Here is a 72,089-nt window from a genome sequence, read left to right as displayed (position 1 = left end):
CTGAATGAGATGGTATCTTATTGTGGATTTACAGATAGATAGATGTCAGGAGTTTAAGAGAAGATAGGAAAACATTAAAGTTTTCATAAAATCATATTGTATGATTTTTTTCTATGTGAAAAAGCCATTTTTCAATATTAGAAGGAAAAAACCATCAATGGTTTATAAATATTAACCTAGATAACGGATACATGCACATGGCTTTATCGTGGTCATCCACACTTTCCATATTCATTTTCATTCCTAGAACATATGTTTGCCAGAATGTTGAAGAGGAGATCAATACAAAATAATTTAAAATCCTTACAAAATTATTTTAGATATATGTGGCATTCAGTCATCCAGTTGTTCAGTTAACATTTGTTAGGTACCTATTTTGTGCCAGCACCATGATAGATTCTGGGGATGGAAGAGGTAAAGAATATCCTCACTGGTCCTTAAGGGTTTTGTGGTCTTGTTGAAATTCTTTAAGAAAGTGATATAGATATATATATGAGAAAAAAAAATATATGGTTAGATCCACTTGCTGCTGAGGTGATGATCACTGCTTATAGTAAAAGTGACACCCACTGCAGGCTCAGGTACTTTTGGTAGGAGACCAGCTGAAGAAATACCATTCTTGTGGTGAGACTTGTAGCACTATGCTCACATCAAGGGATTTGTGTAGAGTGAAGCAGCAAAAACTAAAGGACCTTTTAACTCTTTTCAGCAACTTGTTTATGATCTGTCCTACTCACATTCTAGTTTCTCCTTACATATGCTACCATATGTAATACAGAGATTATTTTAGTGGAAAATAGTACTCATCAATACACATGGCCATGGAAAAATATATGGAGAAATATCCTGGGCAGTGTCCTGGAGCTGGGTCTTGTTGAGATTTTTCATTGTCCATTCTCCTCACTTCCCCACCCCCTTTCTTCCTCTTTCCCTTCCCCTCCCCTTCCCTTCCTCCTCCTCTTCCCCTCCTCCTCCTTCTCCCCTCCCTCTCCTCCTGCTTCTCCTCCCTTCTCTTCCTCCTTTTTTTCTTCCTTGGTTTCTTCTTCTACTCCTCCTTCTCCTTTTTTCTTTATAAAAGTAATATACTCTTTTTAAATACTATTCTCCTTTTTCTTTTTTGTCCAGCCTATTTTTTTTAATCTCAAATCTACAGGAAAAATGAATGGAAAATACAATGAACACCCAAAAATTCTTGCCATTTTTGCTGCTTTTTAAATCACTCACCATATCCTCTCTCACTCTCCTGCTCTTGCCTTCTCCTCCTTTAATTATGGGTGCACCTTTCAAAATTAAATTGTAAACATCTTCACCCTAAATACATCAACATGTAACTGCTGAGAACAAAGACATTCTCCTGCATAATGACAATGCACAGTATCAAAGGAAATGAACTTTGGTAAATAATATTACCTGAGAGACAATCTGTTACCATTTCACCAGTTATTGCAATGACTTGCTTTATAGCAGTCTTTACTGGGGAAAGGGTGCTCAAACTCCAACCAAGAGAATCTCACCTGAATTTGTTCTCCGTGTTCATTTAGGCTCATTTAATGTGCAACTGTCCTAACATTAACATTTGTGAGTCTGCCGATTTTCTTGTGGAGGATTTCATATTCTGGATTTGTCTCATGATTAAATTCTACTTATACTTTTTTGGTGCCACATTGTATGCTTCACAGACCAGAACACATCAGAAGACACACACCTTAGTTTGCCCCATTATTGGTGATGTTAACTTAGTGCCCTTGGATAAAGTAGTATCCACTAGACATCACCATTAAAGATGTACCTCTTTCCTTTCTAATCAATAGGTGATACCTTGAACCTCTATGAAAATTATTTGGTCCAAAAATCTTTCACCCAATCATTTAGTGAGAGTTGATAATCCTTTCTTAAATGAATGATTATAGCAGAGGTTTAGAATGGTGATTATATAATTCCATCATTCCTTTTATATTAAGTAGTAACATTCTTCTGTAAGGAGTAACACTCCGTCCTTTTTCCTGTTTCTTTGCTATCTCTATGGATTCGTAATTTTGTTTCATATTTTTATAATTTGTTAATATCCTTATCCTTTTAAATTCTTACGTTGTCTGAATTTTGATGACTTGGAGCCCCTTCCAGTGATTCTAATGATTTTTGTTCATGCATCTGTCATATCCTGAGGGTCTCTGACTGTTAGGCACAGCAATATTTTCCAAAGGTACTGTATTTTCCCCAACCTCCACCCAGAAACAGCATTTTCTCCAAAGACCCCTGATTCTTTTTAATGTGTTATTTAAACCAAGATCTGAGCATTAAGTGTACTCATTGCCACTGAAATTCCTTCTAGGCTCTTTTCAGTGACTTCCTACTGACACTTCCAATTCCAACCTTGCTCTGTATTTGAATCTCCTTTCTTCCTCCAGGAGGTCATGGTGGATGGCAACATGGATCTGTCTATCAGTCTCTCTCACCCTATCTATCTATATATCTATCAACTATCCATCTCCTACAATACACCAAAAAATAAATAGTTCAAGAATTATGACATTCTGACCTCTACTAACATCAAACCTACTAAAGTAAAGTTCTCTATGATTCAGCAGTTATTTTGTGTCCTTTGATTATAGCCCACTGATGGTGGGCAACAGGGAGACTCTGCTCAAAAATTAACACAGATTAATTCCTTTTATTTGTACCAATGCTGTCAGTTAGATACACAATTACAATTTTGTTTGTTTTCAATATTACAAATTTCTATATTGATCTTTTTTTTTATTTGACTTTTTAACAAAATAGTTTAACATTAATATGGTTCAAAAGTCAAAGCTGTAGAAGTGTACAGTGGGAGAATTTTATCCCTATCATCTCTACTCCACCCCCACTCACCTATCTCGGGGAACCATTTCAATATTTTCTCTCTTATCCTTTTGTATTTATTTATTTATTTATTTTTTTAGTTGTTTTGTTTGTTTGTTTATACTGCAGGTTCTTATTAGTCATCCATTTTATACCCATCAGTGTATACATGTCAATCCCAATCGCCCAATTCAGCACACCACTATCCCCGCCCCACCGCAGTTTTCCCCCCTTGGTGTCCATATGTCTGTTCTCTACATCTGTGTCTCAACTTCTGCCCTGCAAACCGGCTCATCTGTACCATTTTTCTAGGTTCCACATACATGCGTTAATATACGATATTTGTTTTTCTCTTTCTGACTTACTTCACTCTGTATGACAGTCTCTAGATCCATCCACGTCTCAACAAATGACTCAATTTCGTTCCTTTTTATGGCTGAGTAATATTCCATTGTATATATGTACCACAACTTCTTTATCCATTCGCCTGTTGATGGGCATTTAGGTTGCTTCCATGACCTGGCTATTGTAAATAGTGCTGCAATGAACATTTGGGTGCATGTGTCTTTTTGAATTACGGTTTTCTCTGGGTATATGCCCAGTAGTGGGATTGCTGGGTCATATGGTAATTCTATTTTTAGTTTTTTAAGGAACCTCCATATTGTTTTCCATAGTGGCTGTATCAATTTACATTCCCACCCACAGTGCAAGAGGGTTCCCTTTTCTCCACACCCTCTCCAGCATTTGTTGTTTGTAGATTTTCTGATGATGCCCATTCTAACTGGTGTGAGGTGATACCTCATTGTAGTTTTGATTTGCATTTCTCTAATAATTAGTGATGTTGAGCATCTTTTCATGTGCTTCGTGGCCGTCTGTATGTCTTCTTTGGAGAAATGTCTATTTAGGTCTTCTGCCCATTTTTGGATTGGCTTGTTTGTTTCTTTAATATTGAGCTGAATGAGCTGTTTATATATTTTGGAGATTAATCCTTTGTCCGTTGATTCGTTTGCAAATATTTTCTCCCATTCTGAGGGTTGTCTTTTCGTCTTGTTTATGGTTTCCTTTGCTGTGCAAAAGCTTTGAAGTTTCATTAGGTCCCATTTGTTTATTTTTGTTTTTATTTCCGTTACTCTAGGAGGTGGATCAAAAAAGATCTTGCTGTGATTTATGTCAAAGAGTGTTCTTCCTATGTTTTCCTCTAAGAGTTTTATAGTGTCCAGTCTTACATTTAGGTATGTAATCCATTTTGAGTTTATTTTTGTGTATGGTGTTAGGGAGTATTCTAATTTCATTCTTTTACATGTAGCTGTCCAGTTTTCCCAGCACCACTTATTGAAGAGACTGTCTTTTCTCCATCGTATATCTTTGCCTCCTTTGTCATAGATTAGTTGACCATAGGTACATGGGTTTATCTCTGGGCTTTCTATCTTGTTCCATTGATCTATGTTTCTGTTTTTGTGCCAGTACCATATTGTCTTGATTACTGTAGCTTTGTAGTATAGTCTGAAGTCAGGGAGTCTGATTCCTCCAGCTCCGTTTTTTTCCCTCAAGACTGCTTTGGCTATTCGGGGTCTTTTGTGTCTCCATACAAATTTTAAGATGATTTTTTCTAGCTCCGTAAAAAATGCCATTGGTAATTTGATAGGGATTGCATTGAATCTGTAGATTGCTTTGGGTAGTATAGTCATTTTCACAATGTTGATTCTTCCAATCCAAGAACATGGTATATCTCTCCATCTGTTGGTATCATCTTTAATTTCTTTCATCAGTGTCTTATAGTTTTCTGCATACAGGTCTTTTGTCTCCCTAGGTAGGTTTATTCCTAGGTATTTTATTCTTTTTGTTGCAATGGTAAATGGGAGTGTTTCCATAATTTCTCTTTCAGATTTTTCACCATTAGTGTATAGGAATGCAAGAGATTTCTGTGCATTAATTTTGTATCCTGCAACTTTACCATATTCATTAATTAGCTCTAGCAGTTTTCTGGTGGCAGTTTTAGGATTCTCTAGGTATAGTATCATGTCATCTGCAAACAGTGACAGTTTTACTTCTTCTTTTCCAATTTGTATTCCTTTTATTTCTTTTTCTTCTCTGATTGCCATGGCTAGGACTTCCAGAACTATGTTGAATAATAGTGGTGAGAGTGGACATCCTTGTCTCGTTCCTGATCTTAGAGGAAATGCTTTCAGTTTTTCACCATTGAGAATGATGTTTGCTGTGGGTTTGTCATATATGGCCTTTATTATGTTGAGGTAGGTTCCCTCTATGCCCACTTTCTGGAGAGTTTTTATCATAAATGGGTGTTGAATTTTGTCAAAAGCTTTTTCTGCATCTATTGAGATGATCATATGGTTTTTATTCTTCAATTTGTTAATATGGTGTATCACATTGATTGATTTGCGTATATTGAAGAATCCTTGCATCCCTGGGATAAATCCCACTTGATCGTGGTGTATGATCCTTTTAATGTGTTGTTGGATTCTGTTTGCTAGTATTTTGTTGAGGATTTTTGCATCTATATTCATCAGTGATATTGGTCTGTAATTTTCTTTTTTTGTAGTGTCTTTGTCTGGTTTTGGTATCAGGGTGATGGTGGCCTCATAGAATGAGTTTGGGAGTGTTCCTTCCTCTGCAATTTTTTGGAAGAGTTTGAGAAGGATAGGTGTTAGCTCTTCTCTAAATGTTTGATAGAATTCACCTGTGAAGCCATCTGGTCCTGGACTTTTGTTTGTTGGAAGATTTTTAATCACAGTTTCAATTTCATTACTTGTGATTGGTCTGTTCATATTTTCTGCTTCTTCCTGGTTCAGTCTTGGAAGGTTATACCTTTCTAAGAATTTGTCCATTTCTTCCAGGTTGTCCATTTTATTGGCATAAAGTTGCTTGTAGTAGTCTCTTAGGATGCTTTGTATTTCTGCGGTGTCTGTTGTAACTTCTCCTTTTTCATTTCTGATTTTATTGATTTGAGTCCTCTCCCTCTTTTTCTTGATGAGTCTGGCTAATGGCTTATCAATTTTGTTTATCTTCTCAAAGAACCAGCTTTTAGTTTTATTGATCTTTGCTATTGTTTTCTTTGTTTCTATTTCATTTATTTCTGATCTGATCTTTATGATTTCTTTCCTTCTGCTAACTTTGGGTTTTGTTTGTTCTTCTTTCTCTAGTTTCTTTAGGTGTAAGGTTAGATTGTTTACTTGAGATTTTTCTTGTTTCTTTAGGTAGGCTTGTATAGCTATAAACTTCCCTCTTAGAACTGCTTTTGCAGCATCCCATAGGTTTTGGGTTGTCGTGTTTTCATTGTCATTTGTCTCTAGGTATTTTTTGATTTCCTCTTTGATTTCTTCAGTAATCTCTTGGTTATTTAGTAACGTATTGTTTAGCCTCCATGTGTTTGTGTTTTTTACGCTTTTTCCCCTGTAATTCATTTCTAATCTCATAGCGTTGTGGTCAGAAAAGATGCTTGATATGATTTCAATTTTCTTGAATTTACTGAGGCTTGATTTGTGACCCAAGATGTGATCTATCCTGGAGAATGTTCCGTGCGCACTTGAGAAGAACGTGTAATCTGCTGTTTTTGGATGGAATGTCCTATAAATATCAATTAAATCTATCTGGTCTATTGTGTCATTTAAAGCTTCTGTTTCCTTATTTATTTTCATTTTGGATGATCTGTCCATTGGTGTAAGTGAGGTGTTAAAGTCCCCCACTATTATTGTGTTACTATCAATTTCCTCTTTTATAGCTGTTAGCAATTGCCTTATGTAATGAGGTGCTCCTATGTTGGGTGCATATATATTTATAATTGTTATATCTTCTTCTTGGATTGATCCCTTGATCATTATGTAGTGTCCTTCCTTGTCTCTTGTAACATTCTTTATTTTAAAGTCTATTTTATCTGATATGAGTATAGCTACTCCAGCTTTCTTTTGATTTCCATTTGCATGGAATATCTTTTTCCATCCCCTCACTTTCAGTCTGTATGTGTCCCTAGGTCTAAAGTGGGTCTCTTGTAGACAGCATATATATGGGTCTTGTTTTTGTATCCATTCAGCAAGCCTGTGTCTTTTGGCTGGAGCATTTAATCCATTCACGTTTAAGGTAATTATCGATATGTATGTTCCTATGACCATTTTCTTAATTGTTTTGGGTTTGTTTTTGTAGCTCCTTTTCTTCTCTTGTGTTCCCCACTTAGAGAAGTTCCTTTAACATTTGTTGTAGAGCTGGTTTGGTGGTGCTGAATTCTCTTAGCTTTTGCTTGTCTGTAAAGCTTTTGATTTCTCCATCAAATCTAAATGAGATCCTTGCCGGGTAGAGTAATCTTGGTTGTAGGTTCTTCCCTTTCATCACTTTAAGTATATCCTGCCACTCCCTTCTGGCTTGTAGAGTTTCTGCTGAGAAATCAGCTGCTAACCTTATGGGAGTTCCCTTGTATGTTATTTGTCATTTTTCCCTTGCTGCTTTCAATAATTTTTCTTTGTCTTTAATTTTTGCCACTTTGATTACTATGTGTCTCGGCGTGCTTCTCCTTGGGTTTATCCTGTATGGGACTCTCTGCGCTTCCTGGACTTGGGTGGCTATTTCCTTTCCCATGTTAGGGAAGTTTTCGACTATAATCTCTTCAAATATTTTCTCTGGTCCTTTCTCTCTCTCTTCTCCTTCTGGGACCCCTATAATACGAATGTTGTTGCGTTTAATGTTGTCCCAGAGGTCTCTTAGGCTGTCTTCATTTCTTTTCATTCTTTTTTCTTTAGTCTGTTCCGCAGCAGTGAATTCCACCATTCTGTCTTCCAGGTCACTTATCCGTTCTTCTGCCTCAGTTATTCTACTATTGATTCCTTCTAGTGTAGTTTTCATTTCAGTTATTGTATTGGTCATCTCTGTTTGTTTGTTCTTTAATTCTTCTAGGTCTTTGTTAATCATTTCTTGCATCTTCTCAATCTTTGCCTCCATTCTTATTCCAAGGTCCTGGATCACCTTCACTATCATTATTCTGAATTCTTTTTCTGGAAGGTTGCCTATCTCCACTTCATTTAGTTGTTTTTCTGGGGTTTTTTCTTGTTCCTTCATCTGGTATATAGCCCTCTGCCTTTTCATCTTGTCTATCTTTCTGTAAATTTGGTTTCTGTTCCACAAGCTGCAGGACTGTAGTTTTTCTTGCTTCTGCTGTCTGCCCTCTGGTGGTTGAGGCTATCTAAGAGGCTTGATGGGAGGCTCTGGAGGTGGGTAGAGCTGACTGTTGCTGTGGCGGTCAGAGCTCTGTAAAACTTTAATCCACTTGACTGTTGCTGGGTGGGGCTGGGTTCCCTCCCTGTTGGTTGTTTTGCCTGAGGCAACCCAACACTGGAGCCTACCCGGGCTCTTTGGTGGGGTTAATGGCAGACTCTGGGAGGGCTCATGCCAAGGAGTACTTCCCAGAACCTCCGCTGCCAGTGTCCTTGTCCCCACGGTGAAACAGAGCCAGCCCCCGCCTCTGCAGGAGACCCCCCAACACCAGCAGTTATGTCTGGTTCAGTCTCCCCCAGGGTCACTGCTCCTTCCCCTGGGTCCCAATGCACACACTATTTTGTGTACGCCCTCCAAGAGTGGGGTCTCTGTTTCCCCCAGTCCTGTCGAAGTCCTGCAATCAATTCCCACTAGGCTTCAAAGTCTGATTCTCTATGAATTCCTCCTCCCGTTGCCGGACCCCCAGGTTGGGAAGCCTGACGTGGGGCTCAGAATGTTCACTCCAGTGGGTGGACTTCTGTGGTATAAGTGCTCACCAGTCTGTGAGTCACCCACCCAGCAGTTATGGGATTTGATTTTACTCTGATTGCGCCCCTCCTACCGTCTCACTGTGGCTTCTCCTCTGTCCTTGGACGTGGGGTATCCTCCTTGGTGAAGTCCAGTGTCTTCCTGTCGATGATTGTCCAGCAGCCAGTTGTGATTCTGGTGTTCTCGCAAGAGGGAGTGAGAGCACGTCCTTCTACTCCGCCATCTTGGTTAAACCTCCTATTTATTTTTGAAAAATAAAAAAGTCTCCCTTTTTCTTACACAAAATATGCATGTGTATATGTCTGCATGCATGTGTGTATGTGTGTGTGTATCTTGTTTTTTAATTTAATAGCGTATCCTTTAAATCACTACCTATCAGTTAATAGAAATATTCCTCATTCCTTGTTCTTTTAACAGTGCAAATGTTTCATAGTTTATTTAACCAATTTCCTACTGATGGGAATTTTGGGTTTTGTAATATTTTGCTATTTGACATATGCCACAATGAATAACCTTGTGCATCTGACACTTCATATTACTGAAGGTGTATATTCAAGGTAAATTCCTGGAAATGACAGTGCTTGGCCAAAGGATCAATGAATTTGTAGTGTTTTAAAAGACTGCCAAATTCTCTTCCTTAGCCTGGTGTTACCTTGCACTTGCATTGGCAGTGTAGGAAAATGATGATTTCTACACCAAATCCCCAACAGAGTGTGTCAAGCCTTTGAACATTTGCTATCTGTTAGGTAAGAGATCGCGCCTCACAGTGTAGCCATCATTCTCAGGTGCATATATGAGTGAAATTGAATACTTTTTCATATTTAAAGTATTTGTATATCTTTTCTTGTAAATTGTCTGTTCACGTTTTCCCCACTTTTTTTTTATATTATTGATCTCCTTTGTTATTTTAACAGTTCTTTATATATTTGGGAGCTAGCTTTTTATATTTAGTGTAAGTTGATAAATTTTCCCCCTATATGCCATTTATCTTTTTGACTTTGCTTATGTTTATACATACACACACACATACACACAGAAACTTTTCTACATAGCCAAATTTATCAGATTATTAAAACGATTTCACAGGAATTCCAGACTATTAATAGCATTCAAGTAATCTAAGTGGATCCCTAAATCTGAGGCATTCAGTTTCGCACCAGAAAGCCCTAGAGACAGCAGAAGCAGACATTCAGGTAAGGGAATGTGGGCTTAGAGCAAGTATCCCTCCTGGGCTTAAGGATGGAAGGATGAACAGGCTTGTGCAAATGAGATCTTTAGTATGTTAGAGCAGTGTTAACCAAAGGTAGCACTCTATGCATGAAAACAGTTTGTGAATGATAGTAATGGAAATTAGATCATTAAAATGGAAAACAGATCGTGTGCACAACTTAAAATCAAGGACCCAGTCATTCATCTTTGTAGTGCCTACAAGTCTAGCACCTGGAAAATGCTCCATCAATATTTTCAGAATATATGACAATCAATTGGATCTAAAATGGAATAAGGAACAGTCACAGCCATGGAGTAAAAACATTAACAGTGTTAATTTAGGTACATCCCTGTGCATGTACTTTTAAGTAAATCTGTTTTCTTGAATGTTCAATACAAAGTTCATTGAAAAAATCAATCACTGTGTTAATTCAAACTGGCCTTGCAGACAACAGGGCTTAGTTCTGTTAACAATAAAATATATCTCGAATGTATCAGGGCATGGGAATTAGAGAATGCTATTGTTTTTCTTTATTCCCACAGCACTGAACATCTTAAATACCTACAAGAGACTGTCAGTGCATCCTTATGGATTACTAAACAGATCGTCTGATCACTAGAAAGTGACTAGTCACTTAGGTTTTGAGATCTTGCTTACATCCTCCTTGCCATTCTCTTAAAAATCAGGCTGATTTCCTGAAGACAGACAGTAGACAGGCCCACTCTTGAGGAACATAGCATCTTATGGGAAATTGTTGAACAGTGCTCACAGGGGAGCATTTCACAAGAATCTTTTTTTTCCCTCTAAAGCCCAGTGTTTGGCTTTTGAAGTAAGGAGAAGATAAACTTTTGTTCATTTGTTGTGTTTCCTTTTGGTCAAGTGTATGCATTCTTGCACAGCTGGACCCAAGACCATTTCAAGATACAATCAGCACAAATACAAATATTTGCCAGCCCAGCTCATAAGCTAGAGAAAAACAGGGAACATCGTCCTGTCAGACCATTGCTTTTGTTCTTTCATTGGCATGGTTTCTTCCTAATAGACAGAGCTCACTTCGGTGTCCAGCTGCTTCTTATTTCCTTTCAACATGCATCACAGAGAATAAACATATGATTAACCAATCGTGACAGCCTTAAATAAAGCACATCAGATCATTCTTTGTCCCTTTGCAGTATCAAAGAGGCAACCCAATGCTGCTGCTGCTGATTCAAAATGTCACCCTCCAAGAAAAGCGAGTAAAGATAAAGAAAAAAAAGGAAAGTTCCAACCTGTTTATGTTAGCAAGCCTTGTCAATACAACTGTCCACACCTACAAATCCTTACATTTGCAGACCAGATTCCATTTCACCAGAGCCCATTTCACAAGACCGCACTATTCAGGTGTTAAAATAGAGGGAAAGAGAATAGACATGGGACATTCATCTTTTTGGAAACACCCGTCCTCTATTAGCATGGACTATGCTATTAGAGAAGCAGCTCTCACTCTGTTTTATTTATTTATTTATTTATTTATTTATTTATTTATTTCACGAAGAAGTAGAGATTCAAGAATACAATTGTACTATAAGGAGCTGATTGATTTGATACCTGTTATTTTCCTGAATGTGGGACTGTTTTATTCAGTGCTGTAACCCTGAGATCCAGTAAGGATAGATAGCTGCTTCCAGGTTGATGCTCATTAACATTTACTAAGTAGGCCTCAGGCTGTGGGTCCTAGATCTGCAGCATCAGCACCACTAGAAATGCAAATTCCTGGACCCCCCTCCAGACATGCTGAATCAGAAATGCTAAGTGGACTTTTTGATGATGGCCATTTTGACTGGTGTGAGATGATATCTTAGATTGGGAGTTTGGGATTGACATGTACACTCTGCTATATTTAAAATAGATAAGCAACAAGGACTTACTGTATAGCATGTGGAACTCTGCTCAATATTCTGTAATAACCTAAATGGGAAAAGAATTTATAAAAGAATAGATACATGTATATATATAACTGAATCACTTTGCTGTACACCTGAAACTAATGCAACATTGTTAATCACCTATATTCCAATATAAAATAAAAATTAAAAAATAAGAAGAAATGCTAAGTGAAGCCCAGAGGTCTGTGTTTGAACGAGTCCTCCAGGTGATGCTGATGGATGCTCAGGTGTGAGAACACTGGTTTACTAAAAGGAAGAAAAAAGGTAAGAAGGAAATGGAGTGGGTAAATGATAGTCAAATTAGATTTTGAAATGCATGCCTTAATACTCCTCTCAGGCGCATGCTCTTCTAGGAAGCTCTCTCTGGATCCCCCTGCTTGTGACCAGCCTGCTAGCTAGGTTAGTTGTTCCCTCCTGGTGCTCCCATAGCCCCTTGTCATCCAACTGCAGGGGGTTAGACTCCTTAATTATATGCTCTGACTTCCATAACAGACCATCCTGACTAACTATTGTAGTCTTAACGCTAGTACAGTTCACAGAGCACAGTGGGTATGGGTATTTGTTGAACGAATGAGTGTACACAATATTCCTTTGCCAATATCAATGTCCACAGTCATATCCCCAGTTTTTGGTGTAGGGGTACATCTATGAATGAGAAAAGGCAGAAAGAGGAGTGTCCTTTTAGAATTATCACACAGAAAATATAAGAATATCCCAATACATAGTTTTTCCTAAATAATACAATTGAAATTTATTTATTTATTTATTTTTCCAGGTTATTTTAAAAACATTTTATTGAATTATAGTTGATTTACAATATCATGTTAGTTTCAGGTGAATAACACAGCAATTCAGCTATACATATATTTTTGAAATGTGCTTTTCTTTTCAAATGATCATGTATGAAAGACATAGAATCATGAAGACACATTTCTCCTTCACATATGTGAAATAGCACAAAAGCTTATTGACAAATAAGTGTTCATAACATACTCTGTATTAGTTTGCTGGGGTTACTGTAACAAAATACAACAAACAATGAAACTTAAACCACGTACATGTATGTCTCACAGTTTTGGAGGCTACAAGTCTGACATCAAGGTGCTGTCAGGGTTGGCTCCCTCCGAGGCTGTGAGGGAAGGATCTGATCCAGGTCTCTCTCCTTGCCTTGTAGATGTCTGTCTTCATGTTCACATGGCTTTCTCCCTGAATGCCTATCTGCTTCAAATTTCCCCTTTTTATAATGATACTATGTTACTGAACTCAAGTTTGGCTGTTCTCCACTCTAAAGCCAATTATTCGAGAGGCAAGTGTCAGTAGAAATGAAAGGTGCTTTATTCAGAAAAGCCAGCAATCAGGAGAGACAGTGGACTTGTGTCCAGAGACCAACTCTGAAGATTCTGCTCAGCCATGACTGTTTTTAAACGGATAAAAGGGGGAAAATCTCAGTGACTCATTGAGGCAGGAGTTTGGGTTCTGCATCCTTCTCCACTGAGTGCAGACTGGCTGACTCTCTCTTCAGATGTTATCTTTCCTGTGTGATCTGCCCACAGGATTACTAAGGGGGCTGGCGGGGGTAGAGAGCTAGTCATTTTTTTTTTATTAACTGCTTCATTCTTACTTCTTTTTATTTAGGAGAGTGTAAGTCAGGAGTTAGGTTAAATTGCCTAGTGACCTCATTCCCATAATTAGACTCTTTTAAGGTTAGAAGGGGACAGAGATGGGCAAACGGGAAAGGGGCAGAAGAGCTACTTTCAGTTATCTTGCATTAGGACCCCACCCCATGGCTTTATTTCAACTTGATTAACCTCTGCAAAGACCCTATCTCCAAATAAGGTCACATTCTCGGTCACTAAGGATTAGGACTTCAACATATGAATTTAGGGGGACACAGTTCAACCAATAACATACTCCAACTGTTCTCCTGCTCTTGAAGTATACATGGCCTGAGAAGAAGCATATAGCAAGACTCAAAGTCTGGTGGGGTTCCTATGAGGATTAAATGTTTAATGACAATGTCTGGCATATGGTAAGCTCCAGGGAAGCATTGTTCTGGCTGTTTGTACTGGACTTGATGATATGCCACTTCACTCAGTCTAAAATGCACTTCTTGTTCACATTTTACAATTTCTGAAATGCATCTCACATTACAATGAGATATACATTATGATGAAGATTTTTTTTTTCTTCTGAAAACTTTCTATCTCAAGGGTGCATCTTAAAATCAATGTCATTTTAGAATTGAAGAAATAATGTCATAAGTCTTGCCATTTAATGAGAACCTATTAAGCACCAGATTGTAGACACATCTTCATAAATCTTAAATCAGTTCTGCAAGGGAGGTTTTAGTATCTCCAACTTATTGGTGGGAGCAGGGATTTGCAGACACAATAAACTCTCTGAAGGCCACACAGTGAATCAGATGGCAGAGCTGAGATCTGCAACCAGGTCTGTGGAATGCCTGGGCCCTTCCTCTATATACAACGCTGAGAAGGTAGATATTTGTGTGTTTGCTTGTTTTTTGTTTGTTGTGTTGCGTTGGTTGTGTTCTGTGATGGTTTGTGAGAGGACCCAGCTCTGTTCAGTGTGTAGACAAACCTGTTTGCCTCCAATGCCCTTTTGGCCAGAGTAGCATCTGGTGTACTGTAGAATTAACATTTCTTCCTCAGACCATGTAACTAACAATTTACTGTCTTCACCATTTTTATTATATCAGTACATAATTCTGTCACAATGAATACTGCTGTGTTCATTAATTATTGCTCACATATATACTTTCATTCCCTAGTGAAACTATGAGCTTCGTACAATCAGGAATTGTGTCCTGAGTTTTCAGCACCCATGGTGTCTTATAAAACGCAGAGGAAACAAAATTTAAAAACAAAAACAAAAAACAACCTATAGGTACTTAATAAATGTTTATTTTCTGTGACTAAGTTTAAAAGGCCTTCTGAGATAATGGTTAGTTACATACATAAACCTAATAACATCCTAATATGCTAGTAGAATAAGGTACTCTGTGTAATACATGTGTATAGATGAATAAAGGTCATCTGAAAATTGTTCTCTGCTTTTGCTGGGTTATTCAGAGATGGCAAAACCTGTCCATGTGCTGTCACTCCTCAACCCTAGCACCCATGGCAGACATTACTAGTTGATCATGGAGTTTTTACTTCTGGGGTCAGATGCAGATGCTGACTGTTTTGCAATATAGCCTTGTAGCAATCACTACCAATCTATTCAGGGTGTCATATAAAATGATGCCAATTTGACATCTCTTGTCTCACTTACCTGTGGTTTTGAAACTGGAGAATGCAGAGCATTTAGGAAGAGGAATTATTGAACTAAAAGGTGGTCAGCAGAGATTTGTGACCTGGGGGTCTCCCAAGTGGCCACGATACAAACATTCTCTTTATTCAGCTCCAGTAACACTAGCCCTGATTTAAAAATTACATCACTGTGACACCATGGATGGACCTCGACAGTAAAAATCAGACAGAGAAAGACAAATACCATAAGGTTTCACTCATATGTGGAATATTTTAGAAAATAAATAAATAAGTAAACAAACAAAACAAAAGCACATAGACACAAGGAGCAGATTGGTGGTTACCAGAAGGGAAGGGAAGTAGGGGAGGGTGAAATAGGTAAAGGGGGTCCATTGTGTGGTGACAGATAGAAACTAGACTTTTGGTGGTGAGCATGCTGTAGTGTATATAGAAGGTCAACTGTAATGTTGGACTAATGAAAACTTATACAACATTGTAAATCAGTGTTACTTCAGTTAAAAAAAAAAATACTTGGATATGCCATATGTTGAGTTTGAGTTAGTCCAAGGAGCAAATATTACTGTTAAAATTCTGAAGTTCTATATACCTGTTAAGCATGATCATTTCTATTTGTGCTTTCCACATTGTTATTAAATAAACTAAAATTATATTGACATTATATTTTAAAAATAAATTTAAAAATAAAAAAATTACAGCAGTGCTGGAGTAATTTGCAGTAATTTGGGCAATTTGTTCAGAAGTGACCCAAGATGAACTTAGTCTGTGACACTCTGCTCTTCATCCTTCAGGCTTTTACACACTGTCTATGCTCAGGCTCTTCCCCAAATCTGTTAAGTCTGCCCAACTTAATCATAAATTCCAAGAAAGGAGTCCAGATACTGGTCTTTTTTTAAATAGCTCCCCAGGTGATTTTAAATGTGCTGGTCAAAATATTATATATTTTATAATAACTATAAAAGGAGTATAATCTTTAAAAATTGTGAATCACTATATTGTACACCTGTAACATATAATATTGTACATCAACTATACTTCAATTAAAAAAAAACTCAAGAAAAAAAAGAATTGTAAATTAGAAAAAAAATATAGAACTCTATGCCAAAAAAGTGACATCTTCTGTTTATAAAGTAAATTTATAAAAATTTTCAGGCACATCACTAGTCCTCGTAGCTTCCTCTATGAAAAGGATAATAATGTAAATTAAAGGGACAAGAAAACATTTATTTAATTTGACTGAATTTTCCTGCTCCATCCAATATGGTAGCCCCTAGTCACATGTAGCTACAGAGTACTTAAAATAGATAATCAAACTATGTGCTGTAAGTGTAAAATACATGCTACATCTAAAGACTTCAACAAAAAGAAATGTAAAATAGCTCAGTAATAATTTTTATGTATTGGTTACATGTTGAGGTGGTAATATTATATATATATACACACACATATATATGAAATTATTTTTAAAAATGTGCAGTCAAAGCAAAGAACCAGTGTGAGAGGGTATTTGTTAATAATAGTACCACTGAAGAAGATGCCTTCTAGGGGCATTTAAAGGGAGGTTGTTGGCAAAGAAAAGTCCTTAGCAAACTTTCACAAATGTATATACAATAGTGAGATTTTAGGCCATAATATCCCGTGACAATCTTTAGGTCGCCATCATGAATGGACTCCCAGCCCTCACCTCTCCCCACCTGACGACACATCTGTTGGATGGGAACACATCATCGTACATGGTAATGAACTTCTAGAGTCACAGGGTTTGTGAAATCTCAGGTTATTTATAGGTATTTCCACATAGCATTCGGCCATTTTTTCTGTCCTATTAGAAAGTGTTTGTCCAGAGGGAAAAAATAATTACTTGCTTCACTTTCACAAATTACCTAAAGGTATTTCCTTCAAAATTGCTGTTTCTGGTGATTTGCTGATATTCAGTTTCACTGAAGCTTTAATGTTTATTTTCTTGAGAAAAGAACATCTTGAAGCTTTCATGAAGTGTAAGTTTCAGAGAACTGTATGGGGCTTTTTTCTCCCTGGTACAAAATGCAGAGAGTAGTTATTGTTGTGCTCTGTTTTGTTTTATTAAATAAAAACAAACTGCTTCCAAGGTTTGTTCATCTCACCACCTTGGATACTCTTCATTGCATTGGCTTTTCTCAACAGCAGCTTCACCGCACGTGACATAACAGGGTGAGATGACCACTAACAGAAGGCAGCAGAAACTTGGTCCCCAGGAATAGAAGTGCAGTGTCTAGTTATGGACCCCTCCTTATTTGCTCTGGCCATAGCACCCCTACTCCACCACCAAAGCCTTCTTAAAATATCTTAATCGCATCTCCTGTTCCAAACTGTTGTAGCTGAAGTTATTATTTAAACCTAATGTAATCCTGATGTTTGCCTCTTTATATAATTTTGATCCACTTTCCACTATCTTGCCCTCCTCCTTGAAATGCTTGGACAAATATTTTAGGTGAAACTGGAAAACACTACCAGTCGAGGGGCTTTCCCTTCGCTTGCTCCATGCTGGTTGATAAATATTTAAGAGCATGTAATATTGCAAGAGGAAGAAGTGCAAATTTTGGAATGGAACCCAGAAACATAGCTAGCGCAATGAAAGGTGATAGCAGATGTCAGGGAAAGAAAATAGAGTAAATAATGTTGACATTATTTTACCTAAATACAAAATAGGATTTGTGTTAGGTCTAGCCACTCCATGGCAATGGGGTACCATTTTCCTGTTTGTATCCCAAGAGGATTGCAACAATTTCTTGAAGCTGAATTTACACAGCCCTTGAGAGAAATGACTTCCTACAACCAGATGTGTCTAAGTGGAGGCTACTGGTCCATGTTCAGAGATTCATGAAAGCCATATCTCCATCACTTTGAAGATGCCCTACACAGTCCTGGGTTTTGGAGTCAGTCTAAAGGCAAATGCCAGCTCTGACCCTGACTACTTGATATTATGAGAGTTGATAAACTATTTTCACACAATTCTCCAGGAAATTCTTCAAGGGAAATACGCAATAGTTGTGTGATTCTTGAGTCACGTGCCTGGTAAAGGAGCTCTAAGTCTAATGCAGGACTCTGATAAATAGACAAGCACTTGTGGTAAAGTGCCTGATACAGAAAAGTGAAGTATCTTTCGTGGACGCATACAAAGCACTTGTCTTTCATCTGGACAAAGGAAGGTTTTTCAGAGAATGGTAACACTCACCCAGACTTAGCAGAGCAAGGGTCAGGACAGGGCTTTCTGGGCAGTTTGTGCTTCAAATGCAGATACCCCAAAATCTGGATCCTTGGAACCATATAAAATTTTGCTCAGGGCTGAGAGACTTAGCAGGCAGGAGTTGCTGAGTTAGTCTTTCCATGGAACTGTGAAGCTTTATTCTCCTCATCGCTGAAGTATAAACTGTGGTGAAAACATGAAGACTTTATTTCTTTGCAGAAAATGACCCTGAAAAGAAAGCCAGCTGCTAATGTTTGCAGTAGCAATGAAGAGAAAGGGGTGATTCTTAGCCAGAAAATAGCTTTATAAATTACTTTGGTTTTATATTTATAGAACAATTCAGAGCCTATAGGGTTCAACGACATTTTCCACTTATATTTAGGGTATCTAGGGTTGGAATTACATGCTACAGTGTATGCAAATTGGGAGAATTTAGAATATCATAGAACATTTCTTGTAAATGACCAGGGTCTGCTCTAGTTCTGATCATTATGGCTAAAGTATAAAGAAAATCATGCCCTGAAGCTCAACTTCAAGCAGTGCAGCTTGTTCTGATGTATTATTTCCCCACTAATATCACAGCTTCTGTGATAGCTGGAGGCTCATGGTGGAGAACACAGGGAAACACAGCCAGGCTCACAAGCACATACCAGGATGGCTTTTTTTTTTTTTTTTTTTTTACATTTATTTATTTATTTTTGGCTGCGTTGGGTCTTTGTTGCTGCGTACGGGCTTTCTCTAGCTGTGGTGAGCGGGGGCTACTCTTCGTTGTGGTGCCCCGGCTTCTCATTGCAGTGGCTTCTCTTGTTGCGGAGCACGGGCTCTAGGTTTGCAGGCTTCAGGAGTTGTGGCTCGTGGGCTCTAGAGCTCAGGCTCAGTAGTTGTGGCGCACGGGCTTAGTTGCTCCGCAGCATGTGGGATCTTCCTGGACCAGGGCTCGAACCCGTGTCCCCTGCATTGGCAGGCGGATTCTTAACCACTGCGCCACCAGGGAAGCCCCAGGATGGCTTTTTGTTGTTCTTCACACTTATACCTCTTGAATGAAACTACAACTAATTTTCTGAAGATAAATGGAGACATTCAAATGAGTTATTGAACAAAAAAACTTATCAAAAACATCCACCATGATTTCAAAGTTTAATGTGTCATCATGCTAATTCTTGTTGGTCTCTCAAGGTTGGCTATTTAATGAGACTCGTGACTTGCTTGATAGATGATACAGGATGAGGCCCTTGTGCAGAAATCTCTATGTTACCAGCACAACAGTGATTCCTCAGCTCTTGTCCCCTTGAAGGAAAGAATTCAATGGAAAGACATAGTACAGTTTCAAGCAGCAGGAGTTCTATTAAACAAAGTGAAAGCACACTCTCAAGAAAGGAGGAGAGTGGGCTGTCTGGGGGCCAGAAGCAGCCCCACAGAGAGGGTAGGGTTGGTTTTCTCAGAGTGGTGGCAGCCCCTCCCTGTGTCCAGCAGCATTTGATTGACAAGTTGATTGACAAGTTGATTGAGGTTATATAACTTTTCTCCTTGGGCACAGGCGCTTACCCATAAGCACTCAAGCAAAACCCACGGAAGGTCGGTGGGGTGGCGGTGGAGGTAGGGGGCCACAGTGGTAATTCATTATAAATACGTCATAATGAACCCAGGGCCTGTGCCAACTGGTGCAGGTGCTGGTGGAGGTAGGGGGCCACAGTGGCAATTCATTATAAATACGTCATAATGAACCCAGGGCCTGCGCTGACTGGTGCAGGTGTTGGTGCTCTGGAAAAGCCCTTTGGGTTTTTGAAATCTCGTTTGGCCCTAATAAGACTGGAAACTTAGCGGTCCTTAACCACAAAAGGGAGTATCTCTGGGCATGTTTTGGTCACAGGTGTCAAGGTGGAGGAGGGAAAGATGACCCCGTCCAGGATGGGGCGGGACCTACTCGTGTTTGACTAGCTACCTAACATTTACATCTGCGGTTATTTTTCTTACTGGGCACTGAGGGGATTGCAACTGGCCTCCAGTCCCAAGTTTTAAGGCCAATCTAGGAGGTCATTATATTGTGACAGTTGGGGTCCCTGAGGCTGAGATAGATTGTGGGTGGAGTTAAGTTTGAAGTTAACTTGACAATACAGAGGTAATCCACAAGACAAGGGTGAGAAGAAAAGAGAAGACGTTGAACACTGACAGAAACAAGGAGGAGAGAAATATGGGTGTGTGTGTCGATTTAGAATGTAGAGTGAAGTAGTCATCACTCTGAATTTTGCTTATGTGTGTTCAGGGGCTGAAACCCAGTGTAGGAGTTTATCTTGCTACACTGGAGTGAGAGTCGGGGTTTAGTGATTTTAACTCAACATCATCCCACTCTCAAAGTTCTTAGACCAACATGTTGAAAAATGATCTTTTAGAGAAATTAGAACACTGGATGTTATAGAATCCCCTCCCCAATACTAGCTGCTTACAGAATTCTATCCTCCTTTCTCGGAGGCACAAAGTACTCCCCATTGAGTTGCATCCCTTGTAGTTTGCTGTGGAAATGTAACCAAAATGCCTCCAGAGAAATGCATGTGTGATACTTGCCAATTCCAGGCATGACCCAGAAGAAACCTTCCACAGGTGCACCTCCATGGTCTTTCCTTCTGAAGGTAGGATGCCAATACCAACACACCTGAGGAGAAGATGGAGTCATAAACTGGAGAGACCTTCAGTCCCTAAATCGCTGAGTGGAGTAGAGGCACCTGCCAAGCAGGAAAATCCACTCTGGACCATTATCTGAGGAAGAAACAGGCTTCTATCGTATCTGAGCAAGCACACATTGGCGGTTGATTTCTGACAGCCATCCAACCATGCTGGCGATGCTTTGATTGCCTCTCAGATCCACACTGGGACCTTCTGTGCCCTGCTGTCCACCCAGACAGTCTATCTCCATAGACTACACCCCCTGGACACCTTTGCTCTCCTGCTTTTGGTTGACTGTAGCCAAAAGGATACACTGGCAGCAACTTAGAACATGAGAAGACCCAGCGGGAGATGAGAAAAGAGGATAAAAGAGGAGGAAGGTGTTTATCTTCATGCTCCCTCTTGGTTTTATTCAGGCAGCTACTCTAAGGCACCTATAACTATCACTGAATGCTGGAGGCACAAAGCCCTCCCATCCTCCTTCAAACCAAGAGTGTTAATGAATTCCCACTGTACCTGGGTGACTTGCCAAGTCTTATTTTTCCCCTTAGTCCTTCCTGCACCTTTGTAAATAGGTATTTCCTTAAAAATCTATTCATTTAAACCATGTTGATCATGCCATCTATTCCTTCTGGGACTCTGGCAGATACAAACTCTGTAACTATCTTATTCTCTAACCATAAACTTGCCCAGTCACCTCCCTCAACCCTCAACCCTTTACTGCTGATTTCCAGAGAAATATAGAAAAAGAATGCTTTTCGGACTTCCTTGGTGGTGCAGTGGTTAAGAATCTGCCTGCCAGTGCAGGGGACACGGGTTCGAGCCCTGGTCCGGGTAAAACCCACATGCTGCAGAGCAACTAAGCCCGCGAGTCACAACTACTGAGCCCGCGTGCCACAACTACTGAAGCCTGTGCGCCTAGAGCCTGTGCTCTGCAACAAGAGAAGCCACCGCAATGAGAAGCCTGTGCACTGCAGTGAAGAGTAGCCCCCGCTTGCCGCCACTAGAGAAATCCCGCGCACAGCAACAAAGACCCAACGCAGCCAAAAATAAATAAAAAAGGAAAAAAGAAAGGGAATGCTTTCTAGTCTCTTCCTATGCTCACTATTAGCACTGTGCAGATAAAGGCCCAGAGAAGGAAGTAGACTTTCCCAAAGCATTCAGCATTTTAAGCATAGAACCAGGTCTCTGGCTGAAAAGGAGTGAGCATGAAGGGGAGATCTTTCTAACAAAAGACCACAGCTGGAACTAGAAACATCATTGTTCCTTTCCCACTGACACCTCTTTGTCTGGATGCCAAGGATGGGTCACCCTGGGAAACATTCCTTGCCATCTGTTCTCAACCAGTTAGGAATGTTGTCAAGAAGTGTGTTGGGAATCCCATCTTAGACCTAGGAACCTGAGCTTCCTGTTGTGAATCCACAGGGATTCCTCAGAGCCCCTGCTTCTGCATTGATCTCCTGGGGCAGATGTGCCTGAAATCAGTATGTGGGGTTGGCCTAGGTCCCTCCCAGAGAGAATCCCCCATTGACATTATGGCAGTAGAGACATTCCCACCATCTTCCTCAATATGCTTCACAGATGGAATCTGCTTTGGGGAAATGTGAGAGCCTCTGCAAGGTTATCCTGGTTAGCTGGATGGGGGGGTGGGGCCAGAGACCTAGGGTCCCCAGCCATCTTAGATAGCAGCAAGCAGATAGAAGAGCTTGGAACAGGAATGGAAAGCCCATTCTGTAGTTCTCAGAGGAATGGTGATTGCATTTTCTCTCTTGACCTTCCTCATCACCAGCTTTATATTTCAGGGGTATTGGGGCAGGGAGAGGTCAATGTGGCCCCTTAGGGACACTTGGCTCACTGACCTTTTAGTGCCTTCTCTCCTAAATACCTCATATTTCTAGTCTTGTTTCCCTGACATCTTCCAAATAGCACTCAAAGTAACTCCTAGGAGAAGACACTGTGGGTTCTTTGAGGGCAGGGTCTGTAATTTACGAGGCTTTGTGTCTCTGGCACCCACACCAGGTCCTGGCAGGTAGCAGCTGTTCATAGAATGTTCACAATCTTAATGACACCCAATGAATGTGGTTGAGAATGCCCAAAACATCAGGAGACAGGAATTAATTTTAGTAATTAATTTAGTAATTTTGGAATTAATTTTAAAGTTTGCCTGCCTTGAAGACCACCTTTAGAAAACTTAAGAAAAAGAATGATCAAATGCCCTTTTGCAGGAGATTTTAATGCTGTAATAAAATATAGGTTCCATTGCATTAATAGGAATCAAAACTATAAATTTCTGTGGTGAGTCAAGTTGTGAGAAGTATTACTCCTAGTATGCCAATTACTTAGCCATTGGGTTAATCATCAGCCATTTCTTTATTCTTATTTTGTATCTTTGAAACTCCCCAATACTATGAATTCCCTGCATCTTTATAATGTTTGTCAGATAATTCTGTTCTAAGTGCACCCCAACTACTGATCACCTGTCCTCAACCCTGTGTTCATCTGATATTTTTGTTTCTAAATCTTCACCAGACTGCATCATCTACGTTTTAATATACCTCAGAAACCTAAAAAATGTATAGCTCATCTTCCCTGTCCTCTTACTCCTTCCAAACTTCAATCTAAAAACCTAATCAAACATTTGCCCCTCTCTTTTAGCCGTGTCCTCTGCTGTGGTTCCCCGGTTTATCTTCCTTTCTCTATGCAATAGTCCTTAGAAAGTATCCCAATCCAATCTCATCTGAAGGTTCAAACAATATTTTTCTGGCTGACTTTATAATAGTTGCCCTGCTTTTCTAAACGGAAGGATGCAGAGAGAGAGGAAGTTTGTTTTTTCTGTTTGAAAAGAAAATTGAGATTTATAATATAATTTTAGAACTGAAATATAACTGAAATATCAAAGAATCCAGGACCCTATTAGAGAAGGAAGCCATGATTCAGAGAGATTAAGTAATTTACCTAAGCTCACACAGCAAGTTGTTACAAATTTAAGATTATACCAGGGTATCATAACTCCCAGTTGAATCCTCGTTCCAACCTTTCAAGAGTCCATTTAGCTAACATTTGTTGATTAACCACCACAAACTAGAATTAGAGTCTAACTGGAGACCTGAGGCAGCTCATACAGGACCCTGTCCTTGAAATGCATGCAGTCACCTAACAACTACAAAGACCAAAAATTACACAGCTTCAATTTACAAATAATTTATACTAATATCAAAGTTCAAATTCCCAGTAGGTACCTAGAGCTGTATAGTTTTCAAAGTTCATACAGACCTATTAGCTCCGTGGTTTCATTTCACCTTGTGGGATAATTGTTCCTTGTATTGAATTCCTCTTTTGGTCTTATCATTTTGCAGCTCATTCTCACTAGGCCCTAAAGCAGTAAAACCGACAATCCTGACAATCTTCAGAAAGAGTTGTGAGTGCAGCCGCCAAAGTCCTCACCCGGATGTGATTATGGATGGGTTTATTTCACCCATTGGGGGATTTAGAGTAAATCATACTTTCCCAGGCTCTCCACTTTCACACACTACACTTACTGCCTAAAGCAATATTCCTCAAACTTCAGTATTCATCTGAACACTGGGCTCCACCCAGAGAGTCTCTGATGCAGCAGGTCCTGGTGGGGCCTGAGAATTTGCTTTTCTGAGTTCCCGGGTGATGCTGATGCTGTCGATCTGGGGCATGCATTTTGAAAAACACTGGAAAAGCAGTCTTTTCCTGCTTCCACTTATGACTCAACTACTACTAATCTGAACCTGTGACCTACCCTCTTAAAATGAGCACAGGTGGCTCTTTGGGGAAGCCCCCTTGATTTCCTTCAGCACCTCCAAGGGACACATCCTTGGTGTCCCACTGATGTCTGGACTTCCCCTGTCATGGTGTTCAGTGCTGCATCCTTGAATCTGTGTTCTTGAGTGGTGAGAGGGCAGAGGTAGATTTCCTTGACACTCAGCCCAGTCTGGCACAATTCTTGGCACAGAACAGGGTTTATTCATGCAGAGATGTGTGCCAGAGGGAAGAGAGATAAATTCAACAAGCATATGTTGAGAATTTAAGGTGTGGGAAGATCTGGGCCCAAGATCCATTTGTAACATGTGACACATGTAACATGTGACATCCACATGTCAGGAAGAGTCTAGTTGGAAGGTGCGGTTAAATTAGTGACTGAAGGTGAGGCAGAGATTTGCCTCTCTCTTTGTACATGTGGGCTGCTTTTGATCAAGTGCTGGTGTCCTCTTCCTTCTCTCTGAATCTGAGCTGGCCTTGTGACTTGCCTTGGTCAGGGACATGTGACAGAAGTGGCATTAAGCTAGTTCCAGGCCTAGTCTTCTAGAGGCTTTGCAGCTTCTGCTTTTATTCTGTGAAATCAGATGCCATGTAAGAAACCCAGCTAACCTGAGCCTTCCATGTTGTGAGGAAGCCCAAGATACCTCTGTGGTGAGGCCATGGGGAGAAACATTCCCCACCATCATCCGTTTTACTTTAGTTAGTGTTTTTCTTAAAATTTTCCTTTTTTTCTTTCCCCCTTCCCTCTTTGGACATAAGTTTCTGTTAAAGCAGTTCTTTGGCTGGTTGTTTTTAGTACTTTAAACTGCTTCTGAGCAAGCACAGAAATTTAGCAAAATTATGTAAAATTGATCCTGAAGTTTTAGAATGGCAAATAAATGTACAATTGTTTATATAACAGAAAAGGCTAAGCAGAAAGTAAATTTCAATATGTCAGTATAGAGGCTCTGCTTTATGTACACTTAATGTGAGATATATACCTTCATATAAATTTGGATGTTGATGTGAGGGTGAAGCTTTCTTTGACATTCTGGGCCAGAAGAGATGCCAACTTTATACAGACAGATGAGTAACCTCTGCTCATGCCACGTAGATACAGCTGAGACCAGTGGATCAACACTATTCTGATGAATAAAAGTCGTTTTTTTAAGCCACTAGTTTGGGAGTGGTTTGTTACATAGCAAAAGATAGATAAAAGATATGAAATTTGAATTTGGTGCCCGTCAAGTTGTAGTATTAATATCATTCTCTGTAGACTAATGTTATACTATAAAACATCAGTGAAAGTTTTGGAATGGACTCGTGTTCACACATAATAAATGCAATCAAAAAAGACTAGTTCTCCCCAACGGTCAGCCATTCAAAATAGTTCATAAGATACTCATTCCATCTATAATAAAAGGCAACATGACATCTTGCTCAAGAGACTGGATTCAGGAATGAATAATATTAAAACTAGTGATAGTAATAATGGTCAGTTATTGAACCCTTACTATGTATATATATTGTGTGTTGAACGACAATTTTCTCACTTAATACTCGCAAAATGACATAAGAATCATAAGTCATAATGTAATGTGGAGAAATCTGAGACCACCTGTTTGGTAAACTACAATATTGATTCAAATGTATTTTTTCATCTTCTGTAACTGTAGATCTAGATCTCATCCATATAATAAGGCATGCAGACTCTCCATCCTTTTAAGTCCACCATATTGTATTTTTAGACATAAGCAGCCCCCACCATTGCCAGCAGCAACAAATAATATTGATATGTTTTTAGTGGCAAGAATGTGTAGACAAATTCCTGACTCAAATAAGGTAAAAAATGGGGTTAGAAAATGTTAACCACATCTCTTGACTCTGGGAATTCTCAGAGGAATTTTCAAGCTAATGAGCTCTGTGAGTACTATGTAACCTTGCTGGAAATGATTTGACCTTGAAATCCTTTCAGACCATCAATTAACAACACATACAGATAGCGATATTCCTCAAAATACAGATTGGAAAGTGCAGTTATAGACAAAGGAATGAGGTAGTCGATTGATTTTTAACTGAAACAACAAGGCTGGGAAAAAAAGAAACCAGAAGTCAATGTGTAGACACAGCTCTATTTGACATTATTTAATTTTGCTTTACATTTTTTAGTGGCATATGTTATGTTCTTTTACATTAAAAAATAAAACTTTTGCAAATATAAATATTTTAAAAATCATTTCTGGTATGGAGGTCCAGGAGAGAGTCCACATTCCAAACACAGGTTACTGCTCTCAGAAGGATTCACAAATACAGATTTTATTTTCCTTGTAGCCTAAGCCATGTTGACCTATAACTTCGAGAGGAGATGCTCAATGATGATAAATAGGGCATGGCATGCATACCTCTTTCTGCCCATCGATGGAATGCCTTTGTAGCTCAGATTCCATTCCAGAAGTGGATCTTCCCATCAAAGAGAATGGAGTGAAATGTCTGCACTGCAGTGTAATAGAAAGCACACATTGGACTGAATGACCAGATAGAAAGAGAAAGCTTTCCTGTATGGTATGTAAAGCAAATGGCCATTTCACAGAGCACACTGAAAGAATCTTTCAGAATCAACTGAAATAATAGTTCTGAAACTGAATTTTAAACAGGTGTTTTAGTGGGGAATAAAAATAAACCTGAGTCCGTGACAAAGGTCTGCCCTAAAATAAGGTGCTATTATCTCTGTGTAATCATGTGAGAAAGGAAAAGATTGGATATTAAAAATCAGAATTGCTGGAACTGTCCCCCTAAACTTTTTTTAAAGAGGAAATGAGTGTTAATATCAGAACCCAATCTATATTATTTTGAGTACATGCTTATGTGTGACTGAGAAGCCGTAGATTTTATAAATTTCTCATTCAATATTGTGAAATTAAATAATGTCATGTACAGCAACATGGGTGGACCTAGATATTATCACACTAAGTGAAGTAAGTCAGAAAGAGAAAGACAAGTATATGATATCGCTTATATGTGGAATTTTTAAAAAGGATATAAATGAACTTATTTATAAAACAGAAACGGACTCACAGACATAGAAAACAAACTTATGGTTACCAAAGGGGAAAGGAGGTGGGAGATAAATTGGGAGTTTGGGATTAGCATATACACACGACTATATGTAAAATAAATAATCAACAGGACCTACTGCATAGGAAAGGGAACTCTACTCAATATTCTGTGATAACCTATATGGGAAAAGAATCTGAAAAAGAATGGATATACGTATATGTATAATTGAATCACTTTTCTGTACACCTGAAACTAACACAATATTGTAAATAAACTATACTCCAATATAAAAGAAAAATTAAACTAAAAAATAAAAATAAAATAAAATTCATATTTTATGGTAAGAAGACAAGAAAAATTTAAATGTAAAAAAATTTTCTCTGCCCTTTGGCCTCTTCTCTTCCCCATTGTGCATTTTATATCTACATTTTGCATTGACCAAAACTTCCCCATCAGCAGAAATACCTGCTCAACCATAAAGAACACCATTCTCCTAGCATCAACAAGACAACTCCTTAAAAGATAATATTCCTTCCTGATAAGGGATCACGTGGTGCTCAGATCTGGATTGTGTAAACTGTCAATAATACGTCATTTAATGTACAGCCCTCTATCTCAAAAAATATATAACTGCCTCGACTTCTAAAGAGTCGGAACAGTTCTCAGAGCTTTCTGAGATGCTCTTCCCAGGTTACAATCCTCAAATTTGGATCTAGCAAAAATGATGCAATTGAATGAGTTCTATCAAGTGAATACAGTAGTGTTACCACCATTATGATCTAGCAATGGAACGTTTCCAATATTCCAAAAAGTCCCTCAAGCTCTTTCTACTCCCACCCCTGGCAACTACTGATCTGCTTTCTGTCTCTCAGTTTTGTCTTTTCTAGAGTAAGACATGAATGGTATCTTCTATATGTAGTTATTGGGTTTGGTTTCTTTAATTTAATATACTACTTTTGAAACTCATCTGTGTTGTTGAAAGTGTAAGTAGTTCATTCTCTCTTATTATTGAGGAATATTCCATTGTATGGATGCAACACAACTTATTTATTCATTCACTAGCTTATGGGGATTTGAGTTGTACTCAGTTGAGTCTATTAATAATAAATCTATGGACATTTATCCAGGTCTTTGTGTGGACATATGTTTTCATTGTTCATGGATAAAAGTCTGGATTGCTGGGTAGTATGGTAAGTGTGTATTTAACTTTAGGAGAAATTACCTAAATGTTTTCCAAAGTGAGAGTTTCAGTTGATCCAAACTATTTAATACAGTGTCTGTTCAAATCTTTTGACTGCTTTTTTTTTTTTAAATTGAGATGTTTGTCTTTTTACTGATTTGTAAAATTTCTTATCTATTTCTGGCTACAAGCCCTTTGTCAAAGTATATGTTCGGTAAATATTTTCTCTCATGTGTAGCTTGTATTTCTCTTTTCTTAACTATCTTTTGAAGAGCAGAAATGTTTAGTACTTTTGACAATGTACAAGTTATCATTATTTTTCTTTTATGATACATGCTCTTTGTGTCTTTTCAAGAAATCTTCACCTAATCCATGGTCAGAAAGATTTTCTCCTTTTTCTCACCTAAAACTTACAAAACTTTTATAGGTTATAGGTTTCACATTTATAACTATGATCTATTTTATGTTAGTTTCTGTATATGGTGTGAGGTAAGAGTTGAAGTTTATTTTGTATTTTGAATATGGTATTTAATTGTTCCTAATCATTTGTTAAAAATACTGCTGTCAATGATATTGACACATTGAAGTGTCTTGGTACCTATGCTGGCAATCAACTGACCATATGTATGTGAGTCTATTTCTGTACTCTGCCTTCTTTTCCATTACTCCAAATGTCTGTCTTTAAAACAGTACCAGAAAGTCCTGATTACTATAATATTCAGAGGGGATCATTAAACGAGGTATTATAAGTTCTCCAACTTTGCTCTTCTGTTTCTTGTTTTTGATATTAAAAGTCCTTTACATTTATATATAAATGTTAGAAGTAGCTTATCAATTTCTGCAAATATCCTCCTGGGATTTTGATTAGGATGTGTTGAATCTATACGTCAATTATTTATTAATAACATTGAGTCTTCTAATTCATCAGCATAGAATATATATATCCTCATTGATTTAGATCATCCAAGACTTTTCTTAGCAATGTTTTATAATTTTCAGTGTATTGTTCTTGAACATTATTTATTATATTCATCTGTAAGTATCTCAATTTTGTTGCTATTATGAATTATATTACTGGTTTAAATTCTGTTTCCAACCGTTCACTGCCCCTATGTAGAATTTCAATTTATTTTGTATTCTTGCCTTTTATCTTGCAACCTTGCTAAGGTCACTTACTATTTCTGGTAACTTTTTACAGATAATGGGATTTTTCATGTAGACTGCAAATAAAGACACTTTTACCGCTTGCTTTCCAAACTATATGCCTTTTATTATTATTATTACTATTATTATTATTAGCCTTATTGCGCTCATTTAATGACTCCAAGCAAGAGACTTTTAAACACATATTTATAGAATATTAGATTTTTTTTACATATATAATTATGTTTTAAATTCACAACACTACATAAATAGATATTATTGTTGCCATTGTAAAAATAAAGAAACTGAGGTTCAGAGACTTCAGTTTACTGTAGTATTAATCCACATTTTTAATTAAAGACTATCTTACCATTAAAATTCTATTCTAAATGATCCTACCTCACCCCAAATTTAGTTATTCCTGGTGACCTATGAGTTATCCTTTCTCCCCTGTAAAAGTGCCCCTTTATCTCTACATTTGCTCTCTCCCAGGATTCTTCTTTCCCCACCTCCTTTCTTCTTACCTTCCTCTCCTATTCCCAGTCACGAGTACAGAGCACCAGCTGTGACCACACAGTGAATCAGGAACTGGGAATTAATGAAAAGCATGCCAGCTACCCTCAAGCTCTCAACAGCTAGTTTAGAAACAGTGAATCGTTGAACTGACTTCCAGAGGCAGCATGAGATATGATGGGTATAGAGAGGAAGGCATATATGTAACTGCATAACCCAGTCAGAAAGGACCTACGACACAAAGGGAAAAGTGCAAAAAGACAAAAATCTCATTTTTGTGTGTGTTCCAAGAAAATGCAAGGTGCCAGGTAGAGAGTGATGAGAAATACATTTGGAGTGTGTGTTAGTTACAATTCAGACAGGAAAATGAATGTGACTCAGGTGTTTCAAACAAAGAATTTAATACAGAGAATTAGTTACTGAGGGATGGTAGAATTGGAACGATAAATAGAGAACAATGAGGCAATCTCGGATTTAGAAAGAGGAGGCACCCCCTAACGTGCTAGGGCTGGAGGGACTTAGAAAAAAAGATAGCATCCGCAGGGTTAAAAACCCAGGGCTGCTCACGGGAGCTAAAATCATGGTAGAAGCTTATTAGCAGAGTTGGAACCCTCCTGTAACCATACCTCTGGGGATGCTGGGGGAAGCAGAGAAAAAATTACAAAGAAATGCCCTCTCTCTTCGCTTCCTCTGTCTTCAAAACTTCTGTTAGTGTCTCCTATTGAATGAACATAGCAAGAAGCCAGAGGGCAAGAGATTTTAGGAAATGAAGTTTACAGGAACAGAAGGATGAGGAAATAAAATGAGAGAAAACAGGCAAAGGTCTCAGAAGAGTAAGGAGGGCTGTGAATAGAAGGCCCAGAGGAGAGTCTTGGAAGACCATGACCTTGATTCACTGTCTCCTCTACTGCCTGCTATTCTCTGTCTGCATTTCGCAGCTGCTGAGGACACAGATGGCCAAAGACAAGCTATTAAATAAGACCCCAAAAAAGTGGATTATAAGATTCATATTATTAAATAGATAGATATTGATATACAATATATATCAAGTTATCAATGCTTTTTAAATGAATACAATGAAATTTCAGTTAGAACTTCAATGCTATATGAAGAGATTGAGATTGAATAAAAGTACTTGAAAGAATATATGAAAGTATAAAGTTTTGAGAATAAATAAGGTCATTTTGAATTTTTATTTTTGAATTTTGAATTGCTGGTACAGCAAATCGGACTACAGAGCTACTGGAATTATGTGGCTGAGGATTAGCTTAGGAATATACAAATAGATCATTGCAATATAAGAGAGAATAAGGCAGCAGACCACCTTGTATGTAAGAATGTGATAAATGGCAATGATGGCATTTTAACTCAGCAGTAAAATGATGGATTGTTTAGTAAATGGTACAGGCAAAGCTGGCTATCCATCTTGAAGAATATAAAGCTGGACTCCTTTTTACATCATGTTAAAAATAAATTCCAAATGGATTAAAGACTTAAATGTGAAAAATGCAAGAAATTCTGGGAGAGTTTATGGACATCCTCAGTGCAAAGTGAGTGTGAACTTACTTGATTTATAAAAAAGTTAAAAGTATCTATGATGAGATAAATCAAAACACAGAAGAAAACAGAAATGCTTGGGAAAATTTTTGCAATGAATAAAACATACAGATGCCCATTATCAATAAAATACAAAGATATTTTACAAGTTTACAAGAAGAGAACAAATAATGGCAGTGGAAAAAAGTGGGCAAAGGATTAGAAGAGGCTGTTTACACAGGAGCAAATCCAAATGGCCAGCAGATGCTCAAACACCGTAACTATGAGTGAGACGCAAATTAAAGTAGCAATAAATTCTTTCTTTTTAAAAGGAATGATTATGGTTTCTGAAGGCAGACATATGAAGAATAGGGAACCCTCACATTGCTAGAGTAATGTTACCTCTTTTTTTTAATAAATTTATTTATTTTATTTATTTTATTTTTGGCTGTGCTGGGTCTTCATTGCTGCACATGGGCTTTCTCTAGTTGCAGCGAGCAGGGGCAACTCTTTGTTGCGGTGCAAGGACTTCTCCTTGCTGTGGCTTCTCTTGTTGCAGAACATAGGTTCTAGGCACGCGGGCTTCAGTAGTTGTGGCATGTGGGCTTAGTTGCTCTGCGGCATGTGGGATCTTCCCAGACCAGGGCTCGAACCCATGTCCCCTGCATTGGCAGGCGGATTATTAACCACTGTGCCACCAGGGAAGTCCCAATGTTACCTCTTTTAAGAAACGGTTTGTAAGACTAAAAATTAAAAATGCATATTCCCTGGAATTCCCTGGTGGTCCAGTGGTTAGGACTTGGCACTTTCAGTGCAGTGGCCTGGGTTCAATTCCTGGTCGGGGAAGTAAGATCCCGCAAGCCACGTGGCATGGCCAAAAAAACAAAAACAAAAACAAAAACTCATACACCCTTCGACCTAAAAAATACAGCTCTGGGAATCTGTCCTATAAAACTAAAAACTACAGTTCACAAAAGGACTACCATAAATAGAGAATGTTTGAATAAAATATGGTCCATCTATTGCAAGGAATATTAAGGAATCATGAAAAAGAATAAATTGGAATCATACCAACTGACTTGGAAGGCTTTCTATAAGATTAAGAAAAATAGTACACATAAGATTGCACTTTTGTGGAAGAGACAATGATATTGAGCAGAAAAGAATCATATATAAAGCTATAAAAGGTTACATATGTACATAGAAAATATGGAAGAACATATAAATTTGATTATATTTAGGCTATGAATTTGGTTTACTGATAAGGAAGGTCTTCTGGTGGAGACAGCAAGGAGGCAAGTATAAAGTATGAGGAAGACAAAGCCATACAGATCCCCATCTCTGTGTATAATATGATCATGTTAATATAGTTACATGAAATTGTATGTGTATATATACACATGCATGCATGTAAATGCATATATATGTATATATACACGCATATATACATTTGCTCATAAAGACAAAAAAAATTGATGAATAAGCGTCTCAGCTCGAGCACTTTCTTTCCTGCTGAGATCTGAGTGTCTGAAGGTCTGCACACCACCCATGCCTTGTGACTGGTGCCAACGGTGGCTTTTTGCTGCACATGTGGACAGAGTTTATTCGGAGAGCCTATTTCTGTAGTTCACGTGGCTCTTTCTAAACGGGCTATGGGATTAATTAGGATGTATGACACTGTTTATCTTTATCATTTATTTTAGTTTGTGGTTTTCCTAAGTGATTACTCTAAGGCTTAGTCAATTACTTTTCTCTTTCCCTTGGGTTTGTCCGGTGTTAGAATTATTTGCATCCATTTCAGAAACACCAAGAAAGTAGAAATCATTTAGCCTTCCTCGGCCTTAGTTTTTTCATCTATGAAATGAGGATAATGATACCTTCTTTGTCCCTGTCTCCAAGGGATGTGGTGAAAATTAAGAAGATAATTAACTGGATATCAGCTCCTAGTAAAGATGTACCATGTAAATACAACTTCTTTTTGTTCACAGTTTTTTAACTCTGCTACTTCATGTGCCTTTCACTTTTGTACGAATTGCTTGAAAAGAAACTGTGCACCAGATCTGCTATAATTAAGCAGAAGGTAAAACACTGGAAAATTAAGAGAAATCAAAGTAAATTCACTTATTTATAGACTGATAATCAGCCATTTTGCAACTAGGCAGTTAGGACTTGGAAAAAGCAACTTAAATCCCAAGACTGATTTTAGTACTCTGTCAAAAACAAAAACAAAAAAAACCACGTCTCAAAACCATCTCTTCCCCATCCTCGCAGCTTTAAGTTGCAATTTCAGGCCCTCATTTTCTGTTTCATAGGCTGCTGACATAAGTCCCTACCTTCTATCTCTCCTGGATACAGCCCGATCTCTGTGCTTTCATCAAAGCAAGACGTTTTTATTTATTTATTTTTTCAAATAAGATGGGAAGTCTTTAAGGATTTTTTTTTAATTAATTAATTTATTTATTTTTGGCTGTGTTGGGTCTTCATTTCTGTGCGAGGGCTTTCTCTAGTTGTGGCAAGCGGGGGCCACTCTTCATCACGGTGGGCGGGCCTCTCACTATCGCGGCCTCTCTTGTTGCGGAGCACAGGCTCCAGACGCGCAGGCTCAGTAGTTGTGGCTCACGGGCCTAGTTGCTCTGTGGCATGTGGGATCTTCCCAGACCAGGGCTCGAACCCGTGTCCCCTGCATTAGCAGGCAGCTTCTCAACCACTGCGCCACCAGGGAAGCCCTATTTTGTTTAATTTATTTTATTGAAGTATAAGGCTGGGAAGGTGGCCTGTCACCAGCAGTGCCCAGAGAGTAGCAGCCTGGCCCTGTCAGACGCCCCTGTAAACACACACACATCATTCATCAGTGATGATGGTGTGAGGGCTCTGGTCAGCTTCAGGAGCTGGGATTTGGACTCCAGGGCTATGGCTGCACGACCTGGAGGGAGGCTGGACCGTCCCAAACATATTGAGCAAGGCAATGTGGAAATGGACACGTGTGGCAAGTGCCTAGTCATGAGAAACCTGCAGAAAGAGGGAGAAAACTTCTTTTTTAACACTTATCTTTTATTTTCTTTTTTCCTCAGAGCAAGCTCCAGCCCTACCAACTCCCTTTGTCTCTTCAAATGCTGTTCTTGGGACTGACAGTGAGTCTCAGTGGGTGTTTACAGCCCATGAGTCTTAGTGAACAAAGCAACTGTCAACCCCAAATCCACCAATGTGAATCCACATGCAGGAGGGTGTGCCCAGGTGGGTGGAAGTTACAAACCGTGGCTAAACTGATGAAGTCAGAGCCTAAACCAGTGGTGTGCTGGCAAAGGCAAACAATGGGCTCTCAGAGGGGGGAGCCCTGATGTTGTGGCATCGGAAGATTTCCATGGTGTAAATATCCCTATTACGGCCAATTTCAAGCTACCGTTTTTTTTCACGGCTCTCAAAATTCCTGATAATTTAAAAATCAGTTCTTTCAAACTAGTATGAGCCAGCAATAAGACAACCACACTGAAAAACCAGCCACTCCTGGGACATACACAACAGTCTTCTGATAATCTTAGTTGGTAACTGTGAGATTAAAGAAAGAAAGAAATAAGCACAGACCAAGCAAGACTGGAGCCAAAACCAACCCAATATGTGAGAAACATGGGAGGAGTATATCTGTGAGGAAGGGAGAGATGTGATCTTTCATGGGACAAAGTCTAGGCATATGAAGGGAGACCCTGCAGACACCCCACATGTAGCCGGGAGGTTACCGATGCCGTGGGCTCTCCCATCAGCACTTCCAGGCCACAGGCTACTGGGTGGTGCCTCTCTGACTGGCTTTCTAACATGGGTGTATTAAATACCTCATCTCTGCCAGTTCTCATAACACTAGAATACAGGAATTGTTCTTCCCACTTTGTAGGCAATGGATCCGAGGCTCAGGGAACTCGAGTAACTTTCTGTAGCACGCATGTTTACCAACACCTTATGTTAGGACATCTGGAACCCTGTGCATCCTTCATGGGACTGTTTCCATCTGTGTGTTATAAGCTATTTGGACCTTGAAATGACTGTTGTCGATTTTACACAAATCTCTATTCAATCCATATTTTCTGAATGAATTAACTTTAGATAACATTTTCAATAGCACAGCAAGGAATAGCCACCTGACAGTAAAGATCACTCCCACTTTCCTCCTGAATAAAGATGACAGCTGGGTGAGCAAGGTGGCCATCACTGTTCCTTTTTTAAAAAAATTTTATTAAAATATAGTTGATTTTAAATGTGTTAATTTCAGGTATAAAGAAAACTGGTATGTGTGTGTGTATATATATATATATATATATATATATATATATATATATATATATATATATTCTTTTTTAGATTATTTTCCATTATAGTTTATTACAAGGTATTGACTATAGTTCCTTGTCCTATACAGTAGGACCTTGTTGTTTATCTATTTTATATATAGTAGTGTGTATCTGTTAATCCTAAACTCCTAATTTATCGCTTCCCCCACCACCTTTCCCCTTTGGGAACCATACATTTGTTGTCTATGTCTGTGAGTATATTTCTGTTTTGTACATATATAATAGTTTACATATGCTAACCCCAAACTCCCAATCCATTTCTCCACCAACTCCCTCCCTCTTGGCAACCACAAGTCTGTTCTCTATGTCTATGAGTCTGTTTCTGTTTCATAGATAGCTTCATTTGTGTCACTTTTTAGATTCCACATATAAGTGATATCATATGATATTTGTCTTGCTCTTTCTGACTTACTTCACTTAGTATGATCATCTCTAGTTGCATCCATGTTGCAGCAAATGGCATTATTTCATTCTTTTTATGGCTGAGTAATATTCCATTGTATATATGTACCACATCTTCTTTATCCATTCATCTGTCGATGGACACTTAAGTTGCTTCCATGTCTTGGCTAATTACTGCTCCTTTTAATGTTGAAAGTGTAAATTCTTATAATGTCTGTCATTTATTAAGCCCCTTCCATGTACAAGCTATTTAATAAATTAATTTATTTATTTGGCCACACCTTGAAGCTTGAGGGATCTTAGTTCCCCAACTAGGGATTGAACCTGGGCTCTGGCAGTGAAAGCCAGTGGTTAGTGAGTCCTAACCCCTGGAATGCCAGAGAATTTCCCCAAGTACAAGCTATTTTAGATATTTCATCTCACTTCATCTGCAGGAGAATCTTAAAAGAAACCAAGTCTCATCCCCACCACACGGCTGAGAAAGAGAAGATCAAACAGGTGAAATGACTTGCCCAAATCCATACAATGTATAGGTGACAGAGTCAATATTCACCCCCCAGTTCTGCCCAGTGTCGAACTCTACACTCACCCTTCTTGATGACATACCCTCCCTCATCCCTTGTCTTCTGTCAGCCCCCACCCCTGAGCACACCCTCACAGCTACCTCCTTCCCCCCGACTGTAGTTCAAGTGCACAACATACAGCACTGCGGCAAAGCCTTCTCTTCCACGTGAACTCTGCTGGTTTCAACACATTTAAGTCCAAAGCCCCGAATCAAAATATGTGCCACTCAGCACAACCATCACCTCTGTTCAATAAATGCCAATTAGAAAGTTCCAGGCATTATGACATGGCATGACCCACCGGACCCCTTGCCGCAGCCTTAATCATAATTGGAGCTTGTGTAAGATCCCTCCATTCATCTGTACTAACATATAGGATTTTAATCACAAATTTGCAGCTCTATGTGTCATTACAAAGGAGAAAAAGTCCCTTGCAATGTTGTTAATTGACCTTAATCTAATGTGATGTGTCATACACTCAGCTGGATCCACAGGCACTCTAGAAATAGAACAGTAAAACACCTCTTAAATCTAAATTATATTTGAAATGGTAGATTAAATTATTCCCAGCATCCTCAAACAAACCGTGGACTGCTAAAATTTATCTAATTCTTTCCAAACAGGGCAGAAACTCCAGCCTGTCATGCCGATGCTTTATGAGTTCATCTACCTTGAAAGTCACACCAGCGTCTTCCTAATAGGCCACATGGCTGATGCCTGTAAGGGGATGAGTGGTCTAGCATGAGAGCACTGATCCCACATCTGTGCTGGCTCTGAGGTCAGGCTGACCTGGAAGGATCAGGTGAGGTGTCTCAGAGTCAGACAGACCAGGACTCATTGTCCGTATGGCATTTACCCCTCTGTGACCTTGGGTAAGTGACTCAGTGCTGCTGAGGCATGGACCCTTCATTTGTACCGTGCTGATAAGTCTATGTACCTTGCAGACCTGTGATGTTTAACGATAATGTTTGGAAATAGCCAGGCTCCTAGCAAATCCTCAATATATTATCAGATTATTATTATGATGGTTATTATTATTATGAAAGTGAACTGAGGGTTTTAGAAAAGCCCGCTCACAGCCATAGCAAATGAGTGAAGGTTGATGACATGGCCATGTGAAATCAACTCTTCTTCCATTTCTGTTTTTAATTAACATTTTATTTTTGAGACAATGTAGATAAACAGGTGCAAGAAATGATACAGACATCTCATTTAGTCTTTACGCAGTTTTCCCCAATAGCAATGTCTTGCAAAACTATATTCCAATACCACAACCAGGATGCCGGCATTGTGACAATCAAGGTGAAGAACAGTTAGGTTACCACAGGGTCTCTGTACTGTTCTTCTATAGACACCCCTACATCCTGAATTCTCCATGGCATCCTTAACCCCTGGGAACCACTAATCTGTTCTCTATTTCTATAATTTTGTCATCCAAACATTTTATATAAATGGAACCATACAGTATGTAAGCTTTCAGGATTGGCTTTTCTCACTCATCATAATTCCCTACAGATTCATCCAGGTTGCTGCGTGCATCATGGTTCATTCTTACTCATTGCTGAGTGGTATTCCATGGCATGGATGGACCAGAGTTTGTTTAACCATTTAACTATGAAGGACAGCTGTGGGAATTCCATGGTGGTCCAGTGGTTAGGACTCCGTGCTTCCACTGCAGGGGTCAAGGGTTCGATCCCTGGCTGGGGAACTAAGATCCTGCATGCTGCATGGCCTGGCCAAAAAATAAATAAAGGACAGCTGGGTTGTTTCCAGTTTTTGGTTATTTTAAGTAAAGCTACTATGAACATTTGTGTATAGAAATAGTTAAATTCCTCTTGGGTAAGTGACCAAGAGTGTAACTGCTAGACCATACGGCAGTTGGATGTCTAGCTGTATGAGAAACTACCAAACTTTTCCAGAGTGGCTGTGACATTTCCATTTACATCCACAATGTATAAGTAGTCCAGTTTCTCTGCATCCTCTCTAGGATTTGGTGCTGTCACTGTTTTTTACTTTATCCATTCTGGTAAGGGTGTAATATCTCATTTTGGTTTTATCAAGCATTTTTCCTAATGGCTACAAAGGTTGAACACTTTTTTATTTGCGTATTTGCCATCTTTATAGTCTCTTTGTCAAAATGTCTGTTCATGTCTTTCACCCATTTTCTAAGTGTATTTTTACTGCTTAGTTTGAGATTTATATTCTAAATTCTATATCGGTCCTGAGTTAGATGCATCATTTGCAAAAATTTCCCTCCAGTCTGAAGCTTGTCTTTTCATCTTCGTATCAGGGTCATTCACAGAGCAAAAGGTTTTAGCTTCATGTTTTCCAATTTATTAATTTTTCTTTTAGGTATTATTGTGTATTTGGTGTCAAATCTAAGAACTCTTTGCTTAAGCCTGAATACTGAAGATTTCCCTCTTTGTTTTGTCTAAAAGTTACATCGCATTTCATTTTATGTTTAAGTCCATATGTTTAATTTTTGTATAAAATGTGATATTTAAGTTGAGCTTTACTTTTGACCTACAGAGAGCCAATTGTTTCAGAACCATTATGTTACTGTTGCACCTTTTTCAAAAACTAGTTGGGTATATTTGCGTGGGCCTGTTTCTTGTTCTTTGTTCTGTTCCATTGATCTAGGTCTCTCTCCACCAATACCATACTATTGATCATTGTAGCTGTAAGGTGAGCCTTATTATTGGGTGGAGTGATTCCTTCCACCTTACTATTGGTTTACAAAAATTTTTTTAGCTATCTAAGGTTTTTGTGTTTCCATATAAATTTTAGGATAAACTTCTCTATGTCTACAAAAAAACCTTCTGGATTTTAATAGGAATTGGAGTAAACATACAGATCAATTTAGAAAGAATTGACACTTTTACTATGTTAAGTCTCCCAACCCATAAACAAGTATGACTCTCCATTTATTTAAATCTTCTTTGATTTTTTCAACAGCATTTTGTCATTTTCAGTATACTGACTATGCATATGTTTTGGTAAGTATATACCTAGATGTTTCATCTTCATTGGAGCCACTGAAAATGCTCCAACAGATTTTTAATTTTGGTTTCCCCATGTTCATTGTTAGTACTATATAGAAGTAAAATTTATTATTTTCTGTGGATCTTGTATCCTGTGAATTTGCTGAACTCACTTATTAGCTCTAAGAGCTTTCTGTAGATTCTTCGGGATTTTCTACATAGACAATCATATCAGCTGCAAATAGGGTGATTGCTGAGAAAACTATGTTTTCTACCTCTTTCTCACACGCAGGTCTATCTATTCATACTCCAGATTTCAATCTGTGTTTCCTTCCCTAGGCTCACACATGAGCAGCAGGTAGGAACTGGCAGAAACTTTCAAAACTCCATCTCATTAATCCCCGTCCATGGAGGAGAGTAGTCCAGATTTATTTTTCCACTGATGTGTATTGCATCACATACATAGAACATTTCCATCTCAAGTAGGCAGAGTTATCTATAGTCAGTTTGATATTTAAATAGTATTTTAAAAATCCTGACATTTGAAAAATAGAAATAAAAAAGAAGTCCACCTTACAGATTTACTGTGAATGACAAATGACAAAAAGTATATGAGAGCTCTTTGCACATTATAAATTCTTCAGCAGCTGTTAGTGATTGTGGCCAGCCATGAATTTGCAAATTCTCAATCCCCTACATTCTCCACTGCAGGACACAAGAAAGTGGGGGCCTTTCCTGTGTGACTGGAAACACCAGGTTCTTTCAGATTCTCTAAATGGTAACCAAACAAAAGAATTTCTTAATATATAAGAATCTCCAAAAAGACTTTGTTATCTTCAAATTTATATGCATATGTGGTAGTGTTTGAGGAGGGGATAAATCAACATAACAAAAGAAAAAAAAGCCTGCATTGTATCAAAAGAGCATAATTTATCTCACTTCTTAGGGGCCTTTTAAATAGATATTAAACTGGACTAAGATACTATAATGCCTATAAAAGATTTTAGCTAAGGTAGGTTTATTTTACTGACCTTTTAAAATCTAATCAACCCACTCATATCCTGAAATCCAGAGGCAAATTCTGTCATAATCAACAGGATGTTTTCAAAAAGCAATTTCTGAGACCCCACTTGACACCTTTTCCGCTCCCCTACTTCTATGAGATTCTGACTTGTTAGATATTGAATGTTGCAGTGAGATATTATTTAAAACTAATTCCCAGGCACACCTGGGAGTGACTACCGAAGCCAACTTTAGGGTCCCCCACATGTCACAAGACAGTTCGAGTGTTGCTGTGGGTGGGGATGACACTCAGGTATGTGGAGATCTGGAGATAAGTAGAAGGAGGATATTGGGCTCTTATTGGAATCCCTCAAGAGAGAATATGGAAAGGACCAAAAGCATCTTCCCCTGCCGTGTAGAATCATAATGTTCAACATCTACTGGTCTGTCCATCACTAAAGGGAGACCCTGTCTGTGACTCTGGTTTTCCTTGCTTCCATTTCCAAAACTGCCTCTAAAGCTGAAGTTGTAAAATGAGGGTTTTAAGATCTGACCCTCTGCTGGAATGAATTTTCTTGGGTAAATATTCTCCATAATAAATCACAAATAATTTATTAAGCTCAGAAGGAAAAGAAGAAGATGAAGATAGAAAGTTGAATTTATTACTTTAACCACCAAAAATCTCATCTCTTTTTTGTGAACACCATAGTTTCTTTGTAAGAAAAAGACATATCGCATATGCATGAAAATAAGTGCACCTATATTGTATTCCAACCGTGTTGATGGAACTAACAAATGCATAATCAGTCTAGCCCATTCCTTTGAAAATAAATTGATTTTTCAGCACTTTTCCCCAAACTCTGGTTGCTTCGAAAATAAAATCATTTTCTTTCTTTCTGACACCAGTGCATTTTAAATGTAAACATTTTCTCATCTAATGATTGTTTTTATGGGTTTCTCCCACTGATTGGACATATCTAATTATCCAAATAGCTATTTAAATAGAATGCATTTTCAGTAATGTCTTTAAAGTGCCTCTTATGGAGATGCAGCTCTCCATGACCTTTAAACCACAGTCACCTTTCTTGTCTCAGCCCTGAATGAAATACGGCATCACAGACAATCTTGATGCCAGTACTTACGTATTGGTATCGAAATCTACATGGTTTTATTTTTTAATTGCCAAACACGGCAGCTCTATGGCCATAAAAGGTGATTGAAAGTCTTTGTACAATATGTGAAACTGGCTGTTTTCCACTTATAACAGGACATGAACCCAGTTTTATCATTGATGCTTATTTTCGGTTGACGTTTTTATGAAAACAAATGTAGATTGGGATTGCCGCACTCTGTTCAAGCTTTGACTGAAGACCATACTGTAGCATGTGAATCAATGATCTCTCCACTTTGAAAAACACCCTAAATGGAAGTATAATAGCTTTTCTAGAATTATCTAGTATGACTTTGGTGTGAAGGTCTGAATCAGTTGGCTACTAAGGTACATTGCATTGATTAATTATTTTTATTTGTATACGTGTGTTTGCCAAAACCGAATGTTTTCCTGAGCACTTAAATTGCAATTATTTTTCTCTTCTCTCATGTGTAATTGATGTATCTATGCTCTTATAAGGACTGCATGTGACATATTATCCACATAAATGACAGAATATAGAAAAAATATATATGTGTGTATGAGAGTTGGGATATTATTGCACTGTCTTCAGCTTGAACTAGAAGAACTGGATTGAATTCCAGTGTTTGTGTGGTGTTTTCTTTTTTTTCATGGGCTGGAATGTATAGCAACAATAATAAGCTTCTGAGTTTTTAAGCAACTTTCTCTGATGGCATTTTCTTTTTTCTTTTTTTTTTTTTGCTTTTTGCTTTTTATGCAAGTCACACCAGTCTTCCCATGGTTCTTTGAAAAAGCCAAATTCCCTCTTGCCATAGGGTCTTTGTTCCTTTACTCAGAATGCGACTCCAGCCTTGCATGGCATTTTCTACACTTTCCTTAATTAACTTCTACTCAGACCACAGATTTAAGCTCAAATGTGATGTTTTCAGGAAACCCTTCCTTTCTGTCCATCACTGTTTTGTCCACAGCACTAAAATCTCTCCAAAAACAGTGCTTGTCTCAGCCACACACAGTTATTCATCAGATCATGAGGTGGGGTGGAAACAGAATGACTAGAAGAGCCTTGAACACATAGAATTTTATCTCTTGCTAGTGATTTTCACCAGGGGTAGGGATGTATGGGTAACATGATCAGGTTATGTTTTAAATGAATAACAGTGTCAGCAAAATAGTTGATAAAATAACATTGATTTTAGGAACATTCAGGAGTAAAATTGGTGATTAAGATGGGATGATTGGCTTGATATGTATAAAGGGAGAGGAAAGAGCCTGGGGCACCTTGTGGGTTTCTGGCTGGATGACTGGCGGGGTAAGTTGTGAGGTGTTGACACAAGAAGAGATGATGTAGATTAGGATGGATGGAAGCAGGAGGAAGGACAATTCTGTCCAAAACAGGCTGAGTCTGAATTCCTGCAAAGCATCCAACTGGGGTGTGAGGGTTGGATATAGACATGTGAAAGCCATCAACACAACTTGTAGTGTTGTTTACATCATGCTGATTCAGAACTCGACCAGAAAAAAATGTGAGCATTAAGACAAAGCTAGAGAATAGAAAACTGGCCAGTAACAGAGATAAAGACAGGAAAAAGGCTCAAGGACCTCCAAAGTGCATGTTGCCAAGGCTATTAAAGGATTTTCAAGAAGGATCAAGATCGGGGCAAACAGTAACTCAGGGATAAGAATGATTCAGTGAAACAATGCAATGTAATCCTCAGATCAGGAATATACTGCTGAGAATAATTTTCATGGAATGGTGAGAGGCAGAAGGCCAAGACTGTAGAAAATCAAATTAGTTTGCCATAGGTGTCCATTGCACCAGTACTGCATATAGTATAGGTTGTGACAAAGATTCCTTTCTTGGCCAAACTTTAATCAGGTTCCTCAATCTTCTCCCAGGTCCATCTGTGCACTTTCTTGTAAATTTCGGTTTTTAGCAAGAACCTCGCTAAATCAGTGTAACCAGAACCACCCCCCACTTCAATATCTGATCAGATTCTTCAACCTCCACCATCCCCAGGTAATGTCTGATCTCCTTGGCTTGTCCACAGCAAGAATCCTGTTTGGTCAGTTTAGCCAGAACCTCCCTTATCCCTGATGTTTCCTCTCAGTGATTTTCCATCAACTGACCCCCACCCTGCTTCTTGGCTACAAATTCCCACTTGCCTGACCTCTCTCTCCCACTGTAAAATTCCATTGCCCTGGTCTCTATACTAAATAAAGCTGCCTTACCATCTTTAAGAAGTGTCACTGAATATTTTTTCTTTAGTAGTTGTCCTATTGTTATCAGAAGCTCTAATTGTCATCTTGTTGATATATACTTGCATTATAACAAGATTGTTATGATGAAAACAGCAATATGTATCACTTCATACCGGTCAGAATGGCCATCATAAAAGTCTATAAATAATAAATTCTGGAGAGGGTATGTAGAAAAAGGAACCCTCCTATACTATTGGTGGGAATATAAATTGGTACAGCCACTATGGAGAACAGTATGGAGGTTCCTTAAAAAATTAGAAATAGAATTACCATATGATCCAGCAATCCCACTCCTGGGCATATATCCATAGAAGACAAAAACTCTAATTCAAAAAGACACATGCACCCCCAATGTTCATAGCAGCACTATTTACAATAGCTGAAACTTGGAAACAACCCAAGTGCCCATCAACAGACCATTGGCTTAAGAAGATGTGGTACATATATACAATGTAATACCACTCAGCCATAAAAAATGATGAAATAATGTCATTTGCAGCAAAGTGGATGTACATAGAGAATATTATACTTAGAGAAGTAAATCAGAGAAAGACAAATATCATATGATATCACTTATATGTGGAACCTAAAAAAGTAATACAAATGAATCTATATATAAAATAGAAACAGACTCACAGACATAGAAAACAAACTTATGGTTACCTAAGCAGAGAAGGAAGGGGGTCGGGATAAAGTAAGAGTATGGGATGACAGATAGAAAATACTATACATAAAATAGATAAACAACAAGGATTTACTGTATAGCACAGGGAACTATATTCACTATCTTATAATAACCTATAATGGGAAAAATCTGAAAAAAAAGTATAAAGCTGATCTGCTTTGTTGTACACCTGAAACTAACACAATATTGTAAATCAGCTATAATTCAATTAAAAACCCCAGAAATATAATGAAAAGTTTTGGAGACTTGGCCAGAGTCATTGAGCAAATAAGGAAACTGAGGTCCGGGAAGGTGCAAGCACGAGCTTCAGGATCACATGGTTGGTGAAAAGCAGAAGCTTATGCTTACCTCTGTCATGCAACTTCAATGACCAGCAGGTTTCCCCCCCCCCTCATTCATGACATAACCCTTCAGTAACCCCATGGAACCCTTAAGATAAAACTTTGCCTTTCAGATCTTAGCAGCTTTTATTGATCTCTTGACAACCTTGGTACCTGAAAGGTGACTGCACAAAGAATCAAATAATAAATAAAGAGAAAATCTTTCAGTAAGATTTTTGTGAATATCATTACAATGTTCCCCAAAATGTGCTCAACATTAAGTCTATATCAACATTGTAAGTCTTATCCTTTGGTGAATACCTGGTATTATTATCGAAAGAGACAGAGAGTGAGTATTTTTATGATTGCATTTTAAAAGTTATGTTCAAAACTGAACACTTTCATTAAGATATGTGACTTTTCAAGACTGTCTTCAAAACCAGCTCTTCAGCCCTCCCACATATGGTTTTAGTCTCCCTGTATTAGGGCCATGCATGCTTCTCTCATATCCAGCATTTTACACAAAAACTCAATCTCACATAAATCCCCACTGGAGGGAGATGGAAGGCAAAGAAAAGCAAAAGGATAATGTAGATAATATTATGTTAAAAAACATGTTGGGAGAGATGCAGTTCCAGAATGGTGGAGTGAGGACCTCCAACATTCTGATCATTCATAAGAGCAAAAAGAAAATATTGTCAAAATCAGTTTTTTAAGAACTTTGGAAATTAACAAAAGGTTTAAAACAATCTGTGGAAAGTGACTGAATATCAGAACAACAACCTTTGTGATGCTTTAACCCATCCTATTCCCAGCTCCATCATCACCTGGAAAACCAACAGCCTCCCAGTCACAGTAGTGTTGAAAACTAGCAGCCTAGGAGCAACTGGAATAGGCAGAGAGGATTCAGAGCTCCAAAAAAGTTCATTTCCCAGAGAACTGTCATTATATAACCCAACTGGCAGCTCCCTGGATACTCCCCATTCACAAGGTTTGTCTTCATCTGACATGACTCAGAACTTGCTCAGTGAGAACAGCTATTTCCCCAGGACAACTTTTGGAAAATGCAAGCTGCAATTGTTTAACATTAGAACTGCATGAGTGATGATAAAACTTGGGGCAGACAAAAGGATGACACAAAAAAGTTAAAAGGAAAGATGGGGAATGAGATGTCCATAGTAGACTTTGAAAAGCTCGGAAATATTCCTGAAAATCTAGAAGGCCAGGCACTTTCATAGGACTGGATGCATGCCCAGGGCTGTGACATGCATGGGAGAGGCTCCAGCTCTCACCATTGAGTGATGGTGAGGTTCTATGTGAGCAGGAAGTGAAAACTAAGGCAGAGTTGTAAACCACCAGACTGTTGAAGATGTGCCTTAATATATGCACAAAGGTCCTCAGCAAAGACTGGGAGATTTGTTGGTCCAAGGTATTTAATGAAATCTCTGTGCAACATTTACTGACCCTAAGTTAACTGAACAGATACTAGAGTGGCCACATATGGGAAAAAAAAAAAAAAAAAAAAAAAAAAAAAAAAAAAAACTTTACAAGATTAATTCAAAAGTCACTAAAGAAAAAACGGCAGCAACAACAACAAACTCTGGAAGAAGCAAGAAAATGTGACTTCTGGACTTGCCAAATTATATTGTTTAAATGTCTATTTTTCAACAAAATTATGAGACATGCAAATAAATAGGAAATGTTGGCCCATCAACTAATACTAATACCAGGCATAACCAGGCTGTCAACTCTCACTATTTCTATTCAACATTATACTGGAAGTTCTAGGCAGAGAATTAGGTTAAATAAAAAAGTAACAGTAAAAGGAATACAAATTGAAAAAGAGTTCTAAAACTATCCTTACCTGTAGATATGTCTATGTAAAGACATGATTTTGTATACAGAAAATATATATGAATCCTCAAAACAAACTTTTAGAACAAATATATGAGAGGGGCGAGATTGCAGAATAAAAGATGAAATGCAAAACTCAATTGTGTTTCTATACTCAAGAAAGGAACAATCCAAAAATAAATTAAGGAGACAGTTACATTTACAATATATACAAAAGGATAAAATGCTAAGGAATACATTGAACAAGAGAAGTATAAGGCTTGTACAATGAAAACTACAAGGTATTGTTGAAATACATTTAAAAGAACCTAAATAAATGGAAAGACATCAGGTTTTCTGGATGTGAAGAATTAACATTAAGATGTCAGTTCTCCAAAACGGATTCAACATATTCCTTATCAAAGTCTTGGTTGATGTTTTTGCAGAGAGTAACATATTCATACAAAAATTCATATGAAAACGCAATGGACCCCAAATAGTCAGAACAATCTTGAAAAAGAAGGACAAAATTTAGATGACGCATACTGCATACTTCCCAATTTTAAAAATTACAAAGCTACAGTAAAAAAAGCTGTGTGGTACTGGCATAAGACTAGATACATAGATCAATAAAATATGATTGAGAGGCCAAAAATAAGTAAACTCAAGTTTATGGCAAATGATTTTCACTAAAGGTCTCAAGACAGATGTCTTTTTAAGAAATGGTACTGGGACAACTAGATATCTGTGTGTAAATGAATAAAGCTAGATTTCTACCTCATCTTATACACAAAAATAACTCAACATGGTTCATAGACATAAATGTAAGTGTAAAACTAAAAACCTTTTAGAAAAAAAATGTGACATTGGATTAGGCTATGGGCTCTTAAGATACAACACCAAAAGCGTACTTACCAAACAAAATATAGATAAATGGAACTTTATTAAAATTAAAAATTTCTGTGACGTGTCATCTAAAAACTCAAATGAAAAGTCAATCTACATAATGGGAGAAAATGCTTGCAAATCACATAACTAGTAAGGGATGACATCCAGACGGAAGAGCTTTTGCAAATAATCTAATTTTAAAATGGGCAAAGGACTTAATAGATATTTTTCAAAAGAAGATATACAAATGATCAATAATCTCAAGAAAAATGCTTAATATCATTAGTCTTTAGGGAAATGCAGATCTAAATCGCAATAAGATATTTCTTCATAGCCACTAAAGTCAAAAAGACAGGCAACGCCATGTCACATTGAAGATGTGGAAAAATTGAATTCTCATACACTCTTTTTGAAATTGTAAAACTATATAGGCACTTTGGAAAACAGTTTCACAATTTCTGTAGATGTCATACTTAGAGTTACCATATGACCCAGCAAATTTCACTCCTAGGAGTTTACCTAAGATAATTGAAAATATATGTCTACACAAAGCCCTGTGTACAAATATTCCTGGTAGTATTATTCATAATAGCTCAAAGTGGAAAAGACCCAAATATCCATCAACTGATGAATAGATAAACAAAATGTGTTCTATTCATACAGTGTGATATGATTTGGTAATAAAAAGGAATGAAAAATGACACATGCTACAATGTAGATGAACTTTGAAAACATTTTGCAAAAAGAAAGAAGCCAGATACAAAAGATCATGTATTGTATGATTCCATTTGTGTTAAATGGCCAGACTTGGTAAATCCATAAATACAAAGTAGATTGGTGGGTTTTAGGGGATGGGGAGGGACAAATTAGAATTGACTGTTGATGTGTACGGAGTGTTTTTGGGGGTGATGAGGACATTCTGAAATTAGATAGTGGGGATGGTTGCACAACTCTGTGAATATACTAAAAATCACTGAATTGTACACTTCAAAGTGTGAATTTCAGAGTATATGAATTACATTTTAATAAAGCTGTTACTGGGAGAAAATAAAGGAGAGGGAGGTATTCTCTGGATCAGGGAAGGAGACGAAGACACTGGGCCTTGCAATGTCCTGTTCTGTCACAGTGAAATGGGAATAGGGTGGTGGTAGGCATATCCTTCAGGAGCATCACCTCAAATCTGTTCAACATTAGGAATTACCACAATAATTGCTAGGCTTAAAAGTAGATTTTGATCAATTAAACATCTATATACTCACCCTTTAGATTTTTCTAGATTATAAAATTTTACAATAATCCACATGGCCCCCTTTTTATCTATTCTCTCACATTACTCCCCAAGTCATTTTTGGGGTCTGTAAAACACAAGCATTGAACATAAATGTTGTCCTCAAGCATATTCATGAGATTACACTTTTACATCAATTGAAAATTCAGCATAAATCCTTACTTTATCACACTTAATGATTATCATAATTCTCTTCTTTTAAACCCAATTATTTTTCAATTAGAAATTCAAATGATTTTTAAAGTTTCTATCTCCACCTTTAAGTGACAGAGACACTCCACATAGATTATTTCAATTATATTTTAAAATATTGTGTAATGAGGATATGTTTAAATGTCAATTAAAGTATTGTGATAAGAAAACCAAATTCATTAATGAAATATAAGATGATAAATATCTAATTATTTCTTGAAAATCTCCATTAGACGTTTTTAGCATTTCATTAATGTGTGGAAAAAGCAGAATAGAGTTTTTGAAAAATCCCTTACAGGTTTTGGTCATCTCCTTCTATGCTCCAAGAGCTGTTAATTCATTTATAATCTGCTTGGACCCTATGTCATTAGCAGGTGAAGCAGGAAAGGACTTTGAGGTCCCATAGGAACAATACGTGTGAGAGGGCTGAGGACAAGGAAGGCAAGCATGTTACCTTCAGAGAACTAGATTGGTTTAAGATTGTTGGAATCCATGGCATATAAGGAAAGGCAACAAGAACCTTTTCATTTATCTCATTTAGTCCTCTAAAAACAAATCTGTAAAGTTAGTGCTATACACAGGAGGAAATTATGACTCAACCTCTGTTAGGAGTCTTGCATCAACTCACCAAGTCCTGAAAAAGCAGAGCTGAGCCTCAAACTCATTTTTGTAATTCTTCTGTAGGTTTTTGCCTTTAACCCAGGTGCCTTCCTCAGTGTTACTGCTGTGGAGAAAATGGCGTAGGGTCAAGTGAGGTGGAAAATGAATAGAAACTTGAAAAAAAGGGACACTGAAGGGATATGCATATCATTCATCCCCAATAACTATGCCCAAGACCACTTTGCCTGACTCACAGAAGCCATTCTTGTGAAACCTTGCTGAGCTAAGAGAGAAATTTCAGGTTGTGTTTCTGTAAAGACAGATAATCCCAGCAAATGAACTCTTTAGTCAAAAGGAGATTCCAGGCAATGACTGGTGACTATGCTATGCTGACTTGCTATTTGATGAATAATCAGTCTCTATTGCCAACCAGAGTTGAGATGGATGTTCATGCACAGGCAGCCCCAGACTTTCAAACTGAACCATCACTTCAGTAATAGTTTAGTATGTGTTTCTATCAACAATGTGGCAGTAGGGGAGAAGTACATGAATGTGTGGACATGACACCATTTCTTTCAAGGTTCAGTCTTTCAAAGTAGAAATTGAAATAGCCATTCATGCTCTCTATGAACATTTCCTCAACATATGTTGCATATTCAGCTATGAATTAGATTATTTTGTGAAATAGATACATCCAAGGTCCAGCTCACCTCTACAAGTCATTTATAATATAACCAGTTAGCATAATTCAGCACATAAGAAATAACAGACCGATTCCAAGTAAGTAATTAAAGGAGATGTGAAGTTTTAAGAATAATAGAAAAGGGCTTTATCTCTTACTAGTCATGAGACTTCAAACATGCTACTTAACATCTGTCTCAGTTTTCTTGTCTGTAAAATGGAGATAATAAAAAAAAATGGGATAATGTTTTATTGCCTATGTTGTTATTATGATAAATGACATGCATGCAAAGTGTGAAACACAGCCCTTGACAAACATTAAATGCTCAATAAAAGCTAATTATTATTTAGTAATTAATAAATTATAATTACAACTAAATTGTTTATGATATCAAACAAGTCATTCATCTTTGGTTAGAGTCTAGTCAATGTAAATGTGGAAATCAATTTAGACAGAGGATCCTAAAAATTCCTCCCAGGCAGAAATCTTCTGATCCTAGTGGGAATGATCCAAAAGATCATGGAATATCAAATTCCATTTGCCTCTCTGATTATCTACACTCTTGTCAGGTCTTTGAGTATGTTATCTCCTTCTCATTTCTCTTACTAGACTAGATTTGTCAAACATCTGCCCTTGTGTGCTGATGACTGTAAGTTGAGCTAGGACACAAATTACCTTGACACCCTAGTAGAGAGATTGGAAATGCTATTTTCATGTATTTGTTAATAGCTGTCCTCCCCAACAGCACCCATGTGACCTTTAAATACCACAGAAGCTAAGTGGCAAAGGAGAATAATAATGGCATTTTAATTGATTGGTAAATTATTGAGCAGCATTAGCTAATACACCATAACACCTCTTCCCTCTCCCTGCTCCACTCCGTCTCACTGGAACAAATCATTCTGCTCTCTGGAGGGTTCCTGTTTTTCTTACAGTGAATCTGTGATCCATTTGACCCTGTCTTCTGTGGTGTAACATATAAGTTGTTAAAAAAAAGTGTGCAGATAAATGTGAGGGAAAATAGCTATGTGGAAATTGTATGCTAAAAAGTAAATGTCACTGTAGACTACATTTCACTGCAGTTTTAACCATTCAGAGTAAAATATAAACAGATAGCATTTTGGATTTATTCTTGCAATTTTAAAATATGATTTTAAAAATGAATTTAACAACAAATTTAAAGTTCCTTTGGGCATGATTCCCTGGGGTTTCTAAATTTCTGACCCTGGTAGGAATTACCAAGCTCTGATACTGACCCCAAAGGAGTGACTAAATGATTTTTATCCCATAATATGACATTACTACTTTTGGAATCATTTTGTTTATAGCAATCCAAATACAATCCTCCCAGCCCAATGAAACTCTGGCCTCATTTAAAACTCCCAAATCACCTCAACTCACTCTGAGTTCACTCCTTCTTGGAAATAGTTAGAATTTTGACCACTCTAGATGTCAAGACTAAGGACTCTTTTGCACAGTTTTGTATTTTTCAATCTTTTCCTCCCAACTAGATCTCAATTTTCAGGAAAGCCTTGCAGGTCTCCAACACTTTTCATGTTGCACAGTGCAGAAAGCAGGGGAAAGTGTGGAAGAAGTAGGGGACACAGAGGCATCAGGAACAGCCTGTGTGACCATGAGAAATGGATTCTCTGAATCACAATCTCTTAATCTGTAAAGTTCCATGGAGTCATTGTAAGGAAGAAATAAGAAACCTTGGTGTTCCCTATACAAGGTGTTTGGGGTGACATAGAGCTGTGCAGACCAGAACCCTTCAAGGAATGCCTTGTTTCCCCAGATACTGAGAGTGTGGTCAGCATACATCCCCCAGCCCCTGTGGGGTTTGCCTCAGCTGCAAAGAACTGTCTGCCCAAGGACACATCTGTCCCAGAGCAGCCTGCAACTAATGACTAACTGTCAATCAATTTCAATCCAAAGCAATAAATCTCTGATTATCCTTTCAGGTTTTCCTTGTGCCAAATCTTAGATTCTCACCCTCTCTTCCACTGATGTTGATCCCTGAATTGTACCCTGCTGCCAAATTCTGCCTCACCACCTGATGCCAGAGAATAAAACCTGCAAGGAGCTTGTTACACACTAATCTTATCATTGAGTCTTTATCTCTTCCTCCAAGGATAGAAAACCCAGCCTTCTTGGTTCCCTGATCATCCCTCTTTCTGAATTATCCTCTGTTGCTCCTCTGATAAGATCCTTTAAGCTAATATCACTGCAAAACGCCCCGGCCTTATAGTTCTCCATTCCCCAAACCCTCTCTCCCACACATCCACTGTCACCAACAACATAAGCATGGAACGACTTAGGGCACCTCCAATAGTCTTTCACATTTCTTTGTTCTATGGGACATGTCCTCTTCCCTCAAAATGCCATAATTCCTCTGTCTCCTTGAAGATTTAGTTCTCTCTTCAGCTTCCCTGAGAAATCTTCTTGGGTCCCTTAGTTTGTGTATGGTGTTCCTTGGCACTCTGAGCTTCCTCTTGCATGTAACAATTGTGCTATGATAGACTGTACATTTTTAGGTATATTTCCCATTAGTCGGTAAACTCATAATGGGGATGGGGCTGACAGGGAAAGGCACACTCATCTCCATAGATGCAATTCCTAGCACAGGGTCCTGGGTTTGTTAAGCATTCAGAGTCATTTGTGGAAAGACTAGAGGAATGAGCAAGTGAATTAATGAATAGATGATGCTTTTTTCGGAGTGTCAGGTTAGTCATCTATCTAGATTTTTCTCCTACTGTTACCATTAGTGTTTGAGAAGTGAAAACCCTTTGACATGATTCCAAACCAAGAGGAGCTGGACTAGTTTTCTGTATATCTGTCTGTCCAATAATCTTGCAGCCCAAGTCCCAAAAAAGAAGGAAAACAGTAACCATGTGCTATTTTTGCCTGCAGGCTGTTCAAAAACATGTGTCCACAAGTAAAACTACTGTCCCCACAGATACACTTATAGTGGCAGTGTGTATGTAACCTTCTCCCTGGACGGACGCTAAAATTAGTTCATTCAAAGAATCATTCAAATTTCACATCCTATATAAGTTAGGTATCAAGATGCTCTTGAGTTTGAGAAAACAATGGTGAGCAATACCCAAGAAATGCCTTGTATGGGTGGGTTCAGAAGGTGAACATATGCTCAGAAGCTGGTCATAAAGCCAAATAAAGGGGAAGAGCATCAATGCAATGGGTTAGAGATGGCAGTTCAGGAACAGAAGTGGACAAAGGAGAAGGAGCTTCACTCTAGAGTTAGGCAATTGAGCTCTGAGGTTCGTTATGCTCATCTGAAAATGAGGAAAATGATACCTAATTCCTAGTAATATGATGAATGTTTTTTATCCTCTGTGGTGAGGGTTGGAAATATGTTTGGGATTGTGGGCACAGGCAATATGACCATCATTGAATGCCTTCTATCTGTCTAATGGCAGATGGTAGAAGACAACTTTACTTACTTTCTATTCCTGCCCAGGAACAGCTCTGTTATATGACCACTCATATTTAGATTAGTGTTCCTGGCCTTGATAAGTTTAAACTCTTGCAGAGCAGGCATTATCAACATGACAGCACTCCTTCCTAAGATGGGCAGGAGGGTTTGGAGGACTGTCCCCAGCTGCAATCACTTGCATTTAAGAAATATTTTCCCCTTGAAAACAGACTGACTTATGTGTCTTGAATCTTTGTGGTTTCCCTCTGAGTACTGATCTATGGGTATGAAGGGAATAGCAGCAACAACTCAGAAGCCCAGCACTAATCTCCAAACCTCTAGAGAGATAAGGTTTCTCCCTCACTGCTGAGCCCCAAGTTGTAAGACATCTGGGCTCCCTTAGCTCCCACGGGCTATGTATGGAGTACAGGAAATCTTTCCAATGCATCTGTAAAAAGCACACATGGAATAATACAAGTGCTATCCTGCCATGCCATGGGTACCAGTGTCAATCAGAAGACAAATCAAAAGTAAAAGAATAATAAAAAGAATCTCCCTCTGGCACTTGATTCTTTTCAGCCACATCAACCAGTCAGAACGATGATGGGATGATGGATGATGAACAACTCAGATAATACATGAGCTGTAGATGAGCCTGCCTCCTCTGCCTTTAGCAATTGGCTCCCAGGCAAGCAATCTAGACGGGAGACTTTCCAGACTTACAGCACAGGGATTTGGGGGAGGAAAAGAGAATGCATGGAGAGGAATTTGAAATGAGCCTTGAGTAGCTAATAAAATTTCCAGGTTCACAGCAGCTAAATTCTGGCTCACTCTGATGTCAGATACAACTGACCCTAAATATGTATGTAGTGCCAGACACCAGTTCCGGCAATGGGGCATAGAGACGCAATGCAATGATTTGGTTAAGACTGGGATTCTGGAACCAGTCTCCCTGGGGAGGAGCACACTGTAAGGTTTGGGCCACCACCTCCTGCTCTGGGCCCCAGGTTCTTCACCTGTAAGATGAAGTTAAGAATACTTGCCCACAGGATTGTTGTAAGGATAAATGAGTTAATACAAATGAGGGGTTTAGAACAATGTTTCAGTAACTTCCCAATAAGTGGTCACTATTATAACTATTAATGAAGAAAAGGATAGACACAGTCATTCTGCTCCCTCTAACTTCCAGCAGAACTCCAGACACCACCCTCCTGCCCAGAGCCCCTAAATGCCTCCCTCCTCAGGTGTGCCGTTTGGTGCGTCGGTCAATCTTTGCCATCATCAATGACCTTGCATTACATGTGTGCTGTAGCTGTCTTCATGTCCTGCATCACATGCTCCTCAGTATCTCATCTTGAGCTGTCCTCTCAAACTCAGCCCCCACCCCTCAATCCACTTAGATGCAGCATCTTCAGGTGATAATTCTGATAATGCCTCCCTTCCTGTCTATAAAATCAGACACATCCTTTAACATAATTTGGCCTCAGTTCTCCATCCATGATATAGGAGCTAGGAATATATTACCTCTAAGGTCATTTTCCATTTTAATTTTCTGTGATTTTATGACTACATGCTGTGGATTATTAAAAAAATAATCCAGTTCCACCTTATGGATCTAAGAGACACAATAGATGTACCACAAGATGGAAGTGGGGTTCAGCATTATCAAGGTAAAGAGGTCTGGACACAGGTCATAATGGAAGAGGTGTTTATCCCTGGCAAACTGATGTGTTACTAACAAGGGATTAAACTTACTCAGTGTCAAAGGAAAGCCAAGGATATGGAAAGTGGCCACTTGACCTGATCCTCTTTTTGGAAGGTAAAAGTTAACAATGAACCAGAGGCTAGGATAGTCAACAGAAGAAATAACCTGGAAGCAAGTGTTCTAAGAAAAAGGCTGGGAACACCAGGAAAGAAAAACAAAACAAAAAACTCTGGGGACTCTTTGTGTTAGTAGTTACTCTTTGGCAGAGATTTTATTTTCAGAGGACTGAACAAAGGTCGGCAATGCCATTTCCTTTTTCAGGACAAATAAGATCACAGTTCACTGTGATCTGAAAGAAGGAAATACCTCAATATCGTCTTCTGGATTTGAACATCACCGAAGCCTGTGTGTTTGTGTGTGTGTGTGTGTGTGTGTGTGTGTTTGCACAGACTCCTAAACTGGAGTCAAATGAGATGTAAAAAATATCCACGATGAAAACCATTTGGAAAACATTAAAGAACTGAGCCCAAATCAGGAGTCCTGATGTTTTGTTGTTTCTCTCTTCTCTTAGCCTCAATATGGTCATTCTAAAGATCTCCACAGTGTTTGATGCTTTAATTTTCTTCCCTGTGTATAAGATAATTTGTTTTCAGTTGAGGTAACATCTGTTTCTGTAGATAATGAAGTTATTAGATGCTGATCAATTTAATAAAGCCACAAGGCTTTCCTGATTTCTTTATGCATAATCAATGAATTTGGATGTAAAATGTGAAAACTTTACTTTTTAAAAAAATGATCTAAATCTTCCATTAACATAGTCATTTTGTAATTATTTGGTGCTGGCAATCAGAGAGCTATGCAAACATGGCATTATGAAAACAAAGATTATTCAGTCATTACAGGGTAGCAAGAGAGAGGCCAGGGAAGTGGTCTATCTCCCTTTTACCCTTGAACAACAGTTTCTGCTCTTTATTACCTGACATACTTTTATTTTATACCTCCTATGGTTAATGCTTCTATTCCACCTGTTATAATAGATGTCATTTCTAGAGTGCTCTAGGTATTTTGCATATATTTTCCACACTTAATGTTCCCAGTTATTCTGGGAATAATATAATAATATAAGTAATTATTAATATTCTTCATTTTACAGATGGCTGAGAGAGACTGGTAACCCATGGGGTCTCCCCAGATGGAATCAGAATTCAAACCTCAGCCTCTGGACTTTGGAGTCCAGCCTTCACCTTAAATCTCCCTCTTTTACCTCTTTATTGCACCCCTAATTGAATACATGTTTCCAGAGTTATTAATTCTGTACCTTGTTTCTTGTTTGTTCATTGACCTGTGATAGTTTAAGGGGAATCAAGCAGCTTTGATTCCCATAGATTTTGAAAGACATCACACAAGGCCCAGAATTCTTTGTTTCTGGAGTTTGGGCAATTAGTAGATAGACCATCTTCACTATGAATAGTGGGGGTAAATTTTCAAGTTGATGGGAGGCCAGCAAAAGAATGAATCAGGATTGAGGTTAAACAGTGCAGATAAAACTTGAATCAAGATTACCTTCTAGTCATAGAAAATATACAAATTCCTTTAAAGTCAAAATAGTTTGTGACTTTCATCTTAATCTTGTGTGCTATACAAACATGGGGATATAAATTTGCAAAAGAGCCTATTTATGCCTTTGCTGTCAAATCTGATAATTCTTGTTTCATTTAAGACATTCTTCTTAATTTGTAATTTTTAAAGCCAATAGCAATAAAGGCAGTGGTATAGTATAAGTGATAAGATAGAGGTCACCTGGATGTGACGCTCCTTAAGGTCCTTCCAGGCTCAACCTTTGTTGTTTACTTCAGGTTTTCCTCCCACAAGTAGAGATGAAAGTGTTCTCCTATTTCTCACATAGCTATTTTGAGGATCAATGAGTGAGTGTGAAATGCAGACACTTTGAAAAGTGTAAAGAGCTAGATCAATCTAAATATTATTTGGTAATACCTGGCTGTGTTAATTTCCATCTAACATTAGATTTCTGTCCCATGGGTATCATGGCTTTCATGTGCTCATTCCAAAATTAACTGATCATGGTTTTATCAAAGTTCCATGCAGATGATGTAATACTTTTACTCATAAATTATTTTCTTTTAAAACAGAAATGTAAATGAAATACTCATTACTAAGTTTGCTAGTCACTCTTCCCTGCTCCTGTCACCATGCCACATCTTGGAGGGGCAAGATGACTGAGTGTGACCACAGTGCAATGTTAAAGTCCTTTCATTATTTTCCAACAACTATGGAATTAGAATATACAAGTCTTTGGAATTAGTAAGTGATACTTCAAATTTGACATGTAAAAGTATCTTACTTTAGGCATTAAATATATAATGGACAACATATTGAGATTGTTGGGATTAACGTATACATACTACTGTATGTAAAATAGATAACCAACAAGGAACTACTGTATAGCACAGGGAACTATACTCAATAATTTGTAATAACCTAAAAGGGAAAAGAATCTGAAAAAAATAGATATATTTATATGTATAACTGAATTACTTTGTTGTACACCTGAAACTAACACAACATTGTAAATCAACTATAGTTCTTCAATAAAAAACACATATATATAGTGGAAATTTTATGTATAAGTTCATTATTAACCATTAAATACTGTTTTAAAGACCAAGGATCTTGACTGTGGATTCCTATGCTCATGTAATGCTACAGGTAAATCCCTCATTATTACCGACATTCTTGCTTTGTATATTTGTTACTTTATTTTTGGCAATTCCAGGGTTTCTAACAGGAAACACACCTGTATACATAAAGTTTTATTACTGTGTGGTTAGAATGACATTTATTTTTTATTTATTTATTTTTGAATGTGAGATTGGAGAAATTTCTTTTTTGGGAGAGAGTACTGAAGACTTGAAAAAAATCATTGAGAAAAAACTTTTGGAGCTCTCTGACTCTTGGCTTATAGGAAAGATGAGTATAAATCTTGGTTTAGTCTTTATTTGAAATAGTCTGGATTCATGCCTGTTATCCTGGGTTTCCTTCGGCTTCACAATTCTCCATTGACTTTCCATATTTAGTCCAGTATTATTTTTTCATTTTATTATATTTTAAAATTAAGGTATAGCTTACATACAGGAAAGTCCAAAAGCCTTAAAAGGTACAGCTTAATGCCCTTTACATATGTACACACCTGTGTAACTGCTGACAAAATCAAGATACAGAAAACATTTCCAGCAACCTAGACTCTCCTGGCATATTTGGTTGACGTCTCCCCGGAAGAAATCAATATTCTGACCTCTAACACTATAGATTAGTTTTGCCTGATTTTGAACTTGATGTTAATGGAGTCATAACCAAGTATTATTGTTAAAGTTACATGAAAATCAACCAGGAGAGGTTTGTTACATCTCTGCTTTGTACTTTAAGCTTCTTTCATGGTCTCTTCTAATAATGTACAAGATGCTTGCAGAAAATAGTTCTGACTTTATGTGTGATTTAATGTGAAAGATTATCAGACATAATACATCTTTCTTTGCCATATCCTCTCCAGGCACAAAGGGCACATTCAGGGGACACACCTTAAGACAAAGTGCCCTCAGGCAGGAGCAGCTGGCCATGGCCAGCTTCTCAGGATGTAGGAGAGAAAATATTCTTTTTAGTTGTCCCTGATGGCCACTTGGTGTGTTGCCATGACCCCTGTCAAAATCGGCAAGATGCACAAAGCCACCAGGCCTGCAGTAAGTGGTGTCAGTGGGAAATGATGGGAGTTTATTAGTTATAGATAGAATGTGGTGGGGAAAATACAGGACTGAGCATCCTGGTGTAGAGATAGATGTACAGAGGTGAATCCAAGCAGTCTTGCTGCAGAGGTTTGGTCACTTGTTATACGGTGCATAAACAACTATTTGTTTATTGTTTGGTAACACCTTTTTTCTTATCTTGTAATAGTTTTCAGTCATAATGAGGTCAAAAGAATGAAAGCTGTTTGATGAAAAATTAAATACATTTGTCCCTTGAACAATGGAGGGTTAGGGGAGCTGACCCTTCATGAAGCCAAAAATCCAGCACAGCAGGAAAAGGAGTGTCCAGACCCCACTAGACCATCTAAACCACTTCATCTGCAGTCTTAATTTAACAATGTCCTTCCCCCAAATTAATTTTTGCAACACTGTTGAGAATGTTAATTTTGTATTTACCGGTCATGAAACAGTGATGTCAAACCATCTCTATTTTATTTAGGTGGAGAATAAGGGTAAGGAGGGAGGAGAGAAAGAATGATTATTTTAAACAGAAACTTTTTAAATAACCAACAGATGAAGGCTGGAGGTCTTTGCACCTACTGTTGACATCCTCATCTAGCAAAGACCTTGTGTCCCTGTGAGGGCTCAGCCATTTAATATGCTTGGGTCATCTCTATCTCATCCTGTACTGTTTCTGCCTCTACCCATGTCAATCAATCTCTCCTGAAGACATATTTTCTCTGGTTTTGTTTCCTGCTTAATCATGTCTTCTTACTCATTGCTCACATTTATCTAATGCTGAGTAACAACCCCAAAACTCAGTAACATAAAACAACCACCATTTACTATTTTTCATGATTCTTTGGGCTGACCGAATGCTGACACATGACTCCTCTGCTGCACGTGGCATTGCCTGAGGCTGCCCTCAGCTGGGTTAGGTTGTGAGGTCTAAGAAGTTTTCACTCACAAGTTTGTATCACAGCACTCCTCCATATGACCTCTTGTACCTTTGTAGCTTCCTCACATCATGGCGTCTCTGAGTACTCAGACTTCTTGCTTGGCAAATCACTTAAAGAGCAAAAGCAGAGACTTCCAGGCTTCATTTCATTCTATTCATCAAAGAAAGTCATGAGGCAAACCTAGATACAAGAGGAAAGCCGGGAATAGACGCCATTTCCTAATGGGTAAGAGAGGCATATATTTACAAGGAAGGAAGGATTGAAGATGCCGTCTTTGGAGATTCTGATACATTCACAGCCCTTGACTCCACTTTATTCCACTTTACTCATTGTCCCCACTTACTGACTTCTCTATGTGTTCTTTAGCTTTTAACTTCCCCCAATTAATTAACAAGCCTAATATCTCTGGTTCAAATTTCTCAGGGAAATAATTATTCAGTTGATTACCATTGCCCTTGCATGCATTAAACTTTCAAAGAAAAGCCCCTCACATGTCATCAATCATTTTGCATAGATTAGTGATTCGTGAATTTGATGTTGGTTTTTCAACCAATTGGCTGTGGCCCCCAAGGGCAAGAACAGGTGTTGTACTGAAAGGCAGACATGGGATGCCTCATCAGAGCAGGGTTGGCGGGAGCGGTCATATCCCTCAGAAAGATGTAGTGACTCAGAAGGATGCACCTTGACTAGTCTGCTCTATGTGAGACATCTCTTAACTAATGAATCAAAATGAGGCATTGATTATATAGTTACCTGGTGCTTTAATTTTCTCTCTTTAAAAGTGTTCCTTGCTTATCTGAAGCTCCTCTGCTCATGAGGTGAGATAAAAGCAATCTATCACATCACATAAATATCCAGACTGAATTAGATCATTCATCAGCCTCTAGAATTCTGGGCTGTTTGTTCTTAATTTCTCACATTGTAGTCAATGTGATCAGAAGGAATTCCTGGAACACACAGTTCTCTTTCAAATACCTTTGAGAATGTAATTTATAAAATAAAGGGACCTCACCACTGTAGTATGTACCACAAACTTCTTTCTCCCACAAATTTCTTTTGATTGCTTTACACTGTAATTGCATTGCTTTGAGTTTCTTTCTTCCTTTCTTTCGTTTTATGGTGGAAAACTTAATAATGAATGTATCCAAGCATACCTGTGATGTAACTTCCTCGTATATATACTAAGAAGTCCTTACTGTCTGATGCCCAGAAAGAATAATACATGAGAAATGAGAATCAATAATCCGACACAAGCCTGGTACCTAAGAAGATTGAGATTTTGTACCAAAGGACTGAAATCCTTTGCACAGTTAGCCAATTTCTATTGGAAGGACACCAATTCACCCATTTTTCTTATCTTTCTTCTCTTAAACAACTGTAGATACTGTGTACAGGTTTGAGTACACTCATGCTGTGCAGTGTCAATCCATTGATTCTAAGCTGATAATATATGGCTGAAAAGTTTTCTTTTGCCTCACTAATCATTTATTGCATTCCTATTACTTATTTAAGGCTTTACTAAATATTTGAGATATCTGCCCTCATGAAGCTCAGAAAAGTGGACGAAACATGCATGTAAATTAAAATGTTTTGTAAGGTACAGTTAGGGCACAAAGGAGAAAGTGCTCATTCTGATAAGGAAGGAAGGAACAGAAAAGTCTTCATGGAAGAAATGAGTAGAAATTTGAAGTTGTATTTTTTATGAAAGTCTTCATTGTTGTTAGCACTTGATATCGTCTTTCTTTTCAATTGGAGCCAGTCAGCTGGGTGATTTATAAGATTGTCTATATCTTCGTTAATTTTGTTTGCTTATTATATTAGTTACTGAGAAAATTATATTAAAATATCTCCACTTATATTGTATAGGTCTAATTTTTCTCATAATTATGTCTATGTTTTCTTGGTTTGCATTGTTGGGGAAGTTTAAATCAGTACATCCACTCTGGAAATCAGTTTGACATTATCCATAAAAGATGATTGCTCATATGCCCTATGACTTAGCCATGCCAGACTTTGACATGTTTAAAAAAGAAATCCTTGTTCATGTGCATGTGTAGATAATTCAGAACAGCAGTATTCATAAGAGCCCCAAACTGGAGATAATACATATGTCCGCCCATAGCAGAATGAGTAAATGAATAAATTGTGGTATATTCATCTATCAATGGAATATCATAGAACAATGAAAAATAACAATTGATATCTAAACTTAATAGCATCAATAATATCACAGACAAGGTTAAGCCAAAGAAGGCAAATACAAATGCATATTATATGACACTTGTACAAGTCAAAACTGGCCAAATTAATGTATTATTAGAACACAAAATAATCATTGCCTTAGAGAGACAGATGGAAACAGCGAGAGGGAATGGATGTGAGCTGGCCATTTGAGGGGGTTAATGAGAGATTTAAGTGATAATTTAATTAATTAAATTGGTGATTATTAAAACGAGGGTTGCTTTCTGAAAATTCGTTGAATGGAACATATATGTGTTGTGTACTCGTCTGTATATTTGATACACCAATTTAAAATATATATAAAAACCATGGGAGTGGCCAAGCTGGCAGAGTAGGAAGACCCTGAGCTCACATTCTCTACAGGCAACTCAAAATTACAACTATTTACAGAGAAACTATTGATGACAAAGACAGAAGAATAGACGAAAATATCTTCTACAACTAAAGATACAAAGAAGGAACCACAACAGGATGGGTAGGAAGAGCAAAGGTGCTGTACAGTCAAGATCCACACCCCCAGGTGGGTGACCCACCAGCAATAATTACAATTGCAGAGGTTCTCCCCAAGGAGTGGGTGGTCCAAGCCCCACACCAGGCTCCCTGGCCAAAGGGTCCTGCACCAGGAAAATGAGCTCTCAGAACATTTGGCTTTGAAGGCCAGTGGGGCTTATTCTCAGGAGAGCCAGAAGGCTGTGGGAAATAGAGACTCCATTCCTAAAAGGCGCACACAAAATCTCACATGCTCTGGGACCCAGGGCAGAAGCGGTAGTTTGAAAGGAGGCTGGGTCAGACCCACCTGCAGATCTGGGAGAGTTTCTTGGAGAATCAGAAGGCAGATGGGGCTCACCCTGGGGACAGAGACACTGGCAGCAGCCATTTGTGGAAGCTGGATCTACCACGTGGGCACTGGGCTGGCAAGTGCCGTTGTGGAACCCTCCCTCTAGCTCATTAACCCTGGGACCTGTACCCACCCACCAGCTTGTCAGCATCTTTGTACTGGGACACACCTTATTCCGACGAACTAGTCTAGCAGAGACAGAGCCTCATGGACCAGCAGATCTGCTGCCTTAAAAGCCCCTGAGCCCAGAGCCCCCCGGGACCTCTGTATTCTTTAATAAGAGGGATCTTAAATTATATGAAACTCAAAAGAAAACAACTGCCCCAAATAATAGGCATTAATGTTCCCCAGAGTTTTATTACATGAATATTCTGTGTCCTTCATATATTGATGTTGTGATCCATAAATCTTATACACAGTAGTGTTAATGCACAATATAGAGTGTATATTATATACAAAAATAGAACGTTATAAAGTTTTATATAAATGGAAATTTTACGATTTTCTTTCAGCACCTCAGTAGATCAACTTCAGATGTCTCTTTTGAGAATGGACTGTGAATTCAGCCTGAAATAGGTACTTCCCTGTTACTAAGGAGTCTTCTGGAAGAGTTGATGGTAATCCTCTCTCATCCAGAATATTGAGGTAATCTACGTCTTTTTTCCTTAAGAAAAGTGTTTTCGTGATTTTTAGAAGCTAAGAGCAAAACTTTCATATAAGAACTGACCTTTGGCACTACTCAGAGAAAGACATCAGGAGTCTTTGACATCCAATCATTTACATTCTGGGAAGCTCTTCCTCCTTTGGGCTTACTTTTTGGTGGAGAGATCATGGAAGTATTGTCTTGAATTGAATCTTGAGACAATCATTAAATTGTTAAAGGAACAATATCCTCAACGGACATTTTTGGGGTAATGGAATTTGGGGTGTGAAGGGGATTTTTGTGTGATTATTTAATTTTATTTTTAATCTGGGTCATAATCATAATTAAAAAGGGCTTAGCTTTCTGTTGATTCATTGAGTGGAATATTTGTGTTTTGTATACTTGTCTATATATTTGAATATCAAAAAGAGGAATTAAGAATGAAAAGGTCTATTGTAGAGCACAAGGAACTATATTCAATATCCTGTAATAAACCATAATGGAAAAGAATATGAAAAATAATACATATATATATATATATATATATATATATATATATACATATATAACTGAATCACTTTGCTGTACACCAGAAACTAACACAACACTGTAAATCAACTATACTTCAATTAAAATAATATAAAAAAATATTTTTTAAGAAGAATGAAAGTGTTTAGAACATCTCGAGGCACAGCTTCTAGGGAGTATCTCTATTAAGAATTTTTTTAAAAAACAAAATAAAACAACAACAACAACAAACTTCCATGTGTGTTTTCCTAGACAGACCAACAAACTTCCATGTGTGTTTTCCTAGAAAGGCATGAAAATTATCTCTTGAAGAGTTTGTTGTAGAGCAAATAAGCAAGTTTGCAAGTTAGGATTTCTGCTTCTCTAAAACAAGCAGGAGGCTCACCTCATGATACTACTATATAAATGGGTTTCTCAGAGAATGTGTATAAAGCTAAATTAATCTCTTGAATTAGTTGCCATCTCTGTATCATCAGAGGCTGAATTATGCATGAATTGATGGTAACTTAAATTAAGACTCCACAGCTTGTTCAAAGAGAAGAAGAAGGAAAATGCAGACAGATTACAGATCTGTTCTTGCTTAAATGACACTGATCACATGCACATTTGCATTTGAGTAATTAAAGAGTATATGAGTCAGAAAGTTAAAAAAGAAAAAAGTACAGCACTTCTGGTTTCAGTTATGACATACAGAGTTTAGAAGTCACCCTTACAAGCACTCACATTCTTACAACAAGAAAAAGCTGAACAAACTAAAAAATCAATGTCTATTCTTAGACCCATCAGAGAACAAAAATTTGAGTACCAACTGCAGCCGGGAGAGACAGGTAAATCCAGAGTCACAGCTGAGATATTCTTACCGGGAGTAGAAGATGCTGGAGCTATAAACTGGTAGGAACAATAAAAGGTAATTTTGACACATAATGTTAGAGAGAGAAACTCCTGCAGGCCTCAGTTCTATGGTGCCCCCTATAGTTGTGTGGCTCTTACCTCCAGTAATCCGAGCAGATAAAGAGTCACTCGTGTCTCTCACAGAGGATGGAAAAGTGTAATAATTGTAAAATATGCCCAGAGTGGTCTATATAATAAAAGCCTATACTCTGGAGGGAAAAGACTTTTTTCCAGAGCCTTATTCCAGCTGGTAGAAAGTAATTCTGACCACTCTAGTCCCTTCTGGCTTTCTTGTCTGATCTAAGGTAGGTCACAATACCACTGCAAGAAAAACAATGTGTGAAGTCCACATTCCGCAGACACAGGCCAACTAAAATACTGAGGTCAATCATGAGATTGTAGAACACTCTGTTTTAATCACTTCCTTTTCACTGTGTTAGTGAGGGAGGACTCTGACCCTGGGGTTAAGAAGATAACCAAACAGATGACACCCAACACTGGATGAGTAATATCAACATTGGTTCATTAGTCCCACACATGAGAGAGAAGAAGTTGAGAGGACATGTTGAATGCTATATACAGTGCCAGAGTAAAATCAGGTACAGAATGAATAACCAGGGTCTGTGGAAGACAGGCTTTATAGTATCAAAAGTGTGGGTGCGGTGACCCTGGTTCCCATGGGAAGATGTGATTGGCTTGTTTGGCTTGTTTGAATAATTCTGTGAGCTGGCATGGAACTGAAGCCCACTCACATAAGAAAGCACTGTGCCTCCTCAACAAGTGAATTGTAGAGTTACCATTCAACCCAACAATTCAACTCCTAGGTATATAGTCAAGAGAAAAAAGAAATACATATACATAAAAACTTGAACACAAATCTTTACAGAAGCATTAGTCATAATAGCCAAAAGATTGAAACAATTCAAATGCCCATTAACTGATGAACAGATAAACAAAATGTGGTATATCCATACAGTGAAATATTATTTGTCCATAAAAGTAATGGAGTACTGACACATACTACAACATGTATGAACCTTGAAAAAATTACACTCAGCAAATGAAGGGAGTCACAAAAGACCACATGTCTTATGACTCATTTTATACGTAATGTCCAAAATAGGCAAACACACAGAGACAGAAAGAATATTAGTGGTTTTTTAAGGTTGGAGAATATGGGGAGCTTGGTGGAAGATTGCTCAAGGGCATGGGATTTCTTTTTCAGGTAAGAAAAATGTCCTAAAGTTGATTGTGATGGTAGTTGCAAAACTCTGTGAATATATTAAAAAATATTGAATTATACACTGGGTAGATTGTATGGCATGTGATTGTATCTCAATAAAGTTACAAAAATAGAGAAGAAAAATCTAATATCAATAATCTAAGCCTCAACTTTAGGAAGCTAGGGAAAAAGAAAGCAAATTTAGCCTAAATCAATCAGAAGAAAATAAATAATAAAAATTAGAGCAGAAATCAATAAAGTTCGAAACCAGAAAAATAATACGAACTATCATGAAACAAAAGCTAGTTCTTTTGCGCATGGGAATGTAAAATGACACAGCCACTTTGAAATGTAGCCTATTAGTTTCTTGTAACACAAAATATCTTCTTACCATATGATTCAGCACTCATATTCTTAGGTATTTACCCTACGAATTGCAAAGTTCTGTCCAGGGGAAAACTTAACACAAATGCTAATAGCACCCTTATTCATAATCAGCAAAAGCTGGAAGCAAACACAAAAATCCTTTCATAGATGTATGGATAAGCAAACTGTGGCACATTCATGCAGTGGACTATCATTTAGTAATAGCAATAAATGAGCTATGAAGTCACAAAGATACATGGATGGATCTTAAATGCATACTGCTAAGCAAAAAGAGTCAATCTGTAAACACTACACACTGTGTGAGTCCTATGATTCTAATTAGTACGACACCCTGGGAAAGGAAAAATGATAGAAACTTAGGAGGGTAAAATGATCAGTAGCTGGCAGGGGCTTGGACGTAGGGAGAAAGGGTTGAATAGGTGGAGCACATTTCATAATGAAATAGGTGAAGCATATTTCAGAATGGGGGAATTTTTAAGGCATTGAACCTATTCTGTATGGTACTGTAATGGTGAACAAATGACACACTGCATTTCTCAAAACCAATAAAATTTTATAGCAGAAAGAGTGAACGTTAATGCATGTAAATTAAAAAGAAATCATTTAGGAAGTCAGAGGATTCCAGGATGGAATGTAGAATATGACATAAGTATCTAAACATATTACTAACGTACAAAGCAACCTGGCTAAAGGGAGCTGGATGAAAGATGCCTGTATAAGTAATTTTTGAAATGAGTACAGCCTGTAAGTCTAAAAGCAAAAGGATCTACAAGAACACAATACTCTAGTTGATAAAGTTGTTTACCATGAAGGTTTGGGTTAATGATTCTGATACCGTTCTACACATATGCTGAAATTGAACAATTAAGTAAATGAATGGTGGTGAAACCAGGAGCCAGGTTTCTCACTGTTGGAGTGGGAGACCATAGATAAACAAGGTAATAAAGCTAGAATGATCCATGTGCTAACAGAATACAGTCGGAGACTATATGGACTCATGTTTAGCTTTATATATATATGTATATACATAAACTTTATATATACGTATGCACATATATGTATATATATATTTTTTAATATAAACACAATTGGTTACATGCAGGATATGAGTTAGTATATATGCATATATTCCTTTGTTTTGATGGCTGAAAAAATCCTGGAAAAATCTATACCCAAGTATCAAAAAGTACCTAGAACCCAGACCTTGGTTTCTAAGACTATTCTTCAGTAAAGGGAACAAGGTTCTTTGGACAAATGATCTTAGGTTTGGGGCAGGAAATATGCAAGATAAGCCTTTAGAATTTTGAAATACCAGAAAGTAAGGAAATACTCAAAACAAACAAAGGAACACACACACACACATATATGCACACACACCCCTCACTCCCCACAGTGGAGCTATATCATGGAGACACAGAAGCCGACGGAAAGACCACTCATTGGCCAAGCTGGAACAATTTGAGCAATGAAATAATAAAGTATTATTGGATTATAACTCTAGGTATAAAATAAATACCTAAGGGTCCATGATATTACAAATAAATGATGGGATAAGAAGTAGCAGGAAAGAAGAGACAAATCTCCCCTGTTGAAAACTTTCAGATAATTTATGTACATGCTCTGCCCTTAAGAAAGAGGAGCATAACCCCCATCTCCTCACTGTGGACTGCATGTGGTGACTTCCTTCCAAGGAGTGCAGTACAGAAGGGGGTAAAAGAATTACTTTACAATGGAGGAACCTGATAAGCACCACCTCAGCCAGGTGATCAAAGTCAAAGTCAACATTGGTAAGTCATATAGATAGTATGAACTCCTGCTATGATGTCATGAAAATGGCACTCTACCTCTCTGGTCTTCCTCCCTCAAATTCATAATCCTAGTCTAATCAGACAAATTGCAATTGGAAGACATTCTACAAATTCCTTAATCTTACCATAACTCCTCAAAATGGTCAAAATCATCAAAAACAAGGAAGGTTTGAGAAACTGCCCCAGTGTAAGGAGCCATGACAACTAATTGTGATGTGCTATCCTTTATGGGGATCCTGGAACAGAAAAGAGACATTAGGTAAGACTAAAGAAATTTGAATGTAATATGGACTTTAGTTAATAATAATATACCAGTAGTTGTTCATTAGTTATAATAAATATGCCATACTAATATAAAATATTACTAATAAAGGAAACCTGTTGTAAGGTATATGGAAACACTGTACTATCTTTTTTTACTATCTAATCTGTAGTATCTTTGCAAAAACTGTTCTAAAAGGAAGGTTTTATTAGAAAGAAAGAAGGGAGGGAGGGAGGAAGGGATAAAAGGGAAGGAAAGAAGGAAGGAAGGGAGGCAGAAAAGAAGGAAGGAAGGAAGGAAGAAAGGGAGGGAGGGAGGAGGGGAGAAACCTTACCATGGTAAAACACTTACATCTAAGACTGTGGAAATTTTAGTCTAAAGGGATTTTTATGTTTTTGCCAGGTCACAATGGAAGCTTACTAGTAAGTGGTTTATGAAATAAACCTTATTCCTCTTTTTAAATATTGATAGAATTTCCCATCTCCAGTCTTTTAGAAGCTCTTTTGGCCTTACATGAATGTGAAAGATCAATGACAGTTATGTCATTTAGATATTCCCTTGAGATACTGGTGTGTAATTTAGATGGGTCTGGAGGTTTGAACTCATGTAAAGCAAATTGGTATACTCTTACAATCGTTTTACCCATCATGAGTTTATTTAGTTCATTCTAAGAAATGTTCACTCTGCCATTTTCAGTCCAAAGATTTTTTTTTTTTTGATAGAGAAGAAAGAAGCAAAGAGGGAGGTTAGGAGATTTACTGCACCAATATAACCTCTTTTAATGTTTTTGTTTGTTTTGTTTTTCTAAACATACCTAGAAGGTAATTCTTCTGCATGAGTATGCATGTATGTGTATGTCCATCTTTATATATGAATATTTTCTTCTGAAGCGTTAAGTCACCTCAGATATAAATGACCTGGAAATTTTTAATGTGCATGTCATGCACCTGTATTTAGCATTGCATATTGTGTAATTTCTACAGCTGAGTCATTTTTACCTCTTACCTAGTAGGTCCTTTCTAAAGTCAGATCGTAGGGTCAAAATCAGATATATTTCACCAATAATGCAGAACGTATATGATTTTGTATTCACTATCTTTTCATGAATCTGAAAATTCCAGGTTTTTCCTCCAGCACTGCAAAGGGTTGAGGTTACTGCACATAAAGTTGTTGGCTTGTGGAGAGGAACCAAGTTTTAAGAAAACTCTTGAATAACTCCTGCAGAGTACGAAGTGGAAGGGTTTACATAAAATACAATGTCCATTTCCAGTCCCAATTTACATATAATAAAACTGAGACTTTGAGAGTTTGCAGAAACTCAAAGAGCCAAATAAAGTCATATATACGTGTGTATGTGTGTTTGTGTGTGTGTGTGTGTGTGTGTTCACAGCCATATATAACCTTATTAACCTCATTTAGCCCCCATGAGTTCTGCAACTTCTTCTCAGATTACCCCCCCGTATATATATGATGTGTGTGTAGATATAAACACAGGTTACCGCCCTACCACTGTGAATAGAAAACAACATATTAAGAACGATCCAGTGAGTATAAGAATGAGGAAGGGGCTACCATAGAATCAGCAGTGGTTCTTAATGCAGGATCAGGAAGGGGCCAAATCTCCATTCTGATCACACGGAGGGGCTGACTCTGCCCTCAGGGATGCTGATCATCCAGCTTTGCTGGATCCCAGGGATCTGTGCTCTTTGAGCATCCATCGTTATTCTGAAGTACCCCTGGGTTTATAAACCCCTTGGGAGGGGAAAGACCTCTGCTTCCCCACGTTCAAAGTCAGCATTCTTATTCAACTCACCACTAGGATCTGTGGGCCCTTAGGCAAATTACTTAATTTCTTAAATCCTTAGTTTTCTTTGTCTATAAAATGAAAATTGGAGGGAATCCCTTAGAGGGATATTGAAAGGAATAGTGCCCTGTATGTACAGACTGCTTTGCATGGTGTCTGGCTCATGTGAAGTGTTAAATGAGAATACAGGATACCAGCTTTAAAGATTCTGAAGGAAGATTCTGCTGGAAGTCAGGGTGAGTAGGAAGGCTTCCCAGCGGAGGAAAAATAGGAGATAAGACGTAAGGAATAATTGAAGGGAAAGTGATAGCACAGAACTGTGCTCAGAGAAAGCTGGGACCCCAACAA

The sequence above is a fragment of the Eubalaena glacialis genome, chromosome 1 (genome assembly GCF_028564815.1).
Source record: "Eubalaena glacialis isolate mEubGla1 chromosome 1, mEubGla1.1.hap2.+ XY, whole genome shotgun sequence".
Lineage (NCBI taxonomy): Eukaryota > Metazoa > Chordata > Mammalia > Artiodactyla > Balaenidae > Eubalaena > Eubalaena glacialis.
Note: the sequence above shows the minus strand (reverse complement) of the source record.